The 59,769-nt window shown below is 45.0% G+C and overlaps 3 protein-coding genes and 1 pseudogene across 3 annotated transcripts; 2 read left to right on the top strand and 2 right to left on the bottom strand.

Moving 5' to 3' along the window:
* Positions 1-10,982: 10,982 nt before the first annotated feature.
* Positions 10,983-11,963, bottom strand: LOC140898379 (olfactory receptor 10A4-like). The gene has a single exon (XM_073312130.1). The coding sequence runs from the start codon at positions 11,961-11,963 to the stop codon at positions 10,983-10,985; it is 981 nt and encodes a 326-aa protein (XP_073168231.1).
* Positions 11,964-32,960: 20,997 nt separating this feature from the next.
* Positions 32,961-33,920, top strand: LOC140897788 (olfactory receptor 14A16-like). Its single transcript, XM_073310837.1, has one exon. It carries the CDS (start codon positions 32,961-32,963, stop codon positions 33,918-33,920), a length of 960 nt encoding a protein of 319 aa, XP_073166938.1.
* Positions 33,921-38,849: 4,929 nt separating this feature from the next.
* Positions 38,850-46,696, top strand: LOC140897489 (olfactory receptor 10A7-like; annotated as a pseudogene).
* A 4,574-nt stretch (positions 46,697-51,270) lies between these two features.
* Positions 51,271-52,251, bottom strand: LOC140897740 (olfactory receptor 11A1-like). Its single transcript, XM_073310739.1, has one exon. It carries the CDS (start codon positions 52,249-52,251, stop codon positions 51,271-51,273), a length of 981 nt encoding a protein of 326 aa, XP_073166840.1.
* Between the last annotated feature and the right edge of the window lie 7,518 nt (positions 52,252-59,769).

Genomic DNA, 59,769 nt, shown 5'->3' with positions numbered 1-59,769 from the left:
GTTCTATTCATTTCCTCTGGGGCACCTGGCACTGGCCACTGTTGGAAGACAGGATACTGGGCTAGATGGACCTTTGGTCTGACCCAATCTGGCTATTCTTATGTTTTTATGGGAAAGTTTCCCTCAAGCACTATTTAAGGTTGCAATAAAATACCCCCTCCGTCCCACACCCCCATTGAGCACCCAGGGTCTCATCTGGAGCTGGCCTGAATTGGCAGAGCTGCCTTGACACTCATTAAATTAAACCAGCTGAAGATCTGGCCCCAGGGGACTCACTCTGTGGGCCCTGCCCGTTCCCTTCCTCGTTACAGGAGCAGGTAGAAACCGAGAGGCTGAAGATTCTGTCTGAATTTGAGCAGCTGCGGCAGTTCCTGGAGGAACAAGAGCGACTCCTGCTGGCCCGGCTGGAAGAGCTGGACAAGGAGATTGAGAAGAGAAGGGATGAGAACATTGCCAAACTCTTGGAGGAGCTTTCCTGTCTAAATGACATGATCAGTGAGCTAGAGGGGAAGTGCCAGCAGCCAGGGAGTGAATTCTTGCAGGTGAGATACTGGATCCTTGATACGCAAGAGCCATGGAGTCCAGGAGTCAAATGCCAGAGTAGAACTCACAGGTTATGCAGGTCAAATATAATTTTTTTCTGTTTCTAACCATTAGTATTGTTATTTGTTTCATTATTCAGAGAACCTGGGTGTCATAAATATAAAGGGAAGGGTAAACACCTTTAAAATCCCTCCCAGAGGAAAAACCCTTTCACCTGAAAAGGGTTAAGAAGCTAGGATAACCTCGCTGGCACCTGACCAAAATGACCAATGAGGAGACAAGCTACTTTCAAAGCTGGAGGGGCCAGAAACAAAGGCTCTCTCTGTCTGTGTGTTGGTTTTGCCAGGAACAGAAAAGGAATGGAGTCTTAGAACTTAGTAAGGAGTCTAGCTAGATATGCGTTAGAGTCTGTTTTGTTTAAATGGCTGAGAGAATAAGCTGTGCTGAATGGAATGTATATTCCTGTTTTTGTGTCTTTTTGGAACTTAAGGTTTTGCCTAGAGGGATTCTCTATGTTTTGAATCTGATTACCCTGTAAGGTATTTACCATCCTGATTTTACAGAGGTGATTCTTTTACTTTTTCTTCTATTAAAATTCTTCTTTTACGAACCTGATTGCTTTTTCATTGTTCTTAAGATCCAAGGGTTTGGGTCTGTGTTCACCTATGCAAATTGGTGTGGATTTTTATCAAGCCTTCCCCAGGAAAGAGGATGTAGGGTTTGGGGAGGATTTTGGGTGTAAAGACGTTTCCAAGCGGGCGCTTTCCCTGTTATGTATTTGTTAGACGCTTGGTAGTGGCAGCAATAAAGTCCAAGGGCAAAAGGTAAAATAGTTTGTACCTTGGGGAAGTTTTAACCTAAGCTGGTAAAAATAAGCTTAGGGGGTTTTTCATGCAGGTCCCCACATCTGAACCCAAGAGTTCAGAGTGGGGAAGGAACCTTGACACATATATACCACTTATCCACATTTATCATGTGACTTCATATCAGAGTGGTTTAATAACACTGAGATAATGTTATAAAAATTAATTGGTTTTAATTTTGTTATATAATATTTCTATTTCTGTCTGTGACTTCACAGGTTAAACTAAATTTGTCTTTGGTGGCCTTTTCTGCTAACATGATATAAAAGTGCAATTATAAATAGAGGAGGGAAACATTTTTTCTTAGATTTGTTGTAGTGTCCTTTTCACTGGTAATCTATAAATAATATTACAAAATGCTTTCATATATTTTCCAGATTTTTATTTTCAAGGAAAAAAAGCAAGTTTCTTTCCTAAATATATTTAGTTTTTAAATTTTTCTACATTTCCTCCTTTTTTCAAAGAAAGAAAGAAGCAGTTATGAGATTTTTACAATATGAGGAAAACAAAAATATTTGTAAAAAGAAAAGGAGTACTTGTGGCACTTTAGAGACTAAGATGCCACAAGTACTCCTTTTCTTTTTGCAAATACAGACTAACACAGCTGCTACTCTGAAAAATATTTGGGTAACTTTTCAAACAAAATTTTTGCTTTTTTTTCTTTCCCAAGCAGTTCTATATTTTCAAAATTGATGTACTAAAGAGAAAGTTCTATTGTGAAAAATAGCTAAAAAAGGGCTCTCTTTCCTGAAAAGATGTACCCTCCATGTGTATCAAAATTGGATTTTCAGATCCAAAATGAATTATGACTATTTATACTCCTGTAAGATCTCCTAACCAATGCGGCTCTAAGACAATAGATAGAAGCTACTTCTGGCAGTAACATCCTTAAAAAACACTGTTAATGAATATCAAATCAATTATACCTGTATATAATGAATGAAGACAACAGGAATCTAAAATGTAGAAAACCAATGTTCAAATCCCTTCTTCCTCTCAGGCAGAGGGGGAAATTGAACTGGGGGTCTCCCATATTCTTGGTGAGTGCCCTATGCAGTGGGCTAAAGTTTATAAAAGAGGCCTTCTCCTCTCCCTGCCATTTGGTATGTGGTTGGGCTTGTTCTGAGAAAGCCTACCACCTTAGGTATGCCACATGTTGTGATAGGCATGTGTAGGGTACATGGATCTGGAAATGTGTGTTGTGGGGGGTGTTGACTATCGTGGCAGTGGAGATATGTTGACAGATTTTGCATCTGTTGTTATGGCAAGGGCGGTGCCGCTTTGAGTTGGTGGCTCCTGGTCTGTGGGGAGCTTGCTTCTGATAATGAGGTTGGAGAGGTTGCAGGGGTGTGTTTGAAGGCCAGAGGAAGGGGTTCGGGAAAGATATCATTCAGGATGTGGTCCCCAGTGAGTATGGGTTGTAATTGTTTCATGATAACTTAAATTCATAAATCTGCTACACAGCAAAAATCATGGCCTTAATTATTAAGTTGTAACCTGTAAGTTGTAACGCTGTAAGTTTCACTGCTGATAGGGGACCAGTGAAAGTAAAGCGCTGGTTTGTGTACTCACTCAATTCCTCAGGCGTCAGAGAGTGTTTACGCTACCAGCATTTCCATCCCCGATGAGAGCAGCGCTGTAGGGCAGCTATCCCACAGTGCATCTCTCTCAATAGTCTTGTGGGAAGGGGGAGTGTGTGTGAGCGGAAGGCATTCTGGGTCCTGGCTCAGTGCCCCATGCTGCCCTGCTTCATGTCTCAGGAGACCCATTACTTCCTTGTTTCTTCCGTGGCATTTTTTTTTTAAAAGCTCCTGTTGCCGGCACCCAGTGCCAGAGGCAAGCAACAGCCGGGGGCGGGGGAGGGGGAAGGGTTTGCTGCCCGGTGTGCATCACCCAATAATCACAACGGGGTGGAGAAGCAGAAAAGTTTATTTGCATCTGCAAAGAAGGTACAGGGAGAATAGAATCTCAAATCCTGCACACAGAGCAGGAAGTTACACAGGCTTTTATACATCCTTTCTTCAGCATACTTATCCAATAGCAAGCTGCCCTAAGTATCCATATAGCCAGCCAATCCAGTTCCCAGCTAGTTCCCTTGTTCTCTGTACCATCTGTTAAACCATACATAAAGCTGCTTTATTCAGCATTGTTCTTCCATATCTGCCTTGTTTGGCCTTGTTTAGTTTCAGGCAGTCTGACTTTGCAACATATTGTTGCAGATTCTCAGCATAACTGCTGTGAGTGCCTCCAGGGGGGGGCGGGCCCAAGGATACTTGGGCCTAGTGCGCGGGGGCTTCATCGACACTCGTGGTCTTCCATCCCCTCGAGTTACCTAGTGGCCATGACTAGTGTCCCCAACAACTCCCTCCTTTGAGAACACTCAACAGCCTTGGCTCTGAGTTTTCTCACTTGGGCTACTTATTTCTTTACAATAGGACTTTGCATAAGCACTTTGTGACAGCCTTGAAGAGAATGACTTATTAACTTTTGCAAAAGTGTCCTGACACATGATACTGCACAGCATAATACCATTAAGACAAGCAATACAGGAAAGAGAAGTTTCAATAACAGGCAAAATAAACCACCAAGCCAGGACGACAAACCCCAGCCTGAAAACAAGGTTTGCAACCAATCGCTCTCGGGGGCAGTATGGGCAACCTGTGCTCCGGCTCGGGCATGGGCCTCAGTCTGTACCAACTTTTCATAGATCTAACATCGGGGCCCGACGAGGGCACAAACCCCTCCTTGGGATGCCAAGAGATAGTCCAAAGCCAGCCTGTTTTGGAGGGAAAACATCCTGAGCTGCTGTACCTCTTTATTTAATGTTTTTACTGCTGACCCTAAATCACTAACCGAGTCCTCTAACTCTAAGGCAACTTTCTCAAGTACCATTTGCAGCCTTACAGTATAGCGGCCTATGCATGCCATGGCTGGCCCGGTAAACAGTGGCGCTATTCCCAGTACAGAGCACCCTACAAGCTTCTCGGTTGTGAGGGGATTCTTTATATTGCCCTCCAATGCTGTAATCAGTCGCCGCAGGGTCTTTTCTCGTGGCTCAACAGAGGTATCTTGGGCATTTCTAATCTTTCCTTTGGGCAGTGTGGCAGTTATGGAAAGATGAGGAACTCCATGAGCTATATAACAGCTACCTGTCCAGTTGGCTGGCAGCACCTTGTAAGCCTTTCGGCCACATACAAAATAGTGACCCTGTAGGGCCCAGTAAGGACTGTTTCTTAAGGGGATTCCTGGGATATTTAAGGCTGCTTTGGCTGCTTTTCCAAACGGTTCATATGCCCCTAAGGGGGCATCCCATCTTCCTGATTGGTACAAGTGGGGGCGTTTCTAATTGTGCCGTTCAAATTACACTCGCCATAGGGACCACTACAAACCCACCATTGGCTTGCTACATTGGAGATATTAACTGGACGGCAAGTTATATTTCCAAACCCTTCTTTTGTGGTAAGATTATTCGTAAGAGTTTCCCTAAAAGGAGAGGAACCATTACACCCACACTGCTGACCTCCCCTCTTGGTCTTTATCCAATACCCATCAGCGCACTGTGTAATAACACAGGAGCTTTTTCCCACAGGACGCCCATAGTGATCAGATTGGTTTCGGGTAAAACATAACACTCCCTCAGTGAGTACTGCAACTGAATACTCCTGGTCCTGATAGGTGGCTTGCTGTAAAGAGGTCTTGTTCCAGAACGGCGAGTCCGTTCTTTCCTGCTCTTTGGTGGTGGCTAATTCTGCTAGGGTCAGGGGCAGCATGTGAAGGGGCATTCCCGTTTTGGGGGACAGTGGAGTTGGAGCATATGCCCAGCAATCAGTCTGGTTTGTTAACGTAGCAACATGATGCGCAAGCGAAACAAAGGAGTTATGCTCCCGATATGCACAGTTTGGAAATACCAATACAGAGAATAACAATGTTACCCAATTAATTATCACCAGAGTCTTCCCAACCCAGGGTCTCCAGTACCTGGGTGGGCCCATTTTAGCGTTAAGGTGCTAGCTATTTGTGTCTTTTAGCCCGAGATCGTCACTAGATGAGGAGTCAGCAGGTTGGACGGTCCACTGTTCTGCTGACGAGGGGGCGGGTACTGTCTTCAGACGAGAGTGATGGATCCAGTTCTTGTGGCCCTCGATCTTTGCCGCTGTATGGGAGATCAGCAGGACGGTATAGGGTCCTTTCCACTTTTCCCGGAGAGGCTCGTCTTTCCAGGTATGAACAAGCCCAGAGTCACCGGGCTGTAAGGAGTGGACAGGAGAGTCCAAGGGGAGAGGCTGGGAATCCTTGGTATACCTGTGAAGAGACAAGAGAACAGCAGTCAGGGAACACATATACTGAGACAAAAAACCACACCCTATTTCCCACTCCCCTGCCAGAACCGGTGTCCCATTCGTAGGCCATGCCCTTCCAAACATAATTTCAAAGGGACTAAGCCCTAATCTACCCTTCGGAAGAGCACGGGTACGGAGCAGGACGAGGGGCAAAGCATCAGGCCATCGCAGTGAGACTTCTTGGCACACTTTTGAGAGATGCTGTTTAAGGGTCTGATTGGTCCGCTCCACTACCCCACTGGCTTGCGGTCTCCAGGGCATATGGAGTTTCCAGGGGATTTGTAAGGCATGTGAGATGCTTTGAATGATTTTTGACGTAAAGTGTGTCCCCTTGTCAGATTCCATCCACAGGGGGAGTCCAAAGCGAGGAATTATTTCCTTAACAAACTTGAGGGCCACTGTTCTGGCAGTGCAATTACGGCAGGGGAAGGCTTCTGGCCATCCGCTGAACCGATCCACTATGACAAGGAGATATTTGAGCCCTTGGGTCTGGGGAAACTCAGTAAAATCTATTTGCCACACTCGTCCGGAGCCCGGAGTGGGTTCTAGGGCAGTTGGTGGCACAGGATGTCCCGGTCGGGGGTTATTCTTTTGGCAGACTAAGCAGTCTGCTTCTACCTGGGCAGACAGGGGTCGGAGTCTGGATGTGATAAAGTATTTTCCCATTAGTTGGATAAGTGCTTCCCTGCCAGCATGAGTGGTTTGATGTAGTTTCTGCAGCACTGGCCGGATCAGACCCTTTGGTAGGAGGACCTTCCCTTCCGGGGAATGGAGCCATCCCTCCTTTTCCCAGAGACCGAGTTTGTCAGTTAGCTGTCTCTTCTCCCCAGAGTACTGAGGGGTTGGAAGCTCCCCTACTGATGGGATAAGGGCATGCATATGGGCGTTCTCAGTCTGAGGGGATGGCAGGGTGGCAGCATGCTTAGCCTCTCTATCTGCCCGGGCGTTACCTCTGGCCACATCTTGATCCTCCCTCTGATGGGCTTTACAGTGTATCACCGCCACTTCCAAGGGGAGTTGTACGGCTTCTAGGAGCCGGAGGATTTGGGGCCCGTACTTGACTGGGGAGCCTTGGGCTGTCAGCATTCCCCTTTGCTTCCATAGGCCAGCATGAGCATGCAGCACACCAAAAGCATACTTTGAATCAGTAAAAATGTTGACCCACTTTCCTTTTGATAGTTCAAGTGCACGGGTCAGGGCTATTTGTTCGGCAAGCTGGGCAGAGGTCCCAGCAGGCAAACCTTCAGCTTCCACGGTGTCATGGAGGGTCACAACAGCATAACCCGCCCTCCTTTGCCCATCTATTATAGTACTGCTACCATCAGTGTACCACTCATAATCTGCATTTGGGAGGGGTACATCCTTTAAATCCGGACGGCTGGAGTACTGGGCATCTATGATCTCTAAACAGTCATGTTCCTGGTCCTCTGTTTCTGGCAAAATGGTGGCTGGGTTAAGGGAGGGGCAAGGCTGTAAGGTGATTTCAGAGTTCTCTAACAGCTTAGCCTGATACCGAGCAATCTGAGCCTGGGTGAGCCAGAGCCCACCCTCGGTGTCTAGCAGGACTCGGACCATATGGGGAGTATAGATTTGCATATCCCCTCCCAATGTTAGCTTCTCAGCTTCCTCAAGAACTAGGGTAGTAGCTGCGACCACCTGTAAACATGCCGGCCAACCCTTTGCAACCTGATCCAGTTGCTTAGAAAAATAAGCCATGGGACGTTTCTAAGTCCCCAACAACTGGGTTAGCACTCCCAGGGCCACCCCTTTTCGTTAGAGATCCGGCAGACCCAGGGCTGGAGCTTCCACCAGCTTCCTTTTTAAGATTTTAAATGCCCTGTCAGCCTCTGGAGTCCAATAGAAGGGGTCATGATCTGCTCCTTTTACACAGTCATAACTGTTTAGCCCATAGTCCAAACTCTGGGATCCATATCCTTCAAAAGCCTGCCATACCCAGAAAAGCTCTGAGCTGTTTATGAGTGCTTGGGGTAGGGACTTGACAGATAGCTTCCTTTCTTTCGCTTGAAAACTGATGCTCCCTTTGCCCTAGCTGTAACCTGATCCCTCTCCACCTCAGACAACAGGGTTCTCAGGAGGATATTACAATTGTCCCAATCCGGCTTGTGACTACTGAGGCACCCCTCAAAGACTGAAATAAACCAGCTTGGGTTCATGGAGAATTCCCCAGCCTGTGTTTTAAAAGCTGCTAAGTCTATTGGATTGAATGGCACATGGGTGTAAACTTGCATAGTGGTAGCCTGACGTCCGTCTGCCCTGGGCGAGCCACAACAGTCTCGGTAATCAAAGGATAGAGTCCCACTGAGGGGGCAATCTCTGTAACTCGAGGCATCCTACCCTTATAAGGTGGGGGTGTGGGGGCCGAAGGGGACACCGGCTCTGCCATTACAGTGGGGGTGGGGGTCTGGGGACTAACATTAGCTGCTACCGAACCAGTCGGAGTCAGATTACAGCGCTGTAAAATATCTGGTCGAGTACATAAAGTCAGAAACAAATGCGCATACATATGTTCATTCCATTTCCTTGTTCTCTGACAGAACAGGAGTAACTGAAGGATCGTGTTGTAATTAATCGACCCTCCTGGTGGCCACCACTCCTGGTCCTCTAGTTGATATTGAGGCCAGTCAACTGTACAGAATCGTTTTAATTGGCTCTTAGTCATCGGATCCGCACCAAATACCTTCCAGTTTGCTAGAATGCACTCTAGGGGCGTACACCGTGCCCTAACCCCTGAGCTCTGTCCCTGTCCCATACCTACAGGGTAACTCTGGGCGTCCCCAGGTTCCAACAGAGCATATAATCCGGATTTTAAAAGGTTCCTACCTTATCCAAGGGACTGGTTCTTCACCGCCGTCCTGCAGCTGCTCCTCCCCCATGTCTAAGGGACCGGTTCTTCACCGCCGTCCACAACTGCTTCTCCACTATATGAGTGCGTTGCACCGTTGTGCCCTCTGGGGTCGATCAAATCGCGTCTCCTCCGAGGCCCCCGATGAACTCACCGGTGCGCGCTGGGCATCGGTTCTCGCCGCAATCCTCGACCTCCAGGAGGGGTCCGGGCAAGGCTAAATTGCAGCCTCGTCGCCCACCCAGGGACGCCAAAAGCTGTTGCCGGCACCCAGTGCCGAGAGGCTGAACAACAGCTTGAGTTGGTTCGTTACCCGGTGTGCTACACCCAATAATCACAACGGGGTGGAGAAGCAGAAAAGTTTATTTGAAGCTTCAAAAAGGTACAGGGAGATTTGAATCTCAAATCCTGTACAACAGAGCAGGAAGTTACACAGGCTTTTATACATCCTTTTTCCCAGCATACTTATCCAATAGCAAGCTGCCCCAAGTATCCATATAGCCAGCCAATCCAGTTCCCAGCTAGTTCCCTGATTCTCTGTATCATTTGTTAAACTATACATAAAGCTGCTTTATTCAGCATTGTTCTTCCATATTTCCCCTGTGTGGCCTTGCTTAGTTTCAGGCAGTCTGACTCTGCAACATACTGTTGCAGATTCTCAGCATAACTGCTGTGTGTGCCTCCAGGTGGGGGGGCCAAGGACACTTGGGCCTAGCACGCAGAGCTGCTGCGCGTGCCTCCAGGCAGGAGGGGGGGGGCAAGGACACCAGGGCCTAGTGCGAGGGGGCTTCATCGACACTTGTGGTCTTCCATCCCCTCGAGTTACCTAGTGGCCATGCCCCAGTGTTCCCAACAACGTGGAGAAGCAGAAAAGTTTATTTGCAGCTGCAAAGAAGGTACAGGGAGAATAGAATCTCAAATCATGCACATAAAGCAGGAAGTTACACAGGCTTTTATACATCCTTTCTTCAGCATACTTATCCAATAGCAAGCTGCCCTAAGTATCCATATAGCCAGCCAATCCAGTTCCCAGCTAGTTCCCTTGTTCTCTGTACCATCTGTTAAACCATACATAAAGCTGCTTTATTCAGCATTGTTCTTCCATATCTGCCTTGTTTGGCCTTGTTTAGTTTCAGGCAGTCTGACTTTGCAACATATTGTTGCAGATTCTCAGCATAACTGCTGTGAGTGCCTCCAGGCGGGGGGGCCAAGGACACTTGGGCCTAGTGCGCATAACTGCTGCGAGTGCCTCCAGGCGGGGGGGCCCAAGAATACTTGGGCCTAGTGCGAGGGGGCTTCATCGACACTCGTGGTCTTCCATCCCCTCGAGTTACCTAGTGGCCATGCCCAGTGTCCCCAACACTCCTGCTGTCTGGCTGCTTTCCCCACCACATCTACAAACAAAGGGAAAGGGAGCTTCAAACTTCCCGGGACTTACAGGGGGAGGGGCGGACGTCCGTGCGTCAGAGCAGCAGAGATGCTGGCCAGAGTGGTCGCTTTTGGAACTGTGGGATATCCTCCGGAGGCCAAAAGGTGTTTACACTGCTAGAATGTGTCTTCACTTTCACAGCAGTGCAAAAAGAACAGCGGGCAGAGCTGTATGCTTCTCGTGAAGGTGGGATTTTTTTTTGCGGGGAAACCTGAGTTTCACTGCAAAAAGTCATTAACAAGTGTAGACAGTATGGCGGTTTTAATGCAAAAAAAGGGACTTTTTGCCCTTTAAATAGTAAGTGTAGACATACCCCAATCCTTTTTGTCCTGTGACTGGAGAGGTGTTAACTGCCCACTTCACCTTGAATAGCCTCTTGCAATGTGTTAATGCCTTATCTGTTCCACATTTGTATGCAGCTGTGACATGCCGAGTACCTGTCCCCGATCTCAAGAAGACCTCTGTGTAAATTCCAAAGCTTGTCTCTTTCACCAGCATAAGCTGGACCAATAAACGATATTACCTCACCTACCTTGTCTCTCTAATATCCTGGGGAAAAACACAGCTAAAACAACACTGCAAACATCGTATACCTCGCGTAGACCTGCTGCACTGTAGGGAACTTCATCAGGAATAACCCCCTTAAGTCCCCACTGACATCAGTGGAGTTCAGTTGAGGGTGGGCTGGACATGCTCTACCCATGTCGCAGTGCAGCTCCTTTAGCTCACTTTACCCCAGGCAGATCCAGGTCCATCCAGACCGCGCCTTGTGAGTCAGCGAATACCTGGCGCTGCAATCATTACTTAGAAACTGGCCCTTCCGTACACCAGGGGTCTCACTGTTGGTAATAGAACAGCTCGAATAATTCAGGGCTCCCACGTGCGCTGTGGTTTGCTATATTACACCACTTGATGAGCTCCCATTATATCCATTTTATTGCAACTTACAATAAATGTTGAGAAGAAAATTTGTGATTGGTTATAAAAGCCATAGTCTTACTTAGAGCTTTTCTCAGGGCCTCCTTGACCTCCTTGTTTCTCAGGCTGTAGATGAGGGGATTGACCACGGGAGTCAGGATGGTGTAGAAGACGGAGAACACTTTGTTCAGGTCTCGCAGTGCAGCAGTGTCTGGGAGCATGTAAACAACAAACAGGGTTCCATAGAAAATTGTTACCACGATGAGGTGAGAGGAGCAGGTGGAAAAAGCCTTTTGCCTCCCAGCACTGGAAGAGATTCTCAGGACAGTGCTGATGATAGCCATGTAAGATGCCAGGGTTAATAGAAATGGGGGAAGAATGAATATGAAGCAGACAAGGAAAATCACAAGAACCATCAGACTGGTGTCACTGCAGGACAGTTTTATCAATGGGGTGTAATCACAAAGGAAATGGTCAATTTCATTGGGGCCACAGAAAATCAATTGTGATAGCCAACATGCTGTGATGGTGTTGACTACAGACCCACTTAGCCAAGACCCAGCTGCTAGCTGGAAGGAAAATCTACTATTCATGCAGGCTGCATAATGCAGTGGTTTGCATATGGCTAAATACCGATCGTAAGACATCACTGATAAGAGACAACATTCTGCAGCTAACAGAGAACCAAAGATATCAAATTGTACCAGGCAGCCATGAACAGAAATGGATCTGTCCCCAGTCAGGAGACTGGCCAGCATCCTGGGCAGGATGGTGGAGGTGTAGCAATTCTCCAAGCAGGACAAGTTCCCCAGGAAGAAGTACATGGGGGTGTGAAGGTACTGATCGGACACAATTAGTGCAACAACGAGGATGTTCCCAGCCACTGTCACAATGTAGATCAGTAGAAACAGCGGGAAGAGAAGAATTTTCAGTTCATGGAGATTCCCAAAGTCCAGGAGGATAAATCCTGTGACGGACGTTTGATTTCTCTCCTTTGTGTCTGCCATGGATTCTAGCAAGAAAAATAATTTTTAAAAAGTAGCAATAATAGCTTGTGAAATATGACAAGAAACAGATACCTTTGTGGGGAGGGGGTGACTTTGTTTTTGTTAAAAGAAGAGGAGTACTTGTAGCACCTTAGAGACTAACAAATTTATTTGAGCATAAGCTCACCGAGAATGCCTCAGCTGGAGGACTAGGTTCAGTTTTGGCAATCACAAAATAAGAAATATGTGGACAAATTGGAGAGAATCTAGAAGTGCTCAACAAAATGATAAAAGGTTCAGAAAACCCGACCTATGAAGCAAGGCTGAAAGAACTGGACATATTTAGTCTAGAGAAGAAAAAACGGAGGGGGAACCTGATGAGCCTTCAAACATGTAAGAGGTTGTTACTAAGAAGACAGTGATCACTTTTTCTTTATGTCCACTGAGGGTCTCACAAGAAGCAATCAGCTTTATCTGCAGCAAGGGAGATTTAGTTTAGACAGTAGAAAAACTTTCTAACTCTAAGGATAGGGAAGCCCCAGAACAGGTTACAAGGCAGGTTGTGGAATCCCCATTATTTGACTTTTTTAAAAGCAGCTTAGACAAACACCTGTCAGAGATGGTCTAGATGGTCAGCACAGGAGGCTGGACTAGGTGACCTCTCAAGATCCTTTCAAGCCCTTTAGTTCTATGATTCATTATTCTACCTCCTTGTCACACACATATCTGAATTTTTTACTGATACCTGAGTTAGTGATGAATTTGTATGTGAATTTTGAATTAGGCAGTACATTAGTAATTGTTTGTTTGTTATTCTATGTCTTTGTTTAGGGAGTTTTAACAGAATGACTAGCCATGCAAATATCAGATACAATACAATATTCATTTTAATACTTGCCTATTTCTTCTTCATATCCGCTAGACATTGCATTTTTTGCAGTCATATTGAACTGTAAACTCATGTTTTAGGGCTTCTTTTATCTTCTGTAACTTAGAAATCACTCTGATGGCAAATTAATGAAGTTAGATAGATAGGTAGATAGATAGATGAAGGAGAGACAGAGACACTGCCAGATAGACTGGCAGAAATAAAGCTAGATTGTCGAGGGAAGGATAGATAGCAACAGATGGGCAGACAGAGAGTTAGCTAGCTAGATACCTCATTGAAGATTTCCTATTTTAAGGTTTGTTCCTCCTACTGAATATTTGGCTTTTGTGCAGTGAATGACTGGGGAGGCAGAAATTCTCATAAATCCTCACAAATTCCTGCCATCTAGCTCTGGCTAGGGCTGACTCTGAGTAAACCCAGGGTGTTCTACATACGTCTAAAACTGTCTGTTCAGGGTGTGTCTCACAGAAACACAATATCTCTGTTACACATTATTCATGACAATATACAACATCCTTTACCTTCTGTGAATCTGATGAGAAAGATTGTGCTTCCTCAAAAACAGAGGATCCCCTGTTCTATTCTCCTGCTTGTCACAGTTGGCTTTTATCTGATCCCAAAAAGTGAATGGCTTCTCTGATTCGTTATATGAGAGTGAAACAACTCCCTGGAAACTTATGCTAATGGGAATTTACAACTGCCGCAAAGGCAGCGTTAATGCTCCATTTTATTTTTAGAACTTACAAACAAGTTTAATACATGAACTCCTAACCTCAGAGAGAAAGTTGTGGAAATAGGACAACTTCTAGCTTCAAAGGAATAGTTATGGAGATAGGAAAATGTCTAACATCAAAGGAGGTGTTTCTCTTTACCAGTTCTAAGGGACATAGGAATTGCCATTCTCGAGGAGGCCAGTCATCCACCTTGTCCACTCTCCTGTCTCTGAATTAGCTAGTACCAACTGCTTTAGAAGAGGGTTCATAGATTCAACCATCTTAGGAGAGCAGGGACATTGAATCACCTTCCCTGTACATAGCAGGATGTTACATTTCACCCAGTTACCCCTGTATTTAGCCCAATAACATGTGTTTGGTTAAAGCAACTTTCAGAAAAGCATCTGGTCTTTATGTGAAGATATCAAGAGATGGAGAATTCACCACTTCTCTTGGTAGCTTTTTCCAATGGTTAACCAACTTCTCTAGAAGTGTGACTCCCTGGCTGGCGTGCCTCCTCATGGTTGGGCATGGCATAGTTTTAGTTGGGGATTGGTCCTGCGTTGAGCAGGGGGTTGGACTAGATGACCTCCTGAGGTCCCTTCCAACCCTGATAGTCTATGATTCTATGATTCATAGCAAGGTCACTTCTTCTTTGGCACTCCTTGCTGACTGTCACTCTGGCTGTGCTGTGATCTACTTCTCGTAACTCAGCCGTCCAGCCAAGTCACATATATTCCCATCCAATCTGAGGTAAACCCAGTCTAGCTCCTCAGTAGTCCAGTGGGTTCAAGCCAGGTCTTCAGGGTGACTTCAGGCTTTATTTGCCTTCCAGCTCATCTCTGGGGGGCCTTTGTGCCACCATCCTTGGGGGGCTGGGAGGGGAACCCAGGCTTACTATCTACTCTGGGTACCCTGTAATAAGCTGTTCAGGTCTTTCTATTCAAACCCTTTGCCTCCTCCTGGGCTACTTTCTAACTCAGCCTGTCATGGAATCATAGAATATTAGGGTTGGAAGAGACCTCAGGAGGTCATCTAGTCCAATCCCCTGCTCAAAGCAGGACCAAAGCCAACCAAATCATCCCAGCCAGGGCTTTGTCAAGCCGGGCCTTAAAAGCCTCTAAGAATGGAGATTCCACCACATCCCGAGGTAACCCATTCCAGTGCTTCACCACCGTCCTAGTGAAATAGTGTTTCCTAATATCCAACCTAGACCTCCCCCACTGCAACTCGAGACCACTGCTTCTTGTTCTGCCATCTGCCACCACTGAGAACAGCCTAGCTCCATCCTCTTTGGAACCCCCCTTCAGGTAGTTGAAGGCTGCTATCAAATCCCCCCCTCACTCTTCTCTTCTGCAGACTAAATAACCCCAGTTCCCTCAGCCTCTCCTTGTAAGTCATGTGCCCCAGCCCCCTAATCATTTCTGTTGCGCTCTGCTGGACTCTCTCCAATTTGTCCACATCCCTTCTGTAGTGGGGGGACCAAAACTGGACACAATACTCAAGGTGTGGCCTCACCAGTGCTGAAAAGAGGGAAATAATCACTTCCCTCAATTGACCGGCAATACTTCTACTAATACAGCCTAATATGCCGTTGGCCTTCCGGGCAACAAGGGCACACTGCTGACTTATATCCAGTTTCTTGTCCACTGCAATCCTCAGGTCCTTTCCTGTAGGGAAACTCAAAAGGGCTCACCTGGGATTTGAACCTGGGACCTCTTGCACCCAGAGCGAGTGAGACTCATACCCCTTGACCAATGAGCCTGGCCCTTAGCCTTTCTCCCAGCTCCTTCTCAGGCTCACCCCTCCACAGATCCCAGAAGGAAAGAGGATTCATTATGATGAACCAAGCAAATGTACAGGTCCAAGGTGGGTCTATCTGCCCCAAATTGGATCTGGCACCTAGCAGGCTCAGGACAGCGTCTGGCCCCAGACCAGCCTGCCTCCACACAATCTATAGGTTTTCTCTGACCCCAGCCAGGCCTTCCTTCAAGGTGCTAGCACAAGAGGTCCACTCCTTCTCCTGCTCAGCCCTTACTGTATTGGGCTTTTCCTTTTTCAACTGCTCCATCCAGGCTTTGACCCCTCTCATAGGTGTAACAGGGTAGGGCTGACTAAGCACCTGGGCCCTCATTAGCCTCTTTCCAGCCAGTGTGGGGTCATTGTACCCCTTCAAACCCTCACTGTTAGACATTTGTGCCCTATTTCTAATTTGCATTTATCTGGCTTCAGCTTCCAGCCATTTGTTCTTATCCTGATAATTTGAAAGTGCCCTTTAGTACCAGGTACTTTCTCCCCATGAAGGAACATATAGGTTTTAATCAAGTCACCTCTCAGTCTTCTTTTTGATAAGACTGAGAGGTGGAACACCATGACCCCATGAAAAGTCCCCATGTATCCTAATCAGTTAGCAGTTGGCTGAATACGGGATAAGTGATCTGGTAAATCTGAAGCAATAAATAATTTATCACTACAAGCAGTAACGTCCTGGAGTCGTAACCCTGCTTTCCTTGTTTACCCAAATTTCCCATTGATCCTTGCGGGTAAGGAAATGGGCACTATAGTTTGGTACGCAATGTTGCACCCAAAATCTTACTCACATAATGGGCTGAGCAGAGAAGCTGAGGATCTCTGAATCAGATTCCCCTTTGTTCTCTTGAGTGACCTTGATAATAACTTGCATATCACCCCCATCAGTGGGATAAATACATTAACATATAATGATTAGAGCTGGTCAAAAATTATCGTATGGAACAATTTTCCAGTGGAACATACTGTTTTGACAGAATAGGAACTTTTCATGGGAGTGTGTTGAATCCATTGAAACTTTTAGTGGACAACAGGCAGACTCCTGTTTGACAGAAACAGACTCCTGGTTGATTTTAGCTTGACTGCTGCCTGATTCCTCGGCTGCCCGGATACCTATGCTGTCTGGCTTCCCAGTTGTCCAGCAGGAAATGTAAATTTTGATGAAATCACATTTTTCAAGGGAAAAAATCTCTCATGTGAAAAACAGCCCTTGAAAGAAGTTATAAGGGGTAAACTAAAGGCAGTTTTCCTCTAGCAATGTTAACTCTGCTCCGCTGGGAATGCCAGTCTTCTGTCTCCACCATGGATCATACTAACCCCTCCCTGCACACAACTCTACTACATCAATATCTACAAATTATGTGGATAGGATAGGAAAGGGTAGTTTGGTAAAGGGACGTGTAAATAGTGTGGCCACCTCTCAAGTGCCACCTCGTGACTTGGGATGACTCTGCAGTGCCTGGCCTCCATTTCCTTTCTTGTTGCTCCTCAATAACTCCACAAAGGCTCATGTGTCCCTTCTTGGGGTCTGGCTTATTTACATATGTCAGGCTTCCTTCCCCACTCTGAACTCTGGGGTACAGGTGTGGGGACCTGCATGAAAGACCCCCAAAGCTTATTTTTACCAGCTGAGGTTAAAACTTGCCCAAGGCACAGATTTCCTTCTGCCCTGGTTTCACTGCTACCACCAAGTGATTTAACAAACAATTAGGGAAAGGACCACTTGGAGTCCTATTCCCCCAAAATATTCCCCCAAGCCTATACACCCCCTTTCCTGGGGAGGCTTGAGAATAATATCCTAACCAATTGGTTACAAAATGATCAAAGACCCAAACCCCTGGGTCTTGGAACCATGGAAAAAGTCAGTTAGGTTCTTAAAAAGAAGGATTTTATTTCAAGAGAAAAAGGTAAAAGTATCACCTCTGTAAACTTAGGCTAGTAGTTCACCTTACAGAGTAGCAGAAAATTGAAAGAGAACAGAGGAACCCCCTCGAGCCTTAGTTTCAAAAAGTTACAACAAAACAGGGATAAACCTCCCTCTAGCAAAGGGAAAATTCACAAGTTGAGAAAACAAAGGTAAACCAATACACCTTGCCTGGTGTTAGGGGGCTTATTCCTTCACCCGCTTACTTCCCTGGGCCTTCTCACATGAACAGAGAGCAACAATACCCAAAGTCCAAAGGTGCAAACAATTTGATGTTTATTGGGGTGAACTTCCAGCAAGTATGATTCCACTTTCCTTCCTTAGTGTCCCCCACTCCCAGATCTGACACCACAGAGGGTTACCTGTGTCCCTGTTCCCGTTCTTCCTCCTGGCAAAATATGATTCCAATTTCCCCACCCCCATTCCCTGTTCCCATTCCCCCCTTACTTCCTGACTGACTGCAGACTGTATAGTAAAACTTGAGTTCTGCTTAGCTATACCTTAGTTTAATTTCAGTAAAATGATTAGTTAACTAATCCTAACATATTGTAACACGATTATTTAACCAATTATATCCCAGCATCTTAATTAGTTTACACCCAGCAAAATTAATTATACAGCCGACAGAAACAATCACAGAACCAGACAGAGATTATACAGACAAACAATAGGGAAATGGGAACTACAATGACAGAACAACACAGAAATGAGGATTTCACATCTCAGCTACTGAGAAGTGAGTTCTTGCCAGACAGGATGCTATCAAACTAAGTTTCCTTTTTCACCTTCTAGGCACTTCCCTTTCTCTGGAGGTGATAGGAATACAATCCTGTCCTGATAATGCCTAGCAGCCCAATAGCATTGACAAGGTTCCTTCCCCACTCTGAACTCGGGTACAGATGTGGGGATCTGCATGAAAACCTCCTAAGCTTACATTTACCAGCTTAGGTTAAAACTTCCCCAAGGTACAAACTATTTTACCTTTTGCCCTTGGACTTCCACTGCCACCACCAAACATATATCTGGGTTTATTTTTATTAGGAAAGCGTCGTTTGGAAATGTCTTTCCCCCCAGAATCCTCCCAACCCTTGCACCCCACTTCCTGGGGAAGGTTTGGTAAAAATCCTCACCAATTTGCATAGGTGACCACAGACCCAAACCCTTGGATCTTAGAACAGTGGAAAAAGCATTCAGTTCTTGAAAAGAAACATTTTAATAGAAGAAACAGTAAAAAGAATCACCTCTGTAAAATCCGGATGGTAAATACCTTACAGAGTAATCAGATTCAAAACATAGAGAATCCCTCTAGGCAAAACCTTAAGTTACAAAAAAGACACACAGACAGGAATATTCATTCTATTCAGCACAGCTATTTTCTCAGCCATTTAAGAAATCATAATCTAACACACACCTAGCTAGATTACTTACGAAGTTCTAAGACTCCATTCCTGTTCTGTCCCCGGCAAAAACATCACACAGGCAGACAGAGACGCTTTGTTTTTTTCCCTCCTCCCAGCTTTTGAAAGTATCTCGTCTCCTCATTGGTCATTTTGGACAGGTACCAGCGAGGTTACCTTTAGCTTCTTAACCCTTGACAGGTGAAAGGATTTTTCCTCTGGCCAGGAGGGATTTTAAAGGTGATTACCCTTCCCTTTATATTTATGACAAGCATCTTATTTCAATGTGACTAGGTTGGGATGTGAGGATGTGACTGTTCGCTTCCCAGTTTATGGCTGCCTCTGCTGCTTAGCCAAAGGCCTTAGCCTAAGAACAGGGCCTCTTGCTGCCACAGTAAGAGAAGGGCGTTACACCAGCAGAAGTGATTTTGATTCTTTCTTTTATACCTCTAGAACTAGCTAAGTGATAAGAATACACCTACATTCTTAGAGTATAGGCCTTTACAGAGAGGCCTGAATATCTATATCCTAACATACCCCTATGGTTATGACAACATAAAATTCAAAGTAAGCACAAAAGAGTCTTCCAGCCCGGTCTCAAGCTGGACCCAGCCCCCCCTCCCTTGGGCTCTCTGTCTATCTTCAAGTTTCCAAGTTGGGAACAGCTTTTCATCCCTTCCCAGGATCTGCTTCTGCTCTCCCCTCAATCAAAGGTCTGTGTAGGTGCCTCCTCAGCTCTGCAGCCTCTGCCACAGCTTCCTCCCCTATTTCCTGTTCTTCTCTGTCTCTTTAGAAAGTCCAGCTGCTCTCTCTCAGGCCCCATTGAGAGGCGTTAATAAGGCACAGATGGGTTGGATCCATTCCCTCCTAAAGGCCCGGCTCACCCAGTGACAGAGTGTGTGAAGAAAGGGAGGTTGAGAAGGTGGAGTTCAGGTTACAGTGCATGGTCTGAAGTTTATGGGAGCTGATGAAGTCAGTGAGCTGCCTCCTTGGTTCTTGTAAATCAACATAGCTCCATTGACTTCAACTATGTTGCTTTGCATCAGCTGAGGACATGGCTTAATAGCGGATTTTTCCTGGTGTGTTTGCCACGGTGCGAAGCAAGCTGAGGTCTCTGTACATCAAGTTTCAGACCTTCTTGAACACTCTTTAATGTTGGACAGTGACTGGATTATGTTAACACCTTTAGCCCATTTATTCGATCTAAGTGAATACATGAGAGTGTGGCTGTAGTTTTAGTTTAGGTTTGAAATGATGCAGACGCCCGTCCAAGGCTCGAGAGCCCCTAACATGTCATAACTAATACAATAAAATCCCAGCGCCATCAAAAGAATCTTTTCAACAGGAACTCAGCCACCCAGAGAGCTACAGCAAATCCTTTCCACCCCTTGATCATCATGGAAAGCAAACCTTCAGCTCACTCAGAAAACAACATCAAAGTGATGGCACGTTGGCTTCCCAAAGGCAAGACAGAATATCAATGCCTCCCATGTAACAAACATTTCCCTCCCCTCCCCAAAATAGAAAAAAGAACTAAAACCAAATTGACAAACTGATCAAATACAAGAAAAGCCAGATAAACAAGGTGTTACAAGCTGGCCCTTTATCCAGCAGTACAGTCACCTGTCTCTTGCAAGAGGGCCCAATCAATGGGAGCCATGTACTTCAAAGATAAGTGCATCTGGGTAGAGTCTCATCATTGTTTCTAGCTCTGGGGCTGTAGGAAACACTCTCCAGCTCAGACCCCTTTTCTGACACCCTTCCTTTGGCCATGGGAGGCCATTGTCCAGCTGCCTTAGAACTCGGCCAGAGCTTCACCTCGGCTGTGCTCACTCTGGGCTTCTAGCTGAACCCCTTTAAGAAGAATATGGCAGAGAGGCAAGGAACACGGCTTTAGCAAAGGGTTTAGTAAGAGGAAACTGTATGCAGTAAGCCCTCGACAGATACAGATCTGTAAAACAAGACAGTTATGAGACACCCCCTTCTCCTGGTCTGATCTTACTGTTTCTGTGAGTCCAAGGTTCACCAGTGTTTCAAGCTGGGCAGAGTCCTTCCTGCCATCTTGCTCCTGAAAGTCTTTTCTACACATGGCCATGGTTGGCCCCAAGAATGGAATTGCACTGTTAAGTGGGCCCCAGTCTCTGGGCCATGGGTTCAAACTGTGAAGCTCCATCTCCGACATTCATGCCTGTGGGCCCCCTGTATAGAAAACTCATTTTTCTCTGGGGGTGGCCAAGTTGTTGAGACATTATAAAAATCAATAGCCCCAGACTCTAGTCTTGATGGGTTCTGAATGATGGTCCTTCAATGACATGTCAAACACCTTTCCCAGGCAGGTCAGCTGTCTGGAATACAACACAATAGGCTGCCATTGAGCCAGGCCAGACTTGTGCAGTCACCATGCCAATATTTCCACCAATATTGCACACAAAGTTCACAAAGTGACACCATCATACCCCACGCTGTCACACAAGCAAACAATTAACCAAAAGCCATGGCACCCCAGCAGAGTTTATACCCCCCAAAAGGAAAAGACCTCATGAAGTACACTAGGGACTTGATTATGGCTATTCATTTTAGGGGGAAATTGCTCAGATAATGTGACTTCCAGAATGCTTTCAGGGAGTCAACAAGCATGTGGACAAGGGTGATATCGGGTACTTGGACTTTCAGAAAGCTTTTGACAAAGTCCCATACCAACTGCTCTTAAGCAAAGTAAGAAGTCATGGGAAAAGAGGGAATGTTCTCTCATGGATTAGTATCTTGTTAAAAGACAGGGAACAAAGGGTAGGAATAAATAGTCAGTTTTCACAATGGAGAGAGGGAAATAGCTGCATTCTCCGGGGATCTGTACTGAGACCTGTGCTGTTCAACATATTCATAAATGATCTTGGAGCGACCAGTGAAGTGGCACAATTTGCAGACAATCCGAAATGACTCAGGACTGTTAAGTCCAAAGCTGACAGTGAAGAGTCAAAAAGGGATCTCATAAAACTGGGTGAATGGGCAACAAAATGGCAGATGGAATTCAATATTGATAAATGCATAGTAATGCACATTGGAAAACATAATTCCAACGATACATACAAAATGATGGGGTCTAAGTTAGCTATGACTACTCAAGAAAGAGATCTTGGTGTCATCATAGATAGTTCTCTAAAAACATCTGTTGAATATGCAGTAGCAGTGCAAAAAGCGAACAGGATGTTAGGAACCTTTAGGAAAGGGATAGATAATAAAACAGAAAATATCACAATGCCACTATATAAATCCATGGTACGTGCAAACACCTTGAAAACTGTGTGCTGTTCTGGTTACCCCATCTAAAAAAAAAGACAGGTTAGACCTTGTCAAGGTTCCTTCCCCACTCTGAACTCTAGGGTACAGATGTGGGGACCTGCATGAAAACCTCCTAAGCTTACTTTTACCAGCTTAGGTTAAAACTTCCCCAAGGTACAAACTATTTTACCCTTTGCCCTTGGACTTTCACTGCCACCACCAAACATTTATCTGGGTTTATTTTTATTAGGAAAGCGTCATTTGGAAATGTCTTTCCCCCCAAAATCCTCCCAACCCTTGCACCCCACTTCCAGGGGAAGGTTTGGTAAAAATTTGCACCAATTTGCATAGGTGACCACAGACCCAAACCCTTGGATCTTAGAACAATGAAAAAGCATTCAGTTTTTTTACAAGAAGACTTTTAATAGAAATAAAAAAGAATCACCTCTATAAAATCAGGATGGTGAATACCTTACAGGGTAATTGGATTCAAAACATAGAGAATCCCTCTAGACAAAACCTTAAGTTACAAAAAAGACACACAGACAGAAATATTCATTCCATTCAGCACAGCTATTTTCTCAGCCATTTAAAGAAATCATAATCTAACACATACCTAGCTAGAATACTGACTAAGTTCTAAGACTCCATTCCTGTTCTGTCCCCGGCAAAAGCATCACACAGACAGACAGAGACCCTTTGTTTCTCTCCCTCCTCCCAGGTTTTGAAAGTATCTTGTCTCCTCATTGGTCATTTTGATCAGGTGCCAGCGAGGTTACCTTTAGCTTCTAACCCTTTACAGGTGAGAGGATTTTTCCTCTGGCCAGGAGGGATTTTAAAGGTGATTACCCTTCCCTTTATATTTATGACAGACTTGGAAAAAGGACAGAGATTAGGGGTATGGAACAGCCTCCATATGAGGAGAGAGAGAAAAAGACTGATATTGTTCAGATTAGAAAAGAGAGGACGAAGGCGGGATATGATAAACATCCATAAAATCATGAATGCTGTGGGGAGAGTGAACAGGGAAGTGTTATTTACCCCTTCACATAACAGAAGGACCAGGGGTCACCCAATGAAATTAATAGGCAGCAGATTCAAAACAAACAAAAGGAAGTACTTTTTCCCACAACGCACAGTCAACTTGTTGAACTCATTGCCAGGGGATTTTGTGAAGGCCAAAAGTATAACTGGCTTAAAAAATGAATTAGATAAGTCCATGGAGGATACATCCACCAATGGCTATTAGCCAAGATGGTCAGGGACACAACCCTATGCTTTGGATGTTCCTAAACCTCTGACTGCCAGTAGCTGGGATTGGACAATGGTGGACGGATCATTCGATAATTGCCCTGTTCTGTTCATTCCTTCTGAAGCAGGGTTCTGACTATTTGGCATTATTTTGTAAGCAGAGTCAGAATGAGCTCTCCCCTGACATCTGGTGGTGAGCTGTGGAAAAGGACTTCAGGGCTGTTCTCATTTGCATGGGCACCCCCATCCTGCCTAGCATGACGGGACTGCTTGCTCAAATGGCCACTTTGGCTGCTGTGGGATCCCAAGTCTCTTTTTTTTGGGGCAGGAGTAATAAAGGGTTGTTATCCTAGTTATGTGAATCAAGGACAGTAGAACTGTACTTGGCACCTTATGACTGAGGGACTCACCCTCAACTAAGTAGCATTCACTAGGTGAGGGACATGGGTTCCAAAGCCCAATGAATTAAGAGAAATAAGTGGCACTAATATTGCTTGCCTGTTGCCCCAAACACCAATTTGCCCCTTTCTCTCACCACTGTGTAATAACAGAGTTAATTTAGACTCAATTAGGAGTCTTGCTAAATGCTGTAAAGCTGAAATCAGTGATGCCTAGGTTTCAGCATGAGACCTACTTTGGGCTAGTGGTTCTGGTGTGTCATAAATATAAAGGAAAGGTTAAACACCTTTAAAATCCCTCCTGGCCAGAGGAAAAACCCTTTCACCTGTAAAAGGACAAGAAGCTAGGACAACCTTGCTGACACCTGAACAAAATGACCAATGAGGAGACAAGTTACTTTCAAAGCTGGAGGGGTTGCAGAGAAGCAAAGGTTCTCTCTCTGTGTGTGATGCTCTTGCTAGGAACAGAAAAGGAATGGAGTCTTAGAACTAATCTAGCTAGATATGCATTAGAGTCTGTTTTGTTTAAATGGCTGAGAAAATAAGCTGTGCTGAATGGAATGTATATTCCTGTTTTTGTGTCTTTTTGTAATGTAAGGTTTTGCCTAGAGGGATTCTCTATATTTTGAATCTGATTACCCTGTAAGGTATTTACCATCCCGTTTTTAGAGAGGTGATTCTTTTACTTTTTCTTCACTTAAAATTCTTTTTTAAGAACCTGATTGCTTTTTTCATTGTTCTTAAGATCAAGGGTTTGGGTCTGTGTTCACCGATGCAAATTGGTGAGGATTTTTATCAAACCTTCCCCAGGAAAGGGGGTGTAGGTTTGGGGAGGATTTTGGGGGGAAAGACGTTTCCAAGTGGGCTCTTTCCCGATTATATATTTGTTAGACGCTTGGTGGTGGCAGCAAAAAAGTCCCAGGGCAAAAGGTAAAATAGTTTGTACCTTGGGGAAGTTTTAACCTAAGCTGGTAAAAATAAGCTTTGGGGGTCTTCATGCAGGTCCCCACATCTGTACCCAAGAGTTCAGAGTGGGGAAGGAACCTTGACATGGTGGCAGAGTGGTGGGATTACAAAACACCCTCCAAACCTCTCTAGCCTTTGCTAAAGAAAACCTACAGGATGCTCAAAAAGAGCAAAAAGCCTGGTGTGATAAACATGCCAGAGAGTGTTCCTTCAAAGTAGGGGACCAGGTCATGGTCTTAAAGGCGCTCCAGGCCCATAAAATGGAAGCATCATGGGAAGGGCCATTCACGGTCCAGGAGCGCATGGGAGCTGTTAATTATCTCACAGCACTCCCCACCTCAAACTGAAAGCCTGAGGTGTACCATATTAATTCTCTAAAGCCCTTTTATTCCAGAGAATAAAAGGTTTGTCAGTTTACAGCCCAGGGAGGAGATGACGCTGAGTGGCTTGAAGGTGTCCACTACGAAGGGAAAAGTGCTGGTGGCGTGGAAGAGGTGAACTTCTCCATGACCCTTGGGCATATGCAGCGACAGCAGATCAAGGAGCTGTGCACTAGCTACGCGCCAACGTTCTCAGCCACCCCAGGACTGACTGAACGGGCATACCACTCCATTGATACAGGTAATACTCACCCAATTAAAGTCCAACCTTTCCGGGTGTCTCCTCAAGCTAAAACTGCTATAGAATGGGAGATGCAGGATATGTTACAGATGGGTGCAATCCACCCCTCTGGCAGTGCATGGGGATCTCCAGTGGTTCTAGTTCCCAAACCAGATGGAGAGATACGTTTTTGCATGGACTAAATGCTGTAACTCGCCCAGACAACTATCCATTGCCACGCACAGATGAAGTATTAGAGAAACTGGGACGGGCCCAGTTCATCTCTACCTTGGACTTAACCAAGGGGTACTGGCAGGTACTGCTAGATGAATCTGCCAAGGAAAGGTCAGACTTCACCACCCATGTCGGGCTGTATGAATTTAACATACTCCCTTTCGGGTTGTGAAATGCACCCGCCACCTTCCAAAGACTTGTAGATGGTCTCCTAGTGGGATTAGGAGACTATGCAGTCTCCGACCTTGACGATGTGGCCATATTTTCGGATTCCTGGGCAGAACACCTGGAACATCTACAGAAAGTCTTCAAGCTCATAAGGGAGGCAGGACTAACTGTTAAGGCTAAGAAGTGTCAAATAGGCCTAAACAGAGTGACTTACCTTGGACACCAGTGGATCAAGGAACTATCAACCCCCTACAGGCCAGAGTGGATGCTATCCAAAAGTGGCCTGTCCCAAAGTCAAAGAAACCGGTTCAATCTTTCTTAGGCTTGGCCGGTTATTACAGGCGATTTGTACCGCAATACAGCCAAATCGCCACCCCACTAACAGACCTAACCAAACAGAAACAGCCAAATGCTGTTCAGTGGGCCGAAAAGTGTCAGAAGGCCTTTAACAAGCTTAAAGCGACACTCATGTCTGACCCTGTACTAAGGGCCCCAGACTTTGACAAACCATTCCTCGTAACCACAGATGTGTCCGAGCGTGGTGTGGGAGCAGTTTTAATGGACGAAGGAGTGGATCAAGAATTCCATCCTGTCGTGTTTCTCAGCAAGAAGCTGTCTGAGAGGGAAAGCAACTGGTCAGTCAGTAAAAAGGAACGTTAAGCCATTTTCTACGCTCTGGAAAAGCTACGCCCATATGTTTGGGGACGGCGTTTCCACCTGCAAACCGACCATGCTGTGCTACAGTGGCTTCATACCGCCATGGGAAATAACAAAAAACGTATTCGGTGGAGTTTAGATCTCCAAGATTTTGATTTCAACATCCAACACATCTCAGGAGCTTCTAACAAAGTGGCTGATGCACTGTCCCGTGAAAGTTTCCCAGAATCAACTGGTTAAAATCGTCCTTGAGATGTGGAAAATATTGTTAGTCTTTATATACTTGTTAGTAGATTTAGAGGTGCATGTGTCTTATTAACTCTCTTTTCTCCTAGAGCTCCAGAAAGAAATCCCAGAAAGCATTTCACCCTATCTGTGATTTGGGGGACGTGTCATAAATATAAAGGAAAGGGTAAACACCTTTAAAATCCCTCCTGGCCAGAGGAAAAACCCTTCCACCTGTAAAAGGCTAAGAAGCTAGGATAACCTCGCTGGCACCTGACCAAAATGACCAATGAGGACCAAAATGACCTTCTGCGGAAAAGGAACTAGGGGTGACAGTGGACGAGAAGCTGGATATCAGTCAGCAGTGTGCCCTTGTTGCCAAGAAGGCCAATGGCATTTTGGGATGTATAAGTAGGGGCATAGCGAGCAGATCGAGGGACGTGATCGTCCCCCTCTATTCGACATTGGTGAGGTCTCATCTGGAGTACTGTGTCCAGTTTTGGGCCCCACACTACAAGAAGGATGTGGATAAATTGGAAAGAGTCCAGCGAAGGGCAACAAAAATGATTAGGGGTCTGGAACACATGACTTATGAGGAGAGGCTGAGGGAACTGGGATTGTTTAGTCTGCAGAAGAGAAGAATGAGGGGGGATTTGATAGCTGCTTTCAACTACCTGAGAGGTAGTTCCAGAGAGGATGGTTCTAGACTATTCTCAGTGGTAGAAGAGGACAGGACAAGGAGTAATGGTCTCAAGTTGCAGTGCGGGAGGTTTAGGTTGGATATTAGGAAAAACTTGCCTAGGGAAGTGGTGGAATCTCCTTCCTTAGAAGTTTTTAAGGTCAGGCTTGACAAAGCCCTGGCTGGGATGATTTAATTGGGGATTGGTCCTGCTTTTGAGCAGGGGGTTGGACTAGATGACCTCCTGAGGTCCCTTCCAACCCTGATATTCTATGATTCTATGAAGAGACAAGATATTTTCAAAGCTGGAGGGGGGGCAGGCGAGAAACAAAGATTCTCTCTGTGTGTGTGTGATGCTTTTGCCAGGAACAGAAAAGGAATGGAGTCTTAGAACTTCGTAAGTAATCTGGCTAGATATGCGTTAGATTCTGTTTTGTTTAAATGGCTGAGAAAATAAGCTGTGCTGAATGGAATGTATATTCCTGTTTTTGTGTCTTTTTGTAACTTAAGGTTTTGCCTAGAGGGATTCTCTATTGTTTGAATCTGATTACCTTGTAAGGTATTTACCATCCTGATTTTACAGAGGCGATTCTTTTACTTTTTCTTCTCTTAAAATTCTTCTTTTAAGAACCTGATTACTTTTTTCATTGTTCTAAGATCCAAGCGTTTGGGTCTGTGTTCACTGATGCAAATTGGTGAGGATTTTTATCAAGCATTCCCCAGGAATGGGGATGTAGGGTTTGGGGAGGATTTTTGGAGGAAAGACGTTTCCAAGAGGGCTCTTTCCCAATTATATATTTGTTAGACACTTGGTGGTTGCAGCAAAAAAGTCCAAGGCTAAAAGGTAAAATAGTTTGTACCTTGGGGAAGTTTTAACCTAAGCTGGTAAAAATAAGCTTTAGGGGTCTTCATGCAGGTCCCCATATCTGTATCCTAGAGGTCAGAGTGGAGAAGGAACCTTGACAGGGTGACAGGGCATGGATCACTTGATGATAACCTGTCTGTTCATTCCCTTTGGGGGACCTGCCATTGGCCACTGAGAGAGGACAGGATACTGCGCTGGATGGACCTTTGGCCTGAACCAGTATGGCCATTCTTATTGTCTTATGTTCTTAGAGCATAGAGCCCGCTGAACATTGAAAGAGACAGGACATCACACCCCTCTGTTCTCCCAGTCCCCCTATCAGTCATGTCCCCTCTTCCCACTGTCCCACCCCTCCTCATCTCCTGACCCCCAACTCATCTCCTACCCACCCACCCTTTCTGTCCCCCACTCCATAATCACCCCTCCCCTAGCTGCCCCGAAAAGCCTTCTCCCCAATTCCCACCCCCATCATCCTCCCCTCCCAGCAGGTAAGTGCATTTCAGAAATTGGTTCATCACCTTCTAAATATCCTGTGGTACCCAGGTGATTTCCCCACAATTCAAAACCCTCAGACAGAGCCAGGTACCTCCTTATTCTATTCTTAGGTTCAGATTTCAGCTCAGGGTTAGATCTGAACTCAAAGTGCCCAGATGGCATGCGGGTTTGTCAGCCACTACTGGACATTCCCCCTTCAAGGACTCACAGCCTGTGAGCCAGAGGTAGCTTTCAACCAGCTCATCCTCTCTCCATACACGTGCACAGCGTAATCCATTTAGCGCAATTCCAAGCACTTCGAAGGCTGACAGGCCTAACTGAGAGCTAAACCCTTTGGCTAATAACGCTATCACTTTATTTCCTCCAAAGAGCTGGTGAGTGGCCCTTGAATACTGGAAATGCTCCCTGCTATGAGGATCTGAGCCCTGGTTTGATCTCTGTATGGGCACAATAAATGAGCACCAAAACACATCAACGTTAAGAAAAGTTAGAAGTCACTTCTTTCCAGTCAATGGGGCTGATTCCCTCTCACTCACCCTGATGTAAATCAGGAGTAACTCCATTGGACTCAGTGGGGCTGATTTCTCCCTCCCTCACCCCAGGGTAAGTCCATGGTGTTCCAATGGAGTATGTCTGGTCTCAGGAAGAAGAGATTCAGGTCCTTTGACTCCAGCCCCTGCTGAGGTGTGGCCCTTTTCTGTGTGGTCCTGGGCCCTTCAATCCCAAATCCCCTGGGGCACAGCCCTTCTCTATGAGATGTTGGGACCCTCAATCCAAGAATCCCCTGGGGCATGGCCCTTCTTTATGGGGCGCTCTGCCCTCCAGCCCCCACTGACCATAGTGTCTCCTCCCCCACTTTTCTATCCCTCTGCCCCCTGCTGCAAACCCTGCACCTGGTGAATCTCAAGGAGACCCCCTGATACCAGAGTGCCTGCTGTACCACGCCAAGTACGGCATGACTCGGTACCAGGAGCGGGGCATGCTGGGGTGGGAGTGTCCAGTGCCCTGGGTCTGACTGGGGCCAGCAACGGATGCTGCGTCACCCACAGCCTGGAACAACTGAGGCGGGATGAGGAGATCTGCCTCCACTGCAGCAGCTGCAGCCTGAGTCTGAAAAAAGCCTGAGATAATGGCTCTGGGAGAGGGGAACTGCCCCAGGCATCTCCATGGGGTTTGAACTCCCAGCCCCACTGCTCTGGAGCACCCCACCAACCCCACCCCAGCAGGGGGCTCTCTATGCAGGGGGAGGGGAAGAGCACAGCAGTCCTGACCCCCTCACCCAAGCACACACCCTGGCTGCGGAGGTAAGGACTGGGGGTACCATGACTGCCCCCTGCCTGTCTGTGGGCACCTAGCCGATCCCAAGGGATTGGGGGAGACTCACCTGCTCCTCTTCTGGGACAGAGCAGGGTTCCATGCCATTGGCCCAGCCTCTCTTTGAAGCCTCCCCCCACCCCGTGCATGCCCCTGGAGTGTCTGAATCCAGCCCTGAGAGTCAGCAGAGCTTTATGGGATGAAATGTGCCTCTTTCCACAGGCTCCTAAGAACAGCTCGGCTCAGAGCTGTGACTCTTGGAGGGACCAGCACCAGCTGCTGAAGAGGGAGGGAGAGGAACGCACTCAGTGGACAATTCTGCACTGACGTCCGTGTCAGGGATGTTCCCTATGAGTTAATGGCTGGCTGGAGACCTACACCATGGCAGTTTAATTCATTCTGTGATCTAATGTAACCATGAAGGCTCTGGTGATCCATGCCAATGTCTCACCCTGCTGGTCATTTTATCTCAGCAATCCCTTGTGGCAGTGAGTTCCCCAGCTTAGCTGTGTGCTGGGCAGAGGCCACCCTGAAAATACTGTTCAGAAAAGCGGCAGGGCCAGGCAGAGGAAGGAGGAGAGTGGGGAAGGAAGGAAGTGGTGTTCAGGGCTTGCCAATGGGGAGAAGGAGGAGAGAATGGGCAGGTATTTGGAGCCAGGGGTGAGTGTTGTTCCCTGGGCCTGGGGCCATGCCAGGGGAGTGGGGCTGAGCAGAGGAGAAGACTGGTGGTAGAAGAGGGGACTGGTGGGCAGAGGGGTTAAACAGGGATCTCTGAGGAAGCTGAGTCAGGAACTCTGGGTGGGGAGTTGGCTCTTGGCCATGGAAGGGGGAAATCTCAAAGAACTAGGGCTGAGAGGCTCTGTGGGGTGGGGGTTGTGAGAGGGGTGGGAGAAGATTAAGGGCTGTGGGTGTTTGCTTGGGGGTCTGGGCTGGGTGAGGGAGAAGGAGGGAAACACTCAGGGTCTAGAGCAGGGGTTGTCAAACTGGGGGTCAGGACCCCTCAGGGAGTCACGAGGTTATTACATGCGGGGTCGTGAGCTGTCAGCCTGCACCCCAAACCCTGCTTTGCATCCAGCATTTATAATGGTGTTAAATATATAAAAAAAGTGTTTTTAATTTCTAAGGGGGTGGGGGTCATACTCAGAGACTTGCTAGTTGAAAGGGGTCACCAGTACAAAAGTTTGAGAACCACTGGTCTAGGGTAAGATGAGTTCATTGGGTGAATTATGGATCATCTCTAACCAAAAATTTTTGAATTTTTGATCCAGTCTCAATGATTATCCCCCAGATTTTGGTAAAGAGAGGCACAGAGAGTTGAGGTAACATAGCTGCATAGCTGGGCTTAGATCACAGGAATTCTTAGCATCTTGAGCTCCTTTCTCTAGATGCATGGCTGTCGGAGGTGAAAGTAAGCCGGTCCTGTCCGGCATACCAGCAAGAGCCCATACACCGGACCAGACCGGCTTCCCTATGCTGGCGATTTAAAGGGCCTGGGGCTCTCAGCAGTGGACCTCAGGCTTTGTTCTGATCCAAACACACTGCGCAGTTAATTTTTCCATGACACTGCTCCTTTGCCAATCCCAGGCATGATTTTCTGAAATTCAGGAGAAGCCCAGGCCTTGGAAGTTAATGAGGGAGACAGGGCCAGGATTACAAAGGGGTTTAGGTACCTAAAGAAGGAGATAGCTGCCTATTGGGATTTACAATAGCATCTAAGCAGGTTACACTCCTTACTCCCACTGAATGACCATGGGACTTAGCCACCGAGCTCATTTAGGAGCATTGATAAATTCCCATTGGTGCCTGTCTCCATCTTTGTGATCCTGGCCCAGAGATAACACAGATGCTGGGCTGGAATCAGGGAATGCTGGGGGAGATCATAGGCCCCAAGCTATGTGAGGGTCGGACTGGAGGGACAGAATGGCTCTCTTGGCTTCATCAGCTAGGCATCTCTGCACTTGCCTCTGGGCCTCTGCTGCTGAGCTGTGCAGAGCTCCAGGGAGTGAGTCCCACCCGCCCTTAGGAAATAGACATGAATAAATTACCTTCCTGCAGCATCAGTCCTTTAATGCCAGTGATGCTCAACGCCAGCTACACACAGCTCATCTGCAGAAAGCAACAGGTTTGAGTCTAGTTCTGGCAGTGCAGTCTCAAAATGAAGGGGGAAAGAATTCTCAGATGCATGTGCTTTTTGCTTCTAGATTCTGGTACATAGATAGATATTGACCAAAGAATCGTAGTGCTGGATGACTGATTGGATCATGCATTGGGGAAAAATCCACAAAGATCAGCACAGTAAGTTTGCTTTTTCAATTAACGAGGTTTGGGGATGAACATAGAGGGAAAATTAAGAGGATAAATATGAATTACAATCTGAACTCGTTAAGACTTTTACTCTCAAATTAATCAGATGCCTACTGCTGATTGGAATTTTTCCACCCTTCAGGAAAATTTTGACTTTTAACTGAAAACCCCAAATCCATTTCTTTCCCCCTTCAGTTTTCGGCAAATGAAAACTTTCTGCTGAAAAGTGGATTTTTTTAATCAAAAAAACAAAAATGTTTGTGTTTGAGTTTTCAGTTTCTTTAGTGAACAATCCAAAAATGTTTGGAGAAAAGCAGACAGATTCTGAGATTTGTTGTTGTTTAGCTGAAAACCCAGTCTTGATTAAAAGAACACAGCTGAAAATTTCCAACCAGCCTTAAACTTCAAATAAATTGGAGAACATTAATATTGCCTGATAATCCCTTAATTTCAAACCATTTATTCTATAGCATCTGTGGGATTACTCTTTCAAAGGGATAGTTGCGAGGAGGTAACAACTGAATAACCGGTAAAGTTGACAGCTCACAGACTCTGTTTTATACAGAGTCTTGGGCCAAATCGTCAGATGGGGTAAAGTAACAAAGCTCCATTGACTTTAAAGGATCTGACCCAATTTACAATAGTGTGATAACATGACTGAGTGATTGTCAGAGGTGAGGAGCACTGCCAACACCTAGTCATTGTAAGTGACGAGTTCTGTGCACCTTTGACATTCATATAATGAGATATTAGAGAAAGGGGAATCAGGGCAATTCCCTCTGTTGCGCTAATCCTGACCATGGTCCTTCTCATTCCCCCTGCAGCCATCACACAGTGTACTGAGGAAGAAAATGTCCAACCAAACCACCATGACCGAATTCCTTCTCCTGGGATTCTCTGATGTTCCAGAACTGCAGATTTTACACTTTGTGGTGTTTCTAGTGCTTTTCCTGATATCCCTGCTGCCGAACCTTCTCATTTGCACAGCCATAGCCCTTGACCGCCACCTTCACACCCCCATGTACTTCTTCCTGATGAATCTGTCCATCCTAGACCTTGGCTCCATCTCTGCCACCATCCCCAAATCCATGGCTAACTCCCTCATGAACACAAGTTCGATTTCTTATTCTGGATGTGTTGCCCAAGTCTTTCTCGTCGTCTTCTTCACTTCAGCAGATTTTGCCACACTGACCATCATGGCGTACGATCGATATGTCGCCATCTGCCAACCACTGCACTATGAGACAGTGATGAACAGAAGAGCTTGTGTCCAAATGGCAGCCAGTGCCTTGATCAGTGTTCTTCTCTACTCTGCAGTGCACACTGGAAACACCTTTGCAATATCCTTCTGTGGAGACAACATTGTGGATCAGTTCTTCTGTGAAGTTCCCCAGCTACTCAAGCTCGCTTGCTCTGATTCAGAAATCAGTGAAGTTGGGTTTCTCATCTTTAGTGTGTGCTTAGCCTCAAGCTGCTTTATTTTCATAATTGTGTCGTATGTTCAGATCTTTACCACAGTGCTGAGAATCCCCTCTGAGCAGGGCAGGCGTAAAGCCTTCTCCACCTGCCTCCCTCACCTCATTGTGGTCTCCTTGTTTATTTGCACGGGGACCTTTGCCTACTTGAAACCCACCTCCAGCTCAACCTCAGGTCTGGATCTCGTGGTGGCTGTTCTCTATTCTGTGTTGCCACCAATGATGAATCCGATCATCTACGGCATGAGGAACAAGGAGCTCAAAGGTGCATTGAGTAAACTGATAGTTTGGAGGTTATTCTCTAAGAATAAAATGTCCTTATTTCTCCTTCAGTAACAATTTCATTCTGTGTTTTTTTATAAATATAATCAGCTGATGATATTATCGCCTGCATGAGAAAATACTGTGCAATCTGTTTATGCAGAATTGGGTATTTACACTAGGAAAAATCCAGACAAACATGACTCTGAAAAATGGAGTTACTATAGCTTTAGACCAATGTAAATAAGATCGGAATCTATCTATCATATACTGCTACCCATCACCATACTATCTGAGCACTTTGCCCATAAAATCAGTAGCCAAAGCAAAGTCCGTAGTGAGATCTCTGGCTCTTCCTGTTTTGGGGGATAAAATCTCTGATTGAGGTATCAATGCATTTGTTCTTTGTGCTTTTTGTTTGTTTGTTTGTTTGTTTGTCAGATTTTTAGCATTTTTTTTTGGCTTAACTGGTTGGTTGGTGGTTTGTTTTGTTTCTTTGTTCCAGGAAGTTGTGGAGGTGGGAAAGCCTGGGGAGATGGTGAGTGTTTGGTTTGACAGGATTTTCAATGTTTGTCCTCCCTTGGAAGTGTCACTATGTCATCTCTTTGATGGGGTTTTCTGAGCGAGCTGAAGGTTTGCTCCCCACAATGATAAAAGGGTACAAAAGAGGTTTCTGCTTGGCTGAGTTCCTGATGAAATGATTATGTATCGACTGTTGGGGTATTATTGTATTATTAATGATGTTAGAGAAATAACAATCTGAGGTAAGCATCTTTTCTATTATTTTTACCTATTGAATATGTAAAAACGGTGTCATTCTTGCTATGGTGAAAAGGGTGTTTTGAAGAGAAACTTTTTCCAGAGTTTCCTAAAGAAAACCTGACACAGGATAATGAGGTCAGATTTGTATTCCATGGAAGACACTAGGGTTTAGCCCATCACTTCAAGGAGATCAGGATTTGGCCAATAACCTATATACACAAGGATTCAGATTTGGCTGACAGCACCCTGAAGAAAGTGAGTGTGACAGAGAGGTCAGGGTCTGATTTCCCAACTCAGCTAGACCAGCACCAATGCAGAGTAGACCCAATGACATCACACGTTTACTGCTGATGCGGTTCTGGCCCAAAGTCACGGGGCAGCACTCAGTAGTGACATGAACACTGGTGTAAGCTTCTTGTCTGGGGTCATTTTGTTCTAATCTTGGTGTAGATGGAAAAGTGCCATCATTTACACTGATCTGGTGTTCCATACGCCTTCCCGTGTCGATCTACTCACATCCAAACTGAGAAAGGATCTCAGAAGCTGGCCAGTGATTAGTATTAGGATATCATCTTTGTGCATGGTTGTGTACACTGCATATGTGACAGAGAAAAGCAGAGTATGTGATTAGATAGAGAGACAGACAGACAGGACCTTCCTTGTCCTAACACACAACCTCATTTTGTCATCATGATAGATTTCTATTTGATTGTGAATTATGTTAGCTAGCTAGATAATGAATAATCTATGGAAATTATTGTGCAAATTATTGTGCTTCTTTTCCTGTTAACGATTGTCTATGTCCAGATCATGATTTTCTTATAAGGACTTCTTATTAAACATTATTTAACAAAGATTTTTATGGCGATCTCTTACTCTAGCTGTCATTTACAAACAGTTCGTTGTAAAATACTCGGTGTTTGACCTTTGAGCTGTTTTGACAGGATACATTTTTAACATGCTCTCTTTTGCTTCTGTGAACAAATGAAAGTATCACACTGGGGATCCTTAAAAATCAAGGAGCCAATCCTCAGATGGTTTAAATTGTCATAGCTCCATTGAAGTCAATAGATCTCTGAGAATTTTCACCAGCTGAAGATCCGTTCCAAACACTCATGGGTATGAATTTAAAATTCACTCCCTTTGAATATTCTGTACAAAGACCCTGATTCACAGCCACTTCAGCACATTCTTATGAGTGGCCCCATTGAAGGTTGAAAGGTAAACTCATGCTGAAGTCCCTGTTGAATACGGGTTAGGATTATGCCAAGGGCTGAAGGCTAACAACAAACTGGTGTCAGACCCTGACACTGTCTCCATTTCTCTCCTTTCCCAGTCAAAGAAAGCCTTACAATTGGTGCATTGGAATTACTCTCCCCTTCTGGGGTCTGAATTATTAACATAAACTAACAATTATTATTCACCAAATCCAAGCTGTCAAGGCTCTGGTCTCTGCAGCCTCTGTATTCATGCAGCCTTTAACTGGTGTCTTTAGAATGGAGCAGCTTGAGACTACAAAGAATGGGACTGTGTTGATGGTTGGTGGGCGCATGAAATGAACTGTTTGTCTGTCTATCCCTCTGTATATATACATGACCCCCATCTCAGTCGTTTGATTAATCATATATTTGGTTTTCTGCAGAGGTGTATACTCTCACATCTAGAGGGAATATTCAGGGGCAGTTCTGTGCTTAGACCAGGGTGATTTATGAGATCTGGAATCTCTTCCTGCCCCAGCCACATGTTAGCTATGCAACCTGAGAAGAGAATCATGTCTAGTCTCTCTGTACCTCAGTTTCCCCATCTGCAGAAATGGGGTAAATACTGACCTGCCTCAGCCAGAGTCAGTGAGGCTGACACAACTGATGTTAGTTGTTCAGAGGTGACAGATTGTGATACCTTCATATTGAACGGGACCTTGTTCTGTAAATTATCACAATGGTTTCTGTGGAATTGCTCATGGAACAATTGAAATGACAATCAGTAAATCGAGCATAATGGGCTCAAAGAATTGGCTTATTATTAATTATTATTATTATAATATATTTATTACAAATTAGAATAAGAGCAATGCCTTACCTCTTTTTCAGAGCTGGTCATGAAACAAAATATTCTGAAATATTGCATATCAATAAGGAAAAATGTTTTTTTAAATAAGGTTGAAACATTTCATTTGGACGTTATCATTATATCATATTATATAATATTACGTTATATTATATGATAGAGGAAATGATATAGAGAAAACAAAATGTTTCAATCTTATCAATTTCCTCTGGAAAATTTTGACAAAATCAATGCATTGCAGCTAAACATTTAGATTTTGTTGAATTAGCATTTTGTTATGGGGAAAACATTTACCTCAAAATTTTCAACCAGCTCTACTTTTTGTTACATCTCTCTTCATAGCTATTTACAGTTGTTATATTTCCTGGTAGATCTGTCGTCACATCCTCTTGGATTCTGGTAATGTGTTCATACTTTAGATCACGTGTGGTCAAACTATGGCCCTTGGGCCGAATCCGGCCCATTAGGGCTTTGGAGGCGGCACATGGGATTGCCAGTCTGTGGCGCAGTGGGGCTAAAGCAGGCTCGCTGCCTGCTCTAGTCCCCCGCCGTTCCTGGAAGCGGCCAGCACCACGTCCCTGCGGCCCCCACGTGCCGCAGCTCCCATTCTTTGGGAACGGGGAACCACGGCCAATGGGAGCTTCGTGGGAGGTACCCGCAGGCAAGGGCAGCGCATGGAGCCCTCTGCCCCCCGCCCCCTGGGCCGCAGGGACATGGTGCCGGCCACTTCCAGGAGGAGCGCGGGGCCAGGGCAGGCAGGGAGCCTGCTTTAGCCCCGCTGCGCACTGCTGCCACCCCGGAGCCACTCAAGTTAAATGGCGCAGGGCTGGAACCTGCACCCCAAACCTCTCCTGCACCCCTCACCCCAACCCCTGCCCTGAGCCCCCTTCCACACTCTGCGCCCGCTCCTGCACCCCAACCCCCTGCCCTGAGCCCCCTCCCACACTCCACACACCCTCCTGCACCCCAACCTCCTGCCCTGAGCCCCCTCCTGTACCCCAACCCCTTGCCCTGAGCCCTCCCACACACCGCACCCCCTCCCACACCCCGCACTCGCTCCCACACCCCAGCCCCTTGCCCCAGCCCTACATTCATGGCCATGCATGCAAGTTCCCCACCCAGATGTGGCCCTCGGGCCAAAAGGTTTGCCCACCCCTGCTTTAGATTCACCGAGCAGGGCAGAAAACTCTGTGCTGATTAGATGGAATTCTAGGGGTAAATCAGCATAGCTCCATTTACTTCAAAGCAGCTTTGCTGGTCTGCACCACCTCGGGACCTGCATAGTGTGTCAGTTAGAATATAGTGTAGTCAATCTGTTCCTTATTAATTACAAGTCAGAAACTGCGCATCCTTATTGGAGAGGGAGGGAAGGTGGGATGGTTAAAGGAATGTGAAAGAGGATAGAATTTAAACAAGTAACTTGTGTCCAAGTGAAATCTATCCATTGGTCTACTGGTCTATGTATCTATTGGTGTATCTGTATTTTTACTGGTCTGCCTATGTGTCTGTCCGTCTTTCTGTTGGTCTATCTGTGAGTCTATTTGTCTAACTGAAGGGCCCTTTCCAAGCAGTCCTGACTGCTCACAGAGAAATTATGAAATTTGGGGATGATTCTTTCTCTTGAGACATTTTTTTTCCATTTTCTGGCGACATCGAGAATATGGAAATGCCAGTCAATCCACACAGGGATTTTGGAAGGACCCTCCATGAGATTTGAACTTGGTGACATGAAGAGAGAATTTGCTCCTATGACTTTTGGGGAAGATTTTCAAAGGCACATGTGGCATTCAGGCTCCCAGACACTTTAAAATATTTAGGTGCCTAACCCCACTAGAAATCGATGGGAGTTAGCCACTCACATACCTTTGGGGATGTGGGCCACAACTCCTATTGAATGTCCTCGGGAATTGAGTCCATAACTTCCACGTGTGCCTTTGAACATCTCCTCCTTAGTTCCTGAAATGGGTCATTCCTTCACATGTTATCTAGATATTTATTGTCCCCCCACAGATGAAATATGCAGAAGAATCAAGATGGGGGAACCTCACTGTGGTGACTGAATTCACTCTACTGGGATTGTCCTACCACCGCGAGCTGGGGGTACCTCTGTTGTCCATCTATCTGTTATTTTACACCATTACCCTGACTGGGAACATCCTTCTCATCACCATCACCATGGACTCAGCCTTTCACACCCCCGCGTATTTCTTTCTCCGGGTCTTATCCTGCTACACCTCGGTCACTGTCCCCAAGATTCTGGTGAACTTCCTCTCAGAGGACAAGAACATTTCCTACATGGGCTGTGTTGTACAAATGGATTTCCTGCTCTTCCTTGGGGCCTCTGAGGGATTCCTTCTGGCCGCCATGGAGTATGACCACTTGTCAGGATTCCCCCCCCCCCATCCACTCTGAACTCTGTGGTACAGATTTGGGGACCCACATGAAAGACCCCCTAAGCTTATATTCTACCAACTTAGGTTAAAACTTCCCCAAGGCACAAATTCCTTCCTTGTCCTTGGACAGTATTGCTGCCACCACCAAGTGATTTATAGAAAAATTCAGGGAAGGGTCACTTGGAATCCCGATCCCCAGAAAATATCCCCCCAAACTCCTTCGCCCCCCTTTCCTGGGGAGGCTTGAGAATAATATACCAACCAATTGGCTAGCAATGTGAGCACAGACCAGACCCTTTGTCTTTAGGATACTGAAAATCAATCAGGTTCTGGGACTGGCTCTTTCTGGGTCTCTGGGACTGGATCCACTACTGCTGTTGCAGACGTTGGCATGTGGTCTGGGTCCATCACCTCTGACTGGGTCCTGGTAGAAGTTTCCATAACAGAGCTAGGCGGGACAGCTTGCTTAGACTGGCAGCCGGTGACCATTCCCACCCTCTTGGCTAGTTTCACATGATTGGCCAAGTCTTCCCCCAACAGCGCGGAGATGGTATAATCATCATAGACTGCAAAAGTCCACGTTCCTGACCAGCCCTTGTACTGGACAGGCAACTTGGCTGTAGGCACATTGAAAGAGTTCAACTTGAGGGGTTGAATTGTCACTTGGATCTCTGGATCAATTAAATTGGGGTCCACTGAGGAAGCATGGATAGCTGACACTTGTGCTCCGGTGTCCCTCCAAGCGGTGACCTTCTTCCCGCCCACACTCACAGTTTCCCTCCACTCCAAAGGGTATCTGGGAGGTATCTGGGCCTAAGGACCTCTGGTGTTATTCCGGTGCAATGAACTGTAATCTGTTGCGGTTCATGGGGCAGTTGGCCTTTACATGCCTCGGCTCGTTACATTTAAAACATCGTCCAACTGACGGGTCACTGGGGCGAGGTGGGTTGCTGGAGAATGGTGTGGCCGGATGATAAGGTGTCTGGAGTATTCCTTGGTGTATAGTTGGGGCCTTGGGCTGCCTCCAGTAGTAGGGTGTGGTCTGAGGTTGTTCCTTCTGGCATCCGCTCCAACTGCGACCAGGGTTGTTCCTCTCTCCTCCCTCCACCTGTTTTGTTCTGGCTTGCCCCGCCTCTCTGGTGGTCTGGGACTGCTCGTATCGATCAGCATAAGAATTAAGACTTTCTGCTGAGTCCATTTCCTTATCCCATAAACATTGTTTTATTTCTTCCTTGGACATATTCAGGAATTGCTCCTGAGCTATCAACTCACACATTCCATCAAAGCTAGTGACACCCCTTCTTTGCACCCATTTCTCTAACAGATCCTTCATCTGGTTTAGATAAGCCACATTACTTAGTCCAGGCCCTCTCTTAAGGGTTCGAAATTTTACTCTGTACGTTTCAGATGTAATTTGAAATTGCTTTAAAACAAATCCTTGATCTTATTATAGTCAGAAGCCTCATCAATAGGCATCTTATTGAATATGTCCAGAGCTCATCCAGTTAATTTTGCGACCAATGTGGTCATCTTGTGAGCTTCAGGAATTTTAAGGAGAGTGTTAGAGAGAGAGTTAGAAATAAAACAAACAAACAAACAAAAAACTTGGCTTGTCAAATATATATATATATATATATATATATATATATATATATATATATATATATATATATATATATAGGTTGTGCTGTAACAGGATACCTATGTTGTCTGATAGTGATTGTCAGCCTACAGAAAAATCCTTAAAAAAATCCCTAACACCAAGGTGCCACAAGTACTCCTTTTCTTTTTGCAAAACCCCTCTAGTTGCTCTTAGGTAAAAAACAACTTCAGGTCTTTGAAGACTTGTGAATTTCCCTGCAGGAGGTTAACTACCCTGCCTTTAGGTAAAGAAAACTCCAGCTCACAAAAGACAATTCCCTTTTGTCTCTGCTCTTGCCCCCAAGCAGAGAGGAAAAAAAACCTCTAACTGCTTTCAGCTTAAAACCTGCTTTCCAGCAGCCCAAAGGAAAAAAAAAAACATTTCCTTTTAAAAAATCTGTGCTTCTGGTTCAAAAAATCTCAAAATGATTTTAAGTTAATCCCACCGCTCTGCCACCGTGTCAAGGTTCTTTCCCCACTCTGAACTCTCGGGTACAGATGTGGGGACCTGCATGAAAACCCCCCTAAGCTTATTTTTACTAGCTTAGGTTAAAACTTCCCCAAGGTACAAACTATTTTACCTTTTGCCCTGGGACTTTTTTGCTGCCACCACCAAGCAAATATAACAAATATATAATCGGGAAAGAGCCCATGTCAAGGTTCCTCCCCCACTCTGAACTCTAGGGTACAGATGTGGGGACCTGCATGAAAAACCTCCTCAACCTCTCTTTACCAGCTTAGGTCAAAACTTCCCCAAGGTACAAAATATTCCACCCTTTGTCCTTGGATTGGCCGCTACCACCACCAAACAAATACTGGTTACTGGGGAAGAGCTGTTTGGACACGTCTTTCCCCCCAAAATACTTCCCAAAGCCTTGCACCCCACTTTCTGGACAAGGTTTGGTAAAAAGCCTCACCAATTTGCCTAGGTGACTACAGACCCAAACCCTTGGATCTGAGAACAATGAAAAAGCATTCAGTTTTCGTACAAGAAGATTTTTAATAGAAATAGAAGTAAATAGAAATCACCTCTGTAAAATCAGGATAGTTGATACCTTACAGGGTAATTAGATTCAAAACATAGAGAACCCCTCTAGGCAAAACCTTAAGTTACAAAAAAGATACACAGACAGAAATAGTTATTCTATTCAGCACAATTCTTTTCTCAGCCATTTAAAGAAATCATAATCTAACACATACCTAGCTAGATTACTTACTAAAAGTTCTAAGACTCCATTCCTGGTCTATCCCCGGCAGAAACAGCATATAGACAGACACACAGACCCTTTGTTTCTCTCCCTCCTCCCAGCTTTTGAAAGTATCTTGTCTCCTCATTGGTCATTTTGGTCAGGTGCCAGTGAGGTTACCTTTAGCTTCTTAACCCTTTACAGGTGAGAGGAGTTTTTCCTCTGGCCAGGAGGGATTTCAAAGGGGTTTACCCTTCCCTTTATATTTATGACAGCCCATTTGGAAACGTCTTTCCTGCCAAAATCCTCCCAAACCCTACACCCCCTTTCCTGGGGAAGGCTTTATAAAAATCCTCACCAGTTTCCATAGGTGAACACAGACCCAAAGCCTTGGATCTTAAGAACAATGAAAAAGCAATCAGGTTCTTAAAAGAAGACTTTTAATTGTAGAAAAAGTAAAAGAATCACCTCTGTAAAATCAGGATGGTAAATACCTTACAGGGTAATCAGATTCAAAACACAGAGAATCCCTCTAGGCAAAAGCTTAAGTGACAAAAAGACACACACACACACAAAGAGGAATATACATCCATTCAGCACAACTTATTTTCTCAGCCATTTAAACAAAACAGAATCTAACGCATATCTAACTAGATTGCTTATTAGCCCTTTACAGGAGATCTGACCTGCATTCCTGCTCTGGTTCCGGCAAAAACAACACAGACCGAGAGAACCTATGTTTCTCCCCCCCTCCACCTTTGAAAGTATCTTGTCTCCTCATAGGTCATTTTGGTCAGATGCCAGTGAGGTTATCTTAGCTTCTTAACCCTTTACAGGTGAAAGGGTTTTTCCTCTGGCCAGGATGGATTGTAAAGGTGCTGACCCTTCCCTTTATATTTATGACAGCTGCCTTTTGGGATGTACAATAGCATCTAAGCAGGTTAAGCTACTCACTCCCACTGAATGACCACGGGACTTAGCCACCGAGCTCATTTAGGAGCATTGATAAATTCCCATTGGTGCCTGTCTCCATCTTTGTGATCCTGGTGCACAGATAACACAGAAGCTGGGCTGAAATCAGGGAATGCTGGGGGAGATCATAGGCCCCATGCTATGTGAGGGTCGGACTGGAGGGACAGAATGGCTCTTTTGCCTTCATCAGCTAGGCATCACTGCACTTGCCCCTGGGCCTCTGCTGCTGAGCTGTGCAGGGCTCCAGGGAGTGAGTCCCACCCACCCTTAGGAAATAGACATGAATAAATTACCTTCCTGCAGCATCAGTCCTTTAATGCCAGTGATGCTCAATGCCAGCTACACACAGCTCATCTGCAGAGAGCAACAGGTTTGAGTCTAGTTCTGGCAGTGCAGTCTCAAAATGAAGGGGGAAAGAATTCTCAGATGCATGTGCTTTTCGCTTTTAGATTCTGGTACAAAGATAGATATTGACCAAAGAATCGTAGTGCTGGATGACTGATTGGATCATGCATTGGGGAAAAAATCCACAAAGATCAGCACAGTAAGTTTGCTTTTTCAATTAACTAGGTTTGGGGATGAACATAGAGGGAAAATTAAGAGGATAAATATGAATTACAATCTGAACTCGTTAAGACTTTTACTCTCAAATTAATCAGATGCCTACTGCTGATTGGAATTTTTCCATCCTCCAGGAAAATTTTGACTTTTCACTGAAAATCCCAAATAAATTCCCCCCCCCCCTCAGTTTTTGGCAAATGAAAACTTTCTGCTGAAAAGTGAATTTTTTTAATCAAAAAAACCAAAAATGTTTGTGTTTTGAGTTTTCAGTTTCTTTAGTGAACAATCCAAAATGTTTGGAGAAAAGCAGACAGATTCTGAGATTTGTTGTTGTTTAGCTGAAAACCCAGTCTCGATTAAAAAGAACACAGCTGAAAATTTCCAGCCAGCCTTAAACCTCAAAGAAATTGGAGAACATTAATATTGCCTGATAAACCCTTAATTTCAAACCATTATTCTATTGCATCTGTGTGATTACTCTTTCAAATGGATAGCTGCGTGGAGGTAACAGCTGAATAACCAGTAAAGTTGACAGCTCACAGACTATGTTTTGTACAGACTAGCCCCTTTCAACCCTGGGTTAGAGTTGAGCCAAGCAGACAACCCCTGTCTATCCTGACCCGTTCAAGGACATACGGGAGCTCACCATGAATAGAAGTCAGAGCTCCTGTCCTAGCTTCACACTTCTGCCGGCTGAGTATACTTGGTGTCAATGGGTGTGCAGAACATACACATAACAAGACATGGGGCTATGTTTCCACAGGTATTTTGGCACCTAGTGGGACTTTCAGAAGCACCTAGGAGCTTATAACTTGTTGATTTCAAGGGGTGTTGAGGGCCCTGATGCTTTTGAGAATCTCACTAGGTGCATCAATACATTTAAAAATCTGCCCCCCGTCCCCTCTCCGAAAGCCCTTACAGTCCTAGTAGACACAGCAGAGAAATGGAGGGAGGGGAAACTGAGGCAGAAAGAGGTGAAATGACTGGCCCAAGGTCACACAGCAGGTCACTGGCAGAGACAAGAGTAGAGCCCAAGTGTCCTGGCAACCCCTACACCACACGCACAGAGTAAACAATACAACACAGTGATAATGGAGGGATACTCTTTGTCCACTGTTACACGCCGGCCGAATTTCAGCTGGGAGTTGGTGCCATAAATCAATTTGGAAGCAGACAGCTGGCCGTCTAGGCAGAGAGCTTGGGGTAGAAAAATCACAGATGAGCTGCTACTTAGAACGTTGTGTGTGTCTACGTGGGAATCAGGCTGTGTTTAACAAGTAACATCGTGGGCCAAATCGTCAGATGGGGTAAAGTAATGAAGCTCTATTGACTTTAAAGGATCTGACCCAATTTACAATAGTGTGATAACATGACGGACTGATTGTCAGATGTGAGGAGCACTACCAACACCTACTCATTGTAAGTGACGAGTTCTGTGCACCTTTGATATTCATATAATGAGATATTAGAGAAAGAGGAATCAGGGCAATTCCCTCTGTTGCTCTAATCCTGACCATGGTCCTTCTCATTCCCCCTGCAGCCATCACACAGTGTACTGAGGAAGAAAATGTCCAACCAAACCACCATGACCGAATTCCTTCTCCTGGGGTACTCTGATGTTCCAGAACTGCAGATTTTATACTTTGTGGTGTTTCTAGTGCTTTACCTGGTATCCCTACTGTGGAACCTTCTCATCATCACAGCCATAGCTCTTGGCCACCACCTTCACACCCCCCTGTACTTCTTCCTGATGAATCTGTCCATCCTAGACCTCGGCGCCATCTCTGTCACCATCTCCAAATCCATGGCCAACTCCCTCATGAACACAGGATCGATTTCTTATTCTGGATGTGTTGCCCAAGTCTTTCTCGTCGTCTTCTTCGCTTCAGCAGATTTTGCTATACTGACCATCATGGCGTACGATCGATATGTCACCATCTGTCAACCCCTGCACTACGAGACAGCTATGAACAGAAGAGCTTGTGTCCAAATGGCAGCCAGTGCTTGGACCAATGTTCTTCTCTACTCTGCAGTACACACTGGAAAAACCTATTACCAGAAACAAACCTATTACCAGAAATATCCTTCTGTGGAGGCAACATGGTGCATCAGTTCTTCTGTGGTGTCCCCCAGCTACCCTTTGTCTTTAGGACACTGACAATCAATCAGGTTCTTCAAAGAAAAACTTTATTGATAAAGAAAAAAGTAAAAGAATCACACCTGCAAAATCAGGATGGAAGGTAACTTTACAGAGTAATACAAAGATTTAAAACACAGAGGATTCTCCACTGGGCTGAGCTTGAAAGTTACAAAAACAGGAATAAAACTACCTTTCTAGCAGAGGAAAATTCACAAGCCAAAACAAAAGAGAATCGAATGCAATTCCTTGCCTTACCTACAATTTCTGTAATTTTAGATGGATTCTTCCAGGTATGTTTTCAAGAGATATTGCACCTGCTTGGTCTCTCCCTCCATCCAGAGAGGGAACAAAACAAAGAGAGCCACAAACAAGCCCTCTCTCCCCCCACCCCAGATTTGAAAGTATTTTCTTTTCTCATTGGTCCTTCTGGTCAGGTGCCAACTAGGTGATTTGAGCTACTTAACCCCTTACAGCTAAAGCGATTCAGTACAGCCACCAAGGAGGGATTTTGTGCTACTCTTTTCTTTATATTTATGACACTGCTACGTGGCCATATGCAACCCACTGAGGTACAGGCTCATCATGAACAGGACGGTCTGCCTTTCATTGGCAGTTCTCTCATAGTTCAGTGGTAATGTGGTGTCCCTAGAACAGACAGTCCGGGGTTTCACCTTGCCATTTTGTGTCTCCAATAAGATTAACTATTTCTTCTGTGACATTCCCCCATTGATTAAACTTTCTTGCATTGACACCTCTCAGTATGAAATGCAGTTGTTTACAACTGCTATATAGGTCATCTTCATGCCATTTACCCTCATCCTTGTGTCCTACATCTTTATTATCTCCACCATCTTAAAGATGGCATTGGCTGAAGGCAGACACAAAGCCTTCTCCACCTGTTTTTCACACCTCATTGTGGTGACACTGTATTATGGGAGCAGCAGCCTGATCTATTTAAGACTCATTAACTTACCAGACAGCAACAAAGTGCTATCTCTGATGTACACAACCGTCACACCCACCTTGAACCGCTTTATTTACAGCCTGAGGAAGAAGGAGGTGAAAGAGGCTCTGAGGAGAATATTGCGGGACATGATGAAAAGAAAAATATTTTCTCATAGAAAGTAATTTGGGTACACATCTTTTTTCTGATGTCAGTTACACAACTGTGCAAATCTGGAGTAGCTCCTTTGAAGTCAATGGCATTCAATGCTATGGTTGAACTGGTGTCGAAAAACTGCAAAAAGAAACACATAAAATGTTACCGTTCTGTCAACTTTTTGTGTGCATTGGAATTAGAAAATCTGGGCAAAAAAAGTCATCAAAGCTTCAGAAATAATGATCATCTCTGTAGCTGATTGAAACACTGAAAAAATCACATGTGTATATGATTGTCTTCTAGATACCTGTATTTATTGGGAAGGGCTTGCATGGATCTGGGAAGGGCATGTGGACAGCATCACGTCTCGGTTCATTGCCCCTTTAGGGTTAATGTTGTCCAAATGCTATTCATTTAATCATGAATGTCTGTGATTGGTTGACTGTGGCAAGGTAAGCTGGTGGTTCAGTCATTCCTTCATGGGATAGGTGTCTATATCTGAGGAAAGTTCCTCCTTAACTGAGATGATGCGGATCTGAGGTGGGCGGAGCATTGCTGAAGTGAACACTTGACCTGTTCTGTGAATGGATAGAGATTCCCTGTTCTTTCTGGGGATAATGTGAAAACTCTTGATGTTGAGTAGAGCTGGTGGGAAAATGAGGATTTTTTCTGTGGAAAATTGTATGGGAAATATCCCCATTAGAAAGATTCCTGTCTGGAAATTCCAATTTTCCTGAAAGAAATTTTGAAACCATAGGAAAGTATTATGGGAAAGCATTGGGTTTTTTCACACTTTCTTCCTGTTTCCAAACTATTTCCACCGAACACTGACTATTGTTAAGTGTTGAAAGCATTTTCTTTAACAGTGAAAGTATGCTTTATGTCTGACAGTAATATTTTCAACCCTTAATTTTTATTTTCCAAATGGCAAAAGTTAGAGGAAGGTCAAGAAGTAGGGCCTTTTCCCCCGCACTTTCTTACCATTTTCCAAATTTTGCCATTTGCAAAATATCCTGCTGGGGGGAGGCTCCTGGGCTGGGAATTTCCCAGGAGGCGCAGGGAGCTGGGTGCCCAGTGGACACTGGGAGCTGCGTGCCAGTCAGTGGGTGACACTGAGAGTGGGGTCTATCTATCTATATGGCTGGCTGGTAATTTGATGTATTGTCATGTTTTTAAGCATGTTTTTAACATTTTATAAAATGTTCTTATATGAATTTAAAATAAAAAAACCCAACAGTAACAACAACGATAATAATAATAATTAATCATAGAAAATCAGAGTAGTTAGCACAACGTGATTTGGGGGCAAAATATTTTTTTCTTTATTTGTATGTTAAATTCCCACGCAACCATTTGTGGTGTTCTAGAAATGCTAAATAAGAATAATTTTCTGTTTGATCTTCCTGATTACAAAATGGGGAAAATGATAACTATCTAGCCATGTGAAGATTAACACTTTGATATTCTGACTGAACTTTCAACATACTAGCCATGATTCAGCACCCTGCTTTATGTCAGCACAATAGCTTTGATTTCAGGAGTTTCGATCAATGTGTAACTGGAGTAACACACAAATATCTCAGAGCCATTCTGTAAAGGTCTCAATCAATAGGTCTGGTAGCAGCAGACCAGGTGAAAAGGAACTAAAATTCATAGTATATGAGTGGCTTCCTGCTTCAATGAATGAAAAAGACTCCAGTAACCTCTAGTTACCCAGGCTCAGATCCACAAAGGGACTTAGGCACCTCAAGACTAGATTTAGGCACTTTTAGGCACCACTGCAATCCACAAACACTCGCTCTGCTTCCACTTAACTCTGTAGGCACCTACACTTACTTCTGGGCAGATTCTTAAAGGTATTTCGGTGCCTAGTGGGATTTTCAAAAGCCTCTGAGCACCTAACACTCATTGAAATCCCTACCTTTAAAAATACCTTTAAAAATCTGGACCTAGGCACCTAAATTTGCACTGTAAACAACTCCCAAAGTATCTTATTTTGTGTCTCTGGGCGTGCGTCCGTGGAAGCCCCAGCATGATCCACAAACCTGTGAAGATGGGTGTTGCCCAGCTTATCTCACCTGCGAAACCTTTCCCAGTAGGCAGGCTCTGAACACACATAACTCTACACAAAATGGCCAGAGGGACACAGGGGTGCTGGAATAGGGGGAGGCAGGGGGCCACGGCCCCATCACTTTTTACTGGCCTTAAGGGCAAGTGAGAGGCGGGAGGCGGCAGAGAAGAGCGAGCAAGGTGCGGGGCCTTCAGGAGAAGAGGTGGCGCCGGAGCAGGGCCTCGGGGGAAGGTGCAGGATGAGGGTGGGGCCTCGAGGGAAGGGGTGGAGTGGAGGCGGGGCCTTGGGGGAAGAGGCGGTGTGGGGCCGGGGCCTCAGAGAAGAGCAGTGTGGGGGCAGGGCCTTGGGGAAGAGGCGTTGCGGGGGCAGGGCCTCTGGTTGATGAGGAGAAGGAATTAGCACAAGGATCTTCCATCTCTCCAATGACTGACCTGACCACTGGGATACAGAGTCACTTTTGCTCACTCTGAGGCCCAGTGCATATTTAATTGTTTATATACAGTACAACAGCTTCAACAGGAGAGACTGGAAGAGCACCACATTGGGATATCCTTTAGTTAGGCTTGGCAGAATTCAATTTTTATTTTTTTTATAATTTCAGCGTATAATATCAGTGTGTACTTTTAAGCATTTTTTTCTATTTTTATCAATTTTTGCATTTGAGTTTTAAGTATTGTTTTTTCCAGATTTTTATTGATTTAATCAATAAAATTAAATTAAAATCAATTATTTTATTTGATCAATCAGAGGTGTGGGAAATTGTGAGGGTGAGTCACACAACAGAGCTCCTCAGACAATAATTCTTTAATGACAGGAGATATTGGTTTTTAAAAGTTAAAGCTTTACAACCATTACAACACACGCTGACAACATCACGTGTCAAAATATACAAGGCAAATATCCTTAAATCAAACTCTAATAAATTCTCAAGCAGCATTTTTCTTACTTTGCCTATCTGTAAATTTCTATTCTTGGCAACGGAAATATTTTTTTCATTCTTTTTTGTGTGTACTGTAAAATTGATGTGTATGGGACATTTAGAGATACAAATCTAATCCTTCAAGCCTATCTTTTCCCCAATGGTTAGAGCATGTATCTAAAATGTAGAGAACCATTGTTCAATTCCCTTCTTCCTCTCGGGCAGAGGGGGAAATTGAACTGTGGGTCTCCCACATTCTTAGTGAGTGCCCTAAGCAGTGGGCTAAAGTTTATAAGAGAGGCCTTCTCCTCTCCCTGCTATTTGGTATGTGGTTGGGCTTGCTCTGAGACTGCCTACCAACTGAGGTATGCCACATGTTGTGATAGGCATGTGTAGGGTACATGGATCTGGAAATGTGTGTTGTGGGGGGTTTTGACTACTGTGGCAGTGGAGATATGCTGGCAGGTTTTGCATCTGTTGTAATGGCAGGGGCTGGTGCCGCTTTGAGTTGGTGGCTCCTGGTGTGTGGGGAGCTTGCTTCTGATAATGAGGTTGGAGAGGTTGCAGGGGTGTGTTTGAAGGCCAGAGGAGGGGGTTCTGGAAAGATATCATTCAGGATGTGGTCCCCAGTGAGTATGGGTTGTAATTGTTTCATGATACTTAAATTCATAAATCTGCTACACAGCAAAAATCATGGCCTTAATTATTAAGTTGTAACCTGTAAGTTGTAATGCTGTAAGTTTCACTGGTGATAGGGGACCGGTGAAAGTAAAGCGCTGGTTTGTGTACTCACTCAATTCCTGAGGCAACAGAGAGTGTTTACACTACCAGCACTTCCATCCCCGATGAGAGCAGCGCTGTAGGGCAGCTATCCCAGAGCTGTAAGCTTCACTGCAAAAAGTCATTAACAAGAGTAGACAGTCCAGCAGTTTTAGCGCAAAAAAGGGACTTTTTGCCCTTTAAATAGTAAGTGTAGACATACCCCAACCCTTTTTGTCCTGTGACTGGAGAGGTGTTAACTGCCCACTTCACCTTGAATATCCTCTTGCAACGTGTTAAGGCCTTATCTGTTCCACATTTGTATGCAGCTGTGACATGCCGAGTACCTGTCCCCGATCTCAAGAAGACCTCTGTGTAAATTCCAAAGCTTGTCTCTTTCACCAGCATAAGCTGGACCAATAAACGATATTACCTCACCTACCTTGTCTCTCTAATATCCTGGGGAAAAACACAGCTAAAACAACACTGCAAACATCGTATACCTCGCGTAGACCTGCTGCACTGTAGGGAACTTCATCACGAATAACCCCCTTAAGTCCTCACTGACATCAGTGGAGTTCAGTTCAGGTTGGGCTGGACATGCTCTGCCCATCTCGCAGTGCAGCTCCTTTAGCTCACTTTACCCCAGGCAGATCCAGGTCCATCCAGACCGTGCCTTATGAGTCAGCGAATACCTGGCGCTGCAATCATTACTTAGAAACTGGCCTTCCTGCACACCAGGGGTCTCACTGTAGGTAATAGAACAGCTCGAATAATTCAGGGCTCCCACGTGCGCTGTGGTTTGCTATATTACACCACTTGATGAGCTCCCATTATATCCATTTTATTGCAACTTACAATAAATGTTGAGAAGAAAGTTTGTGATTGGTTATAAAAGCCATAGTCTTACTTAGAGCTTTTCTCAGGGCCTCCTTGACCTCCTTGTTTCTCAGGCTGTAGATGAGGGGATTGACCACGGGAGTCAGGATGGTGTAGAAGACAGAGAACACTTTGTTCAGTTCTCGCAGTGCAGCAGTGTCTGGGAGCATGTAAACAACAAACAGGGTCCCATAGAAAATTGTCACCACGATGAGGTGAGAGGAGCAGGTGGAAAAAGCCTTTTGCCTCCTAGCGCTGGAAGAGATTCTCAGGACAGTGCTGATGATAGCCATGTAAGATGCCAGGGTTAATAGAAATGGGGGAAGAATGAATATGAAGCAGACAGGGGAAATCACAAGAACCATCAAGCTGGTGTCGCTGCAGGACAGTTTTATCAATGAGGTGTAATCACAAAGGAAATGGTCAATTTCATTGGGGCCACAGAAAATCAATTGTGATAGCCAACATACTGTGATGCTGCTGACTACAGACCCACTTAGCCAAGACACAGCTGCTAGCTGGAAGGAAAATCTACTATTCATGCAGGCTGCATAATGCAGTGGTTTGCATATGGCTAAATACCGATCGTAAGACATCACTGATAAGAAACAACATTCTGCAGCTAACAGAGAACCAAAGATACCAGATTGTACCAGGCAGCCACGAACAGAAATGGATCTGTCCCCAGTCAGGACACTGGCCAGCATCCTGGGCAGGATGGTGGAGGTGTAGCAGGTCTCCAAGCAGGACAAGTTACCCAGGAAGAAGTACATGGGGGTGTGAAGGTGCTGATCGGACACAACTAGTGCAACAATGAGGATGTTCCCAGCCACTGTCACAATGTAGATCGCCAGAAACAGCAGGAAGAGAAGAATTTTCAGTTCATGGAGATTCCCAAAGTCCAGGAGGATAAATCCTGTGATGGACGTTTGATTTCTCTCCTTTGTGTCTGCCATGGATTCTAGCAAGAAAAGTAATTTTTAAAAAAGTAGTAATAATAGCTTGTGAAATATGACATGAAACAGGTACCTTTGTGGGGAGGGAGTTACTTTGTTAGTCTCTAAGTTGCCACAAGTACTCCTCTTCTTTTAACAAAAACAAATTTATTTGAGCATAAGCTCACCGAGAAGGCCTCAGCTGGAGGACTAGGTTCAGTTTTGGCAATCACAGAATAAGAAATATGTGGACAAATTGGAGAGAATCTAGAAGTGCGCAACAAAACGATAAAAGGTTTAGAAAATCCAACCTATGAAGCAAGGTGGAAAGAACTGGGCATATTTAGTCTAGAGAAGAAAAAACGGAGGGGGAACCTGATGAGCCTTCAAACATGTAAGACGTTGTTACAAAGAGGACAGGGATCACTTGTTCTTTATGTCCACTAAGGGTCTCACAAGAAGCAATCAGCTTTATCTGCAGCAAGGGAGATTTGGTTTAGACAGTAGAAAAACTTTCTAACTCTAAGGATAGGGAAGCCCCAGAACAGGTTACAAGGCAGGTTGTGGAATCCCCATTATCTGACTTTTTAAAAAGCAGCTTAGACAAACACCTGTCAGAGATGGTCTAGATGGTCAGCACAGGAGGCTGGACTTGGTGTCCTCTCAAGATCCTTTGCAGCCCTTCAGTTCTATGATTCATTATTCTACTTCCTTCTCACACACATATCTGCATTTTTTACTGATACCTTAGTTAGTGATGAATTTGTATGTGAATTTTGAGTTAAGCAGTACAATAGTAGTTGTTTGTTTGTTATTCTATGTCTTTGTTTAGGGAGTTTTAACAGAATGACTAGCCATGCAAATATGAGATACAATACAATATTCATTTTAATACTTGCCTATTTCTTCTTCATATCCGCAAGACACTGCATTTTTTGCCGTCATATTGAACTGTAAACTCACGTGTTTTAGGGTTTCTTTTATCTTCTGTAGCTTAGAAATCACTCTGATGGCAAATGAATGAAGTTAGATAGATAGGTAGATAGAGAGATGAAGGAGAGACAGAGACACTGCCAGATAGACAGGCAGAAATAAAGCTAGACTGTGGAGGGAAGGCTAGATAGCGACAGATGGGCAGACAGAGAGTTAGCTAGCTAGATACCTCATTGAAGATTTCCTATTTTAAGGTTTGTTCCTCCTACTGAATATGTGGCTTTTGTGCAGTGAATGACTGGGGAGGCAGAGATTCTCATAAATCCTCACAAATTCCTGCCATCTAGCTCTGGCTAGGGCTGACTCTGAGTAAACCCAGGGTGTTCTACACACGTCTAAAACTGTCTGTTCAGCTTGTGTCTTACAGAAACACAGGATCTCTGTTACACATTACCTTTACCTTTACCTTCTGTGAATCTTGTGAGAAAAGTTGTGCTTCCTCAAAAACAGGTATAATAAAAGCTGGAGTCTCGGAAGTTATCTCTTCATGCAGCCTTTCAGAGATCAGGATCCAGGATCCAGAGTCTATCACCATCTTCTTCATGGACCACAGTCAAAAGACCTAAGAGTTCTACAGAGGATCCCCTGTTCTATTCTCCTGCTTGTCACAGCTGGCTTTTATCTGATCCCAGAAACTGAATGCCTTCTCTGATTTGTTATATGAGAGTGAAACAATTCCCTGGAAACTTATGCTAATGGGAATTTACAATTGCCGCAAAGGCAGCGTTAATGCTCCATTTTATTTTTAGAACTTACAAACAAGTTTAATACATGAACTCCTAACCTCAGAGAGAAAGTTGTGGAAATAGGACAACTTCTAGCTTCAAAGGAATAGTTACGGAGATAGGAAAATGTCTAACATCAAAGGAGGTGTTTCTCTTTACCAATTCTAAGGGACATAGGAATTGCCATTCTCGAGGAGGCCAGTCATCCACCTTGTCCACTCTCCTGTCTCTGAATTAGCTAGTACCAACTGCTTTAGAAGAGGGTTCATAGATTCAACCATCTTAGGAGAGCAGGGACATTGAATCACCTTCCCTGTACATAGCAGGACATTACATTTCAGCCAGTTACCCCTGTATTTAGCTCAATACCATGTGTTTGGTTAAAGCAACTTTCAGAAAAGCATCTGGTCTTTATGTGAAGATATCAAGAGTTGGAGAATTCACCACTTCTCTTGGTAGCTTGTTCCAATGGTTAATCAACTTCTCTAGAAGTGTGACTCCCTGGCTGGCATGCCTCCTCATGGTTGCACATGGCATAGTTTTAGTTGGGGATTGGGCCTGCGTTGAGCAGGGGGTTGGACTAGATGACCTCCTGAGGTCCCTTCCAACCCTGATATTCTATGATTCTATTATTCATAGCAAGGTCATCTTCTTCTTTGGCATTCCTTGCTCACTGTCACTCTGGCTGTGCTGTGATCTACTTCTCGTAACTCAGCCGTCCAGCCAAGTCACATATATTCCCATCCAATCTGAGGTAAACCCAGTCTAGCTCCTCAGTAGTCCAGTGGCTTCATGCCAGGTCTTCAGGCTGATTTCAGGCTTTATTGGCCTTCCAGCTCATCTCTGGGGGGCCTTTGTGCCACCATCCTCGGGGGGCTGGGAGGGGAACCCAGGCTTACTATCTACTCTGGGTACCCTGTAGTAAGCAGTTCAGCTGTGTCTATTCACACCCTTTGCCTCCTCCTGGGCTACTTTCTAACTCAGCCTGTCATAGAATCATAGAATATTAGGGTTGCAAGAGACCTCAGGAGGTCATCTAGTCCAATCCCCTGCTCAAAGCAGGACCAACACCAACTAAATCATCCCAGCCAGGGCTTTGTCAAACCGGGCCTTAAAAGCCTCTAAGAATGGAGATTCCACCACGTCCCGAGGTAACCCATTCCAGTGCTTCACCACCCTCCTAGTGAAATAGTGTTTCCTAATATCCAACCTAGACCTCCCCCACTGCAACTTGAGACCACTGCTTCTTGTTCTGCCATCTGCCACCACTGAGAACAGCCTAGCTCCATCCTCTTTGGAACTCCCCTTCAGGTAGTTGAAGGCTGCTATCAAATCCCCCCTCACTCTTCTCTTCTGCAGACTAAATAACCCCAGTTCCCTCAGCCTCTCCTTGTAAGTCATGTGCCCCAGCCTCCTAATCATTTCTGTTGTGCTCTGCTGGACTCTCTCCAATTTGTCCACATCCCTTCTGTAGTGGGGGGACCAAATCTGGACACAATACTCGAGGTGTGGCCCCACCAGTGCCGAAAAGAGGGGAATAATCACTTTCCTCAATCGTCTGGCAATATTTCTACTAATACAGCCCAATATGCCGTTGGCCTTCCGGGCAACAAGGGCACACTGCTGACTTATATCTAGTTTCTTGTCCTCTGCAATCCCCAGGTCCTTCCTGCAAGGAAACTCAAGAGGGCTCATCTGGGATTTGAACCTGGGACATCTTGCACCCAGAGTGAGTGAGACTCATACCCCTTGACCAATGAGCCTGGCCCTTAGCCTTTCTCACAGCTCCTTCTCAGGCTCCCTCCTCCACAGATCCCAGAGGGAAAGAGGATTCGTTATGGTGAACAAAGCAAATGTACAGGTCCAAGGTGGGGTCTATCTGCCCCAAAGAGGATCTGGTACTTTCTCCCCATGAAGGAACATATAGGTTTTAATCAAGTCACCTCTCAGTCTTCTTTTTGATAAGACTGAGAGGTGGAACACCATGACCCCATGGAAAGTCCCCACGTATCCTCATCAGTTAGCGGTTGGCTTAATACGGGATAAGTGCTCTGGTGAATCTGAAGCAATAAATAATTTATCACTACAAGCAGTAACGTCCTGGAGTCGTAACCCTGCTTTCCTCGTTTACCCAAATTTAAGGGAACTGGGCACTATAGTTTGGTACGCAATGTTGCACCCAAAATCTTACTCACATAATGGACTGAGCAGAGAAGCTGAGGAGCTCTGAATCAGATTCCCCTTTGTTCTCTTGAGTGACCTTGATAATAACTTGCATATCACCCCCATCAGTGGGATAAATACATTAACATATAATGATTAGAGCTGGTCAAAAATTAATCTTATGGAACAATTTTCCACTGGAACATTCTCTTTGGACAGAAGAGGAACTTTTCATGGGAGTGTGTTGATTCCATTGAAACTTTTAGTGGACAACAGGCAGGCTCCTGGTTGACTTCAGCTTGACTGCTGCCTGATTCCTCGGCTGCCCGGATACCTATGCTGTCTGGCTTCCCAGCTGTCCAGCAGGAAATGTAAATTTTAATGAAATCACATTTTTCAAGGGAAAAATCTCTCATGTGAAAAACAGCCCTTGAAAGAAGTTTTAAGGGGAAAACTAAAGGCAGATTTCCTCTAGCAATGTTAACTCTGCTCCGCTGGGAATGCCAGTCTTCTGTCTCCACCATGGATCATACTAACCCCTCCCTGCACACAACTATACTACATCAATATCTACAAATTATGTGGATAGGATAGGAAAGGGTAGTTTGGTAAAGTGACGTATAAATAGTGTGGCCACCTCTGGAGTGCCACTTCGTGACTTGGGATGACTCTGCGGTGCCTGGCCTCCATTTCCTTTCTTGTTGCTCCTCAATAACTCCACAAAGGCTCATGTGTCCCTTCTTGTGGTCTGGCTTATTAACATATGTCAGGCTTCCTTCCCCACTCTGAACTCTGGGGTACAGGTGTGGGGACCTGCATGAAAGACCCCCAAAGCTTATTTTTACCAGCTGAGGTTAAAACTTGCCCAAGGCACAGATTTCCTTCTGCCCTGGTTTCGCTGCCACCACCAAGTGATTTAACAAACAATTACGGAAAGGACCACTTGGAGTCCTATTCCCCCAAAATATTCCCCCAAGCCTATACACCCCCTTTCCTGGGAAGGCTTGAGAATAATATCCTAACCAATTGGTTACAAAATGATAAAAAACCCTGGGTCTTGGAACCATGGAAAAAATCAGTTAGGTTCTTAAAAAGAAGGATTTTATTTCAAGAGAAAAAGGTAAAAGAATCACCTCTGTAAACTTAGGCTGGTATTTCACCTTACAGAGTAGCAGAAAATTGAAAGAGAACAGAGGAACTCCCTCGAGCCTTAGTTTCAAAAAGTTACAACAAAACAGGGATAAACCTCCCTCTAGCAAAGGGAAAATTCACAAGTTGAGAAAACAATGGTAAACTAATACACCTTGCCTGATGTTAGGGGGCTTATTCCTTCACTCGCTTACTTCCCTGGGCCTTCTCACATGAACAGAGAGCAACAATACCCAAAGTCCAAAGGTGCAAATAATTTGATGTTTATTGGGGTGAACTTCCAGCAAGCATGATTCCACTTTCCTTCCTTAGTGTCCCCCACTCCCAGCTCTGAGACCACAGAGGGTTACCTGTGTCCCTGTTCCCGTTCTCCCCGTTAGCAAAACATGATTCCAATTTCCCCACCCCCATTCTCTGTTCCCATTCCCCCCTTACTTCCTGACTGACTGCAGACTGTATAGTAAAACTTGAGTTCTGCTTAGCTATACCTTAGTTTAATTTCAGTAAAATGATTGGTTAACTAATCCTAACATATTGTAACACGATTATTTAACCAATTATATCCCAGCACCTTAATTTGTACACACCCGGCAAAATTAATTATACAGCAGACAGAAACAATCACAGAACCAGACAGCGATTATACAGACAAACAAAAGGGAAATGGGAACTACAATGACAGAACAACACAGAAATGAGGATTTCACATCTCAGCTACTGAGAAGTGAGTTCTTGCCAGAGAGGATGCTATCAAACTAAGTTTCCTTTTATACCTTCTAGGCACTTCCCTTTCTCTGGAGGTGATAGGAATACAATCCTGTCCTGATAATGCCTAGCAATAGCATTGACAAGGTTCCTTCCCCACTCTGAACTCTCGGGTACAGATGTGGGGATCTGCCTAAAAACTTCCTAAGCTTACTTTTACCAGCTTAGGTTAAAACTTCCCCAAGGTACAAACTATTTTACCTTTTGCCCTTGGACTTTCACTGCCACCACCAAACATATATCTGGGTTTATTTTTATTAGGAAAGCGTAGTTTGGAAACGTCTTTCCCCCCGAAATCCTCCCAACCCTTGCACCCCACTTCCTGGGGAAGGTTTAGTAAAAATCCTCACCAATTTGCATAGGTGACCACAGACCCAAACCCTTGGATCTTAGAACAATGAAAAAAGCATTCAGTTCTTGAAAAGAAACATTTTAATAGAAGAAACAGTAAAAAGAATCACCTCTGTAAAATTCGGATGGTAAATACCTTACAGGGTAATCAGTTTCAAAACATAGAGAATCCCTCTAGGCAAAACCTTAAGTTACAAAAAAGACACACAGACAGGAATATTCATTCTATTCAGCACAGCTATTTTCTCAGCCATTTAAGAAATCATAATCTAACACACACCTAGCTAGATTACTTACTAAGTTCTAAGACTCCATTCCTGTTCTGTCCCCGGCAAAAGCATCACACAGACAGACAGAGACCCTTTGTTTTTTTCCCTCCTCCCAGCTTTTAAAAGTATCTCGTCTCCTCATTGGTCATTTTGGACAGGTACCAGCGAGGTTACCTTTAGCTTCTTAACCCTTGACAGGTGAAAGGATTTTTCCTCTGGCCAGGAGGGATTTTAAAGGTGATTACCCTTCCCTTTATATTTATGACAAGCATCTTATTTCAATGTGACTAGGTTGGGATGTGAGGATGTGACTGTTCGCTTCCCAGTTTATGGCTGCCTCTGCTGCTTAGCCAAAGGCCTTAGCCTAAGAACAGGGCCTCTTGCTGCCACAGTAAGAGAAGGGCCTTACACCAGCAGAAGTGATTTTGATTCTTTCTTTTATACCTCTAGAACTAGCTAAGTGATAAAAATACACCTACATTCTTAGAGTATAGGCCTTTACAGAAAGGCCTGAATATCTATATCCTAATATACCCCTATGGTTATGACAACATAAAATTCAAAGTAAGTGAGCTGTAGCTCACGAAAGCTTATGCTCAAATAAATTGGTTAGTCTCTAAGGTGCCACAAGTACTCCTTTTCTTTTTGCGAATACAGACTAACACGGCTGTTACTCTGATAACTGTGATATGTGACCCATCACTTAAATCAGCCTGTGGACAAATGACTGCAGGGTAGCTAAAGTAATGCTGATTTTTTTAAAAAGGCTCTAGAGGCAATCCTGACAATTACAGGCTGGTGAGCCTAACCTCAGTACCATGCAGATTGGTTGAAGCTCTTTTAAAGAAGAGACTCGTCAGACACATAGATAAACAAGATAGGTTGAGGAAGAGTCAGTATGGCTTTTGTAAAAGGAAGTCGTGCCTCACCAATCTATCAGAATGCTTTCAGGGAGTCAACAAGCATGTGGACAAGGGTGATACAAGGAACTTGGACTTTCAGAAAGCTTTTGACAAAGACCCACACCAACTGCTCTTAAGCAAAGTAAGAAGTCATGGGAAAAGAGGGAATGTTCTCTCATGGATTAGTATCTTGTTAAAAGACAGGGAACAAAGGGTAGGAAT

The sequence above is a fragment of the Lepidochelys kempii genome, chromosome 14 (assembly GCF_965140265.1).
Source record: "Lepidochelys kempii isolate rLepKem1 chromosome 14, rLepKem1.hap2, whole genome shotgun sequence".
In the NCBI taxonomy this organism is placed as follows: domain Eukaryota; kingdom Metazoa; phylum Chordata; order Testudines; family Cheloniidae; genus Lepidochelys; species Lepidochelys kempii.
Note: the sequence above shows the minus strand (reverse complement) of the source record. Positions and strands in the feature narration are given on the sequence as shown.

Coding starts and splice junctions, on each gene's coding strand:
- LOC140898379 (XM_073312130.1), bottom strand. CDS start 11,963: ATGGCAGACACAAAGGAGAGAAATCAAACGTCCGTCACAGGATTTATC.
- LOC140897788 (XM_073310837.1), top strand. CDS start 32,961: ATGTCCAACCAAACCACCATGACCGAATTCCTTCTCCTGGGATTCTCT.
- LOC140897740 (XM_073310739.1), bottom strand. CDS start 52,251: ATGGCAGACACAAAGGAGAGAAATCAAACGTCCATCACAGGATTTATC.